The following is a 72,089-nucleotide window of genomic DNA, read 5'->3' as shown; positions in this document are numbered from 1 at the left end:
GCTTCAAAATGTTTTATACACAATCGAACATGCCCGTTCTACGATGATTTCAAAGAGCGTCATACCTATGGCCCAAACGCTGTTTGATCAAAGCTGACAAATTCAAGGACTTACCAAACCATTCGAAACGTTTATGTTGTCAGAGATCAACTTCACGCATCTTGTGAATACATAAGTGTTTTGGCTGCATGTACTGCAGTGACTGTCAACGTCTATAGTTGTGGTGACTGTCGTGGGAACACTTATGGTTCAGGCAAACCTGAATAATGATCTCAAACCTCTTATATGATCAAAAAGAGGTAATACTGAAACAAACCATGTTGATCAGTGATCATTATTGATCCAGACTCGCTGATTCCTGATCCAGGGTGTATAGTAGTATTGATGGCGGTCACGCTAGGCAACAAACACTTACACTGTAAAGGACCCTCTTGAGTGAATGAGTGAAAATGGTTTTATGCCGCTTTGGCAACATTTCAGCAATGCCAGCCGACACATGAAATGCGGTTAGCTATTGTACTTATGTTGGGAATCGAACCCGGGTCGTCAGCGTGACGAGCGGGCACTTTAACGTTTTGGCTACTTCACCGTCACAAACCCTCTTATGATTATGTGATGTGATGTGATGATTATTATGTCATCGTCGTCAACGTCTGACACTGATGTTCACTGTAAACATCTGCTCAAAATGACACCGGTGTCACGGATAGGCCATAGCAGAAAAGTATAAAGCTTTATCGATAATGGCGCCCAAGGCTGGTGGTGTTGTGTACAAGGAATCACATTTTGTAGTACATAATCTTCACTGTAGCTGGGAATGGTCGTATTTAATAAGCTTAATACAATCTTTCTGATAATGTTTTACTGACGTGTTTTACAGCATTGCACGAAAATCCTTTTCAGCGACAGATGAACATTGAAAAGAATAGTAAAGCGTGCCCGAAAGAATATATTCCAGCGGAAGGCTAGAGTGAACGAGGCAATAAACTTGGCTTGTTTTAATAGGAGGTTTCCAAATTGGCAGGTGAATGGGCTTCTTTGCCATGAGTCTAAGGTATTTACTGCTTGGTGGGGCCTTCTTTGGTCATGAGCAAACTTGAATTGCCGAGAGCATGTCGATAAGTCATAAAGTGGCTGAGCAGAACTTTCGGCCTCCTAGTTTGATCAGCTATCACTTCCGCCATGTATATGTCCATGGTTATTCTGAGATTTGGTTGATCAAGGTTACAATAGTCGAGACTTCAGCAAAACATCCATTTGTGATAGACGTGTTGGGCAAGAAATGTTGTTTGCATGTAATTACCTCACCATGACATGTGAACGTGTGAAGTGACAGAGGTCCCTCCAGGTTAAAACCAACGACACACTCAAGGTTCCAACGAACCAGTCAATCATTGAGACGAGACTGCGATCAACGGACTCTGAAACAGTTAAGGGGTCCTACAAACATGAAAAATCGCATCAACATCTACTTCTCAGCTTCTTAGTCTCCCTGCTGTCTGAAAGGCATGCGCCTTCATGAACTTTACAGAGTTAAAGAGATTGTGTGGTCACATTTTCACCTCGAAGTGGTTTCGTACTGCAAAAAAGTGGGTCATTCCTCATGATATCGATCCCTTGAGTGCAAACTCTGGTCTGTCTGATGTGAATGTGTCATTAAGTAACAAACCTATAATCTTAATGGAAATTGTGGCGGATCCTACTAGTAGTTATTCGGGTTAACACTAATTGTGACATGTGTACTGACCCGCAATAAAAATTCTAGCTGACCACAAAGGTTTAGATGCAAAATAATTTTCAGTTTAGGACATAGGTAAGAAGCCATGATTATGGGTTTGAAAAAGTTGGACATCAGCAAATGCGACTCAGATAAGGTCAAAGGTAGTCACCCCTTTAAACACTGTCAGTATCTTGGGTGTCCTCCATTCGCATTGACTCAAGTAGTGGGACGATGGGGCAAGGCGTCACAGAGGCGAGCAATGAAGGCCATGGCAATGCTCCTCCATTATTGCTGCAAGGCCAGGGTTAGATCTTTGGCTGGCGGTGGCTGACGTCAATAAACACGTCTAGCCACCTCGGATGACTAGCAAATCAATTCTCAAACGTGCTATGGTGTTTCACCGCAAACCATTACACTACCACCTCCAAGTCAGTTCCTCCTTCTGAGACATGGGTTTGCATAACGTTCCTCACAACGTCTGTAAACATGCTGTCTTCCATCCACACCTGACACACAAAACCTTGAAAAGACAAGCCTGTGGAAGAAAAGTGTATGTTGTTGCGCATACTACTGTGCGAAATGTGACGGGGCTAAAGCACAGGGGAAATAGTATGGGTGGCGACAGTTCAGTCCGGACTCTCTCAGGCGACGAATAACTGTTGGTGGGTTTATCCTTCTTCCATGGCTACAAATCGTTGCTGTTCCTGGCGCTGTTACTGATCTTGGAGGTGCGCCTATGGCATGTATGGGCCTTGTCTGGTCGTCGTAACTGGTCGAGGGCGTTCATCTGGTGTCGACTGACAAGACAGCTAATGGTGAAATGGTTGACCTTGCGGCGGATAGCAACAGCATTTTGTGACATACCGGCTTCAAGGAGTCCAAGAGCGCGTGCGCCTTGCTGTATATTCAGTAGCAGCATGTACAAGGCTGGCCACTGAACTCTCTATGCACGTCCGTTATATGGGGAAAAACTCACGAAGTGCACGTGCATTTTCAATGTCAGGATTGTCTGTATTTCAATGAATGATAATATATGCGTTTTCACGATAGTTTCTGTTTCCGGAGGAATGCAGTTGATTTGAAGTCGATCAACTGTTCCTAAAGAAGTCTTGAACATCCATTTCAGATATTCGGTCCATCATTACTACTCCTCCTTACGTTCAAACAAAATATGATCTAGAAAACAAACTTTAAGCGTTTTTTGCGGGTCAGTATATTTGCACGTGTTTGTGACAGGTGCCACCATTGTTGTGATATAAGCGAACCTGTTGTCATCACGTTTATATGATATAGCCCGAGTCATCCGTCAACTCTTAGATGTCTGATTATGGAGAGTGCTTGTCTCTAATTTACTCTAGTTCCATCAGACACAACTGGCATTTAGAAAGACCTTCTGGAATCAATGATACCTGATATTTATCGAAGGACATTTCAGTGTTCACGTGTTTGTGAGACACGAGGCTATAAGTCGTACAACAGTTCCGCTCAAGCTGCAGAAAGGTTAGCGTTCTTTATACCGCATTTACGAAAGGTTATTTCATAGTTTATATTTTATTATGGAAAGATAACTATTCTGTTCGAATACAGATATATTATTACTCTGTGTCTCTTATCATTATACAGGACTTCTTGGAGTTTTATATCACCATTACAGAAGGGTTATAAGTTGTTTATGTGAACAAGAAGAAAGCTTACCTTTTTATGACAGCATCGGAGTCGGATAAGGGTCTTCTTGCACCAGCGTTGCGACTATGCTTGTCGCAACAGGCGACTAACGGGATCAAGTGGTCAGACTCGATGACTTGATTCACACATGTCAACGGTTGGCGGATCGATGATCATGCTGTTGATCACTGCATTGCCTGGTCCAGACTCGATTCTTTACTGACAGCAGGAATTTTGTAGAGTGTGGCGTAAAACTAAACTCGCTCACTCACTTTCACCAGCTTAGCCAAGGTTAAAGAACCTACAGAAAAGTTAATGTCGGGATCATTACAACTACAAAGTGTGATGGACAATGCCATTTCGTGCATGTATGTGTACCACATAATTCCCTGTTTGCTACGGTGAACACTTGAGGCACCTTTGCATGAGATTTGAGTGATTGAGTTTGACTTTATGGCACTAACAGAAATATCCCAGCAATTACTGATATCACACCTGGCGACAAAGAAAGCGGGCTGGCACATAAAGCCCATGGGGGATTCGAACTTATGCCCTTTTTGGGGTAACATAATCTTGAGACCTCCATCACGTTCCTGTGATCTGTGCCAAGGTTAGGACTAGACGTGCTCACCATGCTATCTTCATCATTTTACAGTGTTTTACAAACATATGTGCGTGATAATAGTCGGCATCGTACAACAGCAAAGTCTTTGTGGTCTTTTTTGGTATGGAACTATGTTGGGCCACAAATATACCTAAATGTTACTCGTTTGCCAGGAAGTTTGGAAGGGTTTGTGACAGGCTCCGTCACTTTTGCCGGCCATGACTTTTACAAGGAACCGCACATTTGCACTGCCCCAGGTACATATTTTACAAATGTATGAAAATGTATTGCTCTCAATACCGGTCAAAAATGTTTGCGTTTGACAAATAGAAATCGGCATTAATTAACACAGAACAAACAGTCAGTGCGAGTCCTGCTTTAACATCGCTTGAGGACCATCTGTTGTCATTATACATAGCAGCCCGTGGGCTTTAGGATACCCATAGTTAATATTAATGATCTTTCTCCGCTCATTCAAAAGGTCATCCAAAATACTGAAACTTTTGATAGCATTCCTAATTACCAGACGCCTTTGTGCAAAACGCTTTTTGAAAATTTCCTTTTCTCTCCCCGATACCGTTCATACGAAAAAGGAAGCAAGACATCCACATGAATGAATGCAATCTGACCTTAAACACTACAGCCACAAAAGAAACTCTCTAACATTTAGATTAGAATTATATTTTATAATAACCCATGTGGAGGACACTGGTGTATGATGTGCGCCTAGATCACCCGTTTCGCTAATTAGAATAATTGTAAAAAGCTTCAACGATAAAACAGATATTCTATAAGGTAAATAACTGCGGTGCTTTGAGCTGTCATTTGTCGTTAAACTCAGATGCTGACTTTCCGTGATATAGATACCATTCTAGCATTGCAATAAGGTGTCATCATGGTATTATTACAGACGATGCACCAGAGTGTCAGGAAGCGGAATGGCAATCTTATTGAATAGGTTCTGTTGTTAGTACTGAGCTATAGCAATAAATTGTGTTCTTATCAGAGAATGTAATCGGACTAGCTTCAGACGGATGAGAAACCCATTGCTTACTGACACGGGCATCTTTATGTTGGAAGCACTTAACTCCGAGAGATGTTTGTTCTTTGGATCACTCCGTTCGTGTAATTGTCGGGAGTGGATTGGTCGTGATGTGTGTTGTAACTGTCACCGTGTATATAATCTGAATTACAGCAGGAGCATGAGGTTGCCATTCATTACCGGCACGAGTCTATATATATAGTAAGCAGTTAAAGACGTGTACTTAAATAAATGTTAATTGAATTGGGTACTTTCACAATGTGAAATTCTAGCTTGTCGGTGGGTGGACATTTGTTCCATTTTAGTGTTGTTTTTCAGGTATTTTCGCAGAGGTCAACAACGTAATAGATATACACAGGGCTGCCTTGTGTAATCGGTAAATAATCACACCTGCCAGGGTGATAGGTCGACTGCAGAAATCCTCTAATTGCCTGCGTATATTACTGTAACTGGTCTTCTTGGGACAGTATTTTTCAGGAAGCGAGACGAAACAAGGAATACACTCTGACTCAACATATCCTATGTATTCACCCGACAGCATTACTTGTGCGTTCGATACACACAATATTTTCTTTTTACAATACTAACGTGCCGTGTTCTCCTCCAAAAATATGATCATATCCAAACTAAGCAGCTCTTGGTGCTCATCACTGGATTGTCTGGTCCAGGCTCGACTATTTACAGACCACCGCTATCAACCTGGAGTATTACTGAGTGCGGTGTTAGCAAACACACAAACAAAACAAACATATAGAGACCATAATTCTGCAAGGCATGGGACGGGACTTACATTCAGAGTAATACTGGAGTTATATCATCTACATCTGTTTGCCTCTTCGCCAGCGTTGACCTACATTCAAGATCGTTCGCTGTGAAGGATTTAGTAGAACTGTTTCTCACTGAAAAGCAAGACTTTGGTGATTTGATATTATATTTGTGACGCATTACTTTACATTTGTCTCAGTTGCATTGTTCTAGATACCTCTATGGTGGGTCCTCCAAAGAGGACAATATATATTATTGAATATTTTAGACTTGTCAGTGCTATATTTTGCTGGTTCATAAGGGATTTCTTATACCGTTTGTCACGGCAAATTATTAACCGTAACACTACACCATACGAGCTTTTCAGGGAACAATTCCAAATGTATAAACTTGTCAGAAGACAGTGGGAGTAAAGTATTTTCACACCATACAGTTGGCTTAAAGACGCCGAGCGCAGGGAGTATAGCCCGAGTGTAGTCAATAACACCATCAGCGCACTAATGCAATTACAAGACGAAGTATATGATATGATTCTTATAGTAAATTAGGAGTCGATCCAGAATCAGGATAGAGAGGTACATACTTAGTAATACCTCTAAATGCTCAAACATTCTAAAACGTGTTTACACACATGCCTGAGTAGTCATGTATTAACAGTGTTGACAATATCTGACAAATCTTGCGTTAGACAAGACTTTCTGCATCCATGGCAACTATCTTTTTGCAGACAAGCTAAGTTATGTGTTGCACGATAATCCTCTCATCGCCTGTCAGACAAGGCGTATCTGTGACAAAGAGGTGTCGTCTCCAAAACCATCAGGAAAACCGCTTTCATTCTTCTGTTTCGTTGATGGCGTCTTCTTTCGCTCGGTCTGACATCAGATGTCATGGCGAGACATGGCGAGTCACGTATGGGTGCCTTTGATTTATAATTCCCACAATGTAATAGGATTTTGCGAACAGTTCATGTGCACTTACTTCAAATGGGATGTCAAGATGAGTGTTACTTGCTTTTTCCAAGACTTTTTTTATCCGACGCGTAAAATAAAAGTGTAAAATGGAACATCTCTGGTATATCTTTTTTAAAATAATGACAACAGAAGAATTCAATAATCCAGGAACAGGAACAGTATTCACAGTTGTTGAAGTGTCAGTTGCCAGCCAGTTTGAGTCCAGAGTTACTGTCTCAGATGATGTGTTGAGTCCATACGGAGATGGAGAAGTTCATCCCCTCAGCCACCGACGGTCATTAGGGTCCTGCGGGGGAGCAGTGACTCAATTACACGGAAAAGCCTGACTACGACATTCTACTTTGGGCGTTCCAGTGAAGGTAGTTTGAAGTAGAGAGATATAAATGTATTTATTTTTGCCGAGAGATTGTGCGTTTGAACTGTAACTTTTTCCGAAGCTTCTCTCAGTTTTGCTTCATACTAGAATCAGGAAAGTGCACACATATTTTATAGATATTCAACGACACGGAATTGAATTATACTTGGATATGATTTTTGTTACCTGCGTTTGGGAATTATAACTTATGTATAGGAACCGTTTGTTATGTGTATATATACACATTTTATAATCTCAAGCAATCATACGTGAATGTGATAACAGTTTCTTATGATATTACTTATTATGCGGCAGAAACTGAATATCGAATATTGTTATAAGATAATTTGGATCGAAATCATCGTCTAATTCGTGGAGGAATCTTGTCATCTAACAATGATTTGAGACATTTTCCAAACTCGCATCTCTTGAAAGAGACTTACAGAGAAATCTAAATAGGCGTATTAGGTTTTTGTAGTTATTTGCCTATTTGTGTGCACGGGGTAAGGTAAATCCTTTCAAATTATTGAAATCTGTAAATTGGATTTTGGTGAAAAAGATTCATGGAAGTCTAGGTACCTAATGATTGAACAACCTGGAAGTGTGAGTTGAAAGGATTGAAAGGATACTGGGCATTGAGAAGAAGGGCTTTAATACTCACTCCAAATCATGAGAAATTGACAGCAATTTACGTATTCCGCTGTTTTGACATCATGAGGATAAGTCGGCCCGACATAAAACATCTCAGATATCTTGGGGCTAAAACACCACATAACCTTATCAATTAGAATGCGTGCTTGTGTGCCTCCAGCAGAACCTCGGGTATTACCGTTAATCCCTTTATCCTTAGACCGGAAGTCACTCAAGAATGAGACGTCAAAGAGAGTTCGACACCCTTTACAAGTTCCTCGTGGTGGTCTAGAGTCACTCGAAATCTGAATTGTGGAATAGCATGGGATACGAGTTGAAATAGTGACACAGAAAATGCTTAATAACCTGGAATCGCGTCTTGCACGACAGGTGGTGAAACATCATACTTGACACAGGGAACAGATTGTGGCATTGCAACAGACCAAAGGGTTATTTCTCGACTACTTTTATGACGTTCCATTGACACTGATTGCCCCCAGAAGCTAAATCAACGTTGTCTTTCACGGTGACGTGAAATGTCGACGTTGTCAGTGTGCCCGGATTTTGTGTAGACGTTTACTTCATTACGAAGACATTTCTGCACGCCTTTGCATGTTTGGACCATTATGTCTGTGATAAGAAGGCATATATTTAGAAAAGATGAAAACACAATGCCCATGAGGGTAAGGTTGCCTGTGCGCGTCATGTTCACAGGACAAAAATAGTAAATACCATTGAACAACATAATCATTTTACGGCCTAGTCATTATCGAACCACAAAATGACAGACAAAAGAAAAGGATGATTTGCATGATCAAATTTTATGACGATTCAGCATTCTACATCGAAATGGCGAATGAACACACAACGTATGTGCGTTCGTGCGTGAGCGTAAGGCAGACCTAGTTGGATCATGAACGGATAAGTCGGTTTATTTAGTTTCTATATGAATGGACAAGTGGTTGTAGTTACCGTAATGAACTAAATTGTTGGTTGCAGATGCTCAAATGAAACATCCTGCTTGTGTAATATGCCCCCTCTCCCCTCCCCGCCCCACTTCCCACACAACCAGGGTCTATAGACAAAGCAGTTAATCAATTTTTGCATTGTTACTGACAGGAATAATAGCCTGAAGTGATACAATAACTCGCCAAATGATTAGTTTATGGTTCCACGCCCTGGGACAGTGCTGAAAACGTGCTTGTGTCAACATTCAAACAGATTATGCTCTAGGGGTATGGTAGTTAAACACTCATTACTTCTATTACGTTATGTGTTACACCCTGGCATAACATCTACAATAGACTACTGTGTTTCATTTGACGTCAAATCTTAAATCACATATTGTTTGTTTTACGTTTTGTCAGCATACACCTTCAGGGAAGAATATCACCATCTTAATTTTTGACAGTAAGTGCGAACTTTCATTGAATTTACGCGCCTTCAACATTAATAACTAACAGCGTTGAACTCAGGGCAGTTTTAGTCTTCATGTTAGTGCTGTTATCTTCATGAAACAATGGCATTGGAGAGATCATGAATTGTACAGAACTCTCAATATGTAAAACTGACTTCTTACCTGAAACCTGATAACAAATTCATCTTGACGATTCCAGTTGCAGTTTTTGGTCTCAGTGGATGTATTCACGTACGAGAGAAAGCGACTGTGTCAAGTGTTGTATATTTTGGTATTGACGATTTAAGGCCAATGCACAATTAGAGATCTTTTTGCTCCCGAAACTTCAAATGACTTTAAACGAGAACAAAGAAAGTAACAGTATGTATTTGTGTGTCTAGTCCAAGGAAGCCCCTTTACAGAGTGCTAGAAACCATTTTGCCTTCAAAAAAAAAAGAAAATGAATAAAGAGCGGTGGTTGTTGATTACATTAATATACCATTGGATTGACCTAGCAATGAATGGTACGAACACATTGAATAACAAAATACATTTGTTATCTAGTCTCACAGTGCCAAAGAAACATGCTGTCCCAGGAACTAGAAAAATGTCATTCAGCTGAAACTGAAAACCGTGCGAAAGTGAAACTTTGACGGATTACGCTCGAATACAACGCCAATCGGTTTTTGGTTGTATTAATAACAAAAATAGCCTCCTAGACGTCACAAGTAGACGGACACAGTATAAGTGAGAATAATACCAGTAGTCGTGGTATGTTTTGGTTGGGTTGTTTGACGACGCACTCAGTAAATATTCCGGCTATATGCTGCAGTGTGTAAAAATGGAGTCTATACCAGATACTCCGGTGATCAACTGCATGAGCATCGATCTACGCAACTGGATGACATTTTTCAACCAAGTGAGCGTGCTTGACCACCCGATCCCGTTAGTCACCACTTCGGACATGCGACTTGTGAAGGTCCCAGGGTAGAATAGGCCTTCAGCAACTCATGCTTACCATTAGAGGCGACTATGCTTGTCGTAAGAGGCGGCTAACGAGATCTGGTGGTCAGGCTCTCTGACTTGGTTGACAAATGTTCCCATTTGCGCAGATCGATGCTCATGCTGTTGATGACTGGATTGTCTGGCCCAGACTCGCTTATTTACTGACAGCCGTCTTATAGCTAGAATATTGCTGATTGCGGCGTAAAACTCAATTCACTCACTCTTCAGACATGCATGAAGACCATTACTGATTTTAATCTTCACGCGCCAAGCAAGGGTGGAAATACGTCTCTCTTTGAATAACCGCGAATAGTGACATGGCTGCCGATGTCCTCTCATTCAAGTTTTGTGAAATGTTGGCACTGTCTGATCACAGTATTACAGCTGATGTTGAAAGTGAAAATATACTTTGTGACGGAGGCTGTAACAATAGCGCTACTCTATTCGGCGTACATAACAAGTGCCACACAATACCAAGTAGATACCGCGCTTTTTATAGTCATCATCCACAGATACGGTATTGTTATATTTGACGAAAACAGAGTCATCAGAAGTATCCTTGATTTCTTTAGATTAAAATAATTATCATTAGATATTCAATACCGTCAACTAAATTGTCTTACCTGATGAATGCTGTCAGGCTCGGTGTCAACTGTTATGCATAGGCGGATAAACATGGCTATGGGAGGGGGTGTGACGAGGGGAGGGGAGTGGGGGAGTCATGTTAATTGACCATTTGAACTAGGGTAGAAATGAAGTGTGTACGTCACACGTTATACAAACCTTGGTGTTCATGCTCAATAAATGTATGACCATTCCACTGTTCCAAAGCATGATGCAATTACCAGCGTTGAGTTCTCTCAGAATAGATCAATACAAAGCAGTGGAACTGTTCCAAAGCTACGTTTCGCTGCTGCCTATTTTATCATGTGCTGAAAGTTGAAAGCATTCTTCCTTTTTATTTGTTTGAAGTAAAGTTTGTCACCATAACATCTCATATCTGTTTATTTAATCTATTTCTAAAGACCACACGAAGACACCACTTACAGAGGTTTATCACTATAAATAGTGTATTCTTTAACCTGCGACACTCTTTGATGTTTGTACTTTGGCTTTTTCACAAATGCCTGTCGGTAATCAAGTCCTTCTTGCACACACAGTCGTTCACGAGGTTGGATTCTTGGCGTTACCTTGTAAAATCATTCTGTTTCTGACGGGCACAATTGTTACTGTAAATTTCATTTACTTTCCCCGTAGCTAAGGGGTCTCCTTGTGTTTAAAGCGCCCGTTTGTCACGCCGAAGCCCCACATGGGTACAGTTTATGAAGCCGATATCTGGTGTCCACACATTCGGGGTTGCTGGAATGGTTGGTTTATTGTAGAGGGCCATAACGTTGGTCAAACATATTGCATATCTGACCTGTAATAGTGATATCGGAACCCATCGTCCGTGCCGCTAGAAACTGAAAGTATCCTACACTGAGGGTCGAAACAACGTTAACGATCTGGCTCGTCTACAATTCAGTCTTCAAACGACGCATTATCTGTCTTCAGTGATGAAAGAAGGCAGGCCCAAATCCGCCTATAATAGTGTCATATAATGGTAATACGCCTTTGCATTTTCACGAACATATTGCCTAATATGGATATAAAATTCCAATCATAATAAATTCTTTTTAATGATGACAGTAAAGGTGTAGTAATGGTTCCGGATAGGACCTTTCTTGATGGGAATATACACCATGCAACGAATCTTAGTAAAGATTCCGGCTTTTTCATAAAATAAAGAAAATTTTACAAGCTTCTGAAGATAGGGTTGTACTGTTTAGTGACTTCCAACCTCGTGTCTCACTAACATGTGCACCACGAAAAGTGCTTGAATAAATATCAAGTTTCATGTTGCCCGGGGGAAGGTCATTTCTAAATGTCAAAAATGTCAAAAGGCGACACAGCATTTTTTATAGTCATGAGAAATTTCTCCTACAAGCAGATGAAAATGTACGGATCCGAATATTTTCTGACAGAGCTCCACGAGAACGTGTCCTGCAACTCAAGTGGCACTTGTCATAAACACATGCAAATACATCGGATATTGTTTATGTTGCTGATTCGTCAGTTCTGAAATGACCTCCACATGTTGATCATAAAACCATTAAGTGTTTCACTGAGGGTTGAACTTGAAAGTCACATGAAACAATTTGTGAGCACGGGTCCTGTGCCAATCTATTGATGAGCATGTTGTGTCCTGAAACCAAACGCGGAAGATACAAGAATACTCAGCGACATAGGACAGTAGACAACAGGAAGGAGGGATATATACATTCGTTTTGATTCTTCTCTCAGAATAAAGCTACTGCATCTTGATACGAAAGGTCCGTCCAGTTCAGAGTGTCTGGACAAACAGAAGGGATTATTTTTATCATCATTATTTTACCATTATCCAGTAACAGATCGTTTAAGTTAAATGTGTTGGTTTAATCTTCCAAATGCCAGGAAAGGTTTGTACGTGAGATCGTACAAATAAATGAATGAGATCTGAATGAGAAGGAGGGACACACCATTGGTGCCTACCCCTTGCCTAAATATCCTATCCCCAAAGTAACATTCTAAATAAAATTGAATCTACTTTTGCATCTTGGAATGTCACCAAAATTACCGAATATTCGCAAACTGAAAAATAAGTGACTTTAAATGTGTGTTTGGTGACCTCTCGTGTAACAGATTTCCGATAGTTTGAGTCCAAGTCATAAGAACCAGATTATCAAGGAGGAGTACCGATATCTTGCTGACCAATATGAGCCTTCTAATTAGTTCCTAAATGTAGACATTATATATTCGTTACAGGCTATTGTTGTCAGAACAGGACCCTTGATGGGGATGGTGATACGTTATTTATCGATTACAGATCACCCTTCCCTCAGAAATGAAAACAGCAGCTGTCGCTTTCCTTTCAGTCGCTGCTGCAAATGTCTGTCTGAGTGGCATCGACTTCGACAGAAGTGTGACACTATACCGTGCATCACGTCCCTCGCGCTTCGGCGGGATATTACACAATGCATCTGGATTTCCTGGTGTGACAGTCCAACATTATAACTTGACAGTATGGTAAACCAATACAGGCATTATATCCGATAATCTGCTGATATTACATTCAAAGAGTATGGATTTTTCAGGAAACATTCTGCATATATTATGACAGTTTGTAAATTCGATAAGGCAGTATAAAATTATTTATTCATTTATGCATTGAAATCTGTAAGAAGTATTCATAGTAATAGTACATAATACTAAATGCAGATAACATTATTACCCTTCAGTACTATACACACACGTGCTACTGACACCATGTAATCCTACCTGTAGATATTATTTATAATACTATTTAATCTTACATACATGAATGAGCAATACTAAAGCCGTATGGATTTTACTATATATTTTGTGTCACATGCTAGTATTATGAACAGTATTTAATCCCCCGTGTATGTCATCATCATCATCATCATCATCATCATCATCATCATCCCCCGAATGCTGCTTATTTGTGCTTTGTACATACATACCTGCACACTATGCATGCCTAAAGCATGTTTGACATTATATAGCATCAAACACTGACTGAGAAATCAGTCCGGAGCTTCAAACGCCCATATGCGTGTGAATGAAGAGTGTTGTGTTTATTTCTGTATTCACGCTAGCACGATGCGATGTCTACCAGCTGCCCCTTTTTGAATGAGCTCTATTTACAGAAACTGCTCTTGCTCTTGCCATGAAATCCCATACGAGCTTTGAATCATGCCCCTTGAGACTTCGTAATTGAAACAGGTGGGCCAAACTACACCACGTTCCACGTGACCGTATCAGTAACAACATCCTGGACCAGGTGTTATCCCTAGGTTGCCACTGTACCGACTAACACGTACTGACTTCCATACAGAAGTAAATTGGACTGAGTGAGTTTGGAAAGTATGATCCTGTGGGATGAAAAGCATGGGAAACATGATAACCCGGGTTGAAAACCTTGGGACATATCACGACCATAAACCATGTGAGAGGCGGTTTCGGGTTTCGAACCGACGATATGCCGAACTTGCTACAACTGACGCTGATTCATCTGGACAATCCTGTATTTGAATGAATGACACGGAGACTTGAAATGATCATTGGGACATAGTTTCAGGTGCCACGTAGATCGGGAATGATACTGAGGACCAGGGCCAATCTAGGATTCGAACCTATCATGATAGGGTAACAGTTAAATACGCTTTCGCTCCGATACCTGGGTGTTGGCATTGTAACAATTGCATACAGTCATTTCAGTGTTCTTATTGTAGCTATTGAGCACAAAGAGACAGAAAGACAAGCTTATTCAGGCCGTAAGCCCACTGTACAGTCATTTGTATATGGTACTTATATTTTAGTGCACATGTTGTTTAAATGGAACATTTCTAATGAGCGGAAGTACACAATACAGAAAAATAGTAATATCCTTTATAATACACCCACTGATTGTGTTCATAATGATGTTCATAAAATCAGTGCACACGTGCATACCATTACAAGACTATAGTCACTATGACAGATACAAACACGTGCATATCATGATTTAGCTGGGCACACGTGCATACCATTACATGACTATAGTCAATATGACAGGTGCAAATACTTGCATACCATTACAAGACTATAGTCAATATGACGCGACGTTTTGGTAAATATTCTTAACCCTGCATCATTCAGCTTGTGTCCGGCACAATACTGAAATTGACATCCATAACATTCCTGCCTTAACCATAGTCATTATATGACAGGTACATACACGTGCATACCGTAACCGTAGCTGTATTTCTGTTGCACATGTGCAGAGTATGACCTAACTCATGATCAGATGCCCTCCGTACTCATTTCGGTTATGTTTTTTCAAAAGTTTCATTGGAATATTTCCGCACCAAGTATTCGTTTGATCTCATAAATTGTTACCGGTTATTTGTAATGGCTGCAGCCACGCTGAAGGTGGAACTGACCTCTCGACTTCTTTTTCTAAAATTCTTTCAATGTGAAAACACGAAAAGATCCTGGTTAGAATCGGTCTTCAGGCTAGCTATTCTACGAATTCTTAAGCTCATTCTTAACACATTGGCTACGATCAAAGATAAGAATTCTTATGGCTACGAAGGTTTCGAGAATAGGGGTTCAGACACCTAACTTGGTCGGATGGTCAAGCTCGCTGACTTAGTTGACATATATCATGTTATCTGCATTGTCCGGTCGAAAACTTGACTATATAAACAACAAGCTAAAAACAAACTTTTAATGTGAAGAGCAAATGCCAGTCATGTTATCATTATGATAGGTGAGAATGAAACAATTTTGGATGGAAATCTCACTGATGCAAGCTAGTTGTACGTTTTCATACCATTAGCTGTCTGTAACCTAAAACACTCGAAACATATAATGGTAAAGGCACCAACTGGCAAATAAACACGGTAGTTAACACTGCTAGTTATACAATGCCACGATTCTACAAAATATTTTCCATCACTCAGAAAGTCAGCACCAGTATCTGTTTATGGGCTTTGAGCGTCTCAAGTGCTACTTTGGATTCTGTCATGGTGTTTCAGGCAGGATCTGATAGCTAGACCTTGTAGAATCCGATCATACCCTCATATTGATTGCGGCTGTTTCTTCTTCAGCTTTACGAGACATGATCCATAGTTATGTGAAATCGATGGTACCAGTCAACGTGTGTGGCGCTTATGAATGTACATCGGTTCGGCTTGAGTAGACATCCACCATTAATTGGTCTTGAGTGCTGAATGACCGTCTTTGTCTCTTTGTTTCACTTTTTGTCTGTCTTAGATTTGCTGTTTCCGTCAGTTAGGCATAATATACAACTGCTCCATACCCGCTGCTGTTTCCGTCAGTTAGGCAAAATGTCCAACCTTCTCTATGTCTGCATCCCTTTGTCGGTGGACACCAGTTTTTGTGTGTTGTTTATGTGAGTCAGTTTGCCATGTGTATTTCAGTAAGAGTGCCTACCTCTGTCTCTTTGTCTTATCATGCCATAATATCTCAGAGTGCTTGGGTGTTTCTTCTTTGTGTTTGCTTTGGGTTGTCTGTCTTCACATCAGTCACACAATCTGACCCTTTTCTGGCCTGTAGGTTCTATTTAAGATAAGCATGTTTCCGTAAAGATAAATTCTGGAAGCTAGTGAATGGACTCTGTTTCCACACTACAAACTTTCTATCAATGGTTTTATTTGATTTCGTGTCGACTTGTGCCCGGGTACCACCTAGTGATGAAAGAAATTTTTATCAGTTCTTCACGGCATATCCACATAATTTATGCCCATCCATCAATGTGTTGCATTCATATTTGATTAGAATATTTGAATTCCCCATCACAACAATCTGGTGATGGAATGTGGTTTAAAAATCCAAGTGCATCATTAAGACTGCTCCAACACATGCTTGCCGACTAATGTGATCAGGAGGCAGGATTACCGACAGGGTTGATTGTAAACCATCTTTCCGTTTCGTATTCATCAAACTTTATTGTGTTAGTCACTGGCTCGCTGGGTCTGTAAATCATTCACAGAAATCACACAGCAAGAATATGTCTGAGAGCTGCTATGAACGTGACACTGTTACCCGTTCACATCTCAAGTGATGTGCTGTTATACGTAGATAAATCCCCTAAACCGGATACCCAGTTACATAAAGTACATTTCATTGGGAGTAGTTTTGCATATAAATGTAACGTTGTAAGTCACATGATCACTTGTGGATTACCAACCAAACAATCAATTCTTTTAATACATAAAAGGTTTCGACCACATTGTATTCAAGACCCAAATGATCTGTCTTGATATTCTCTCCATTAAACTCAACCACTAAGCTTAATATTGGTCTGAAGGTTTGGTTAGTTTGTCAGGAAGATTCATCTGGAATAACAGTCGACCGAAGCAGTCACCTTGCCAACTGATGGAGCAGACAGAGGAGGAGATTGCTAGGACTGTACTGTCTGCAGAAGACAGTAGTAACATATTTACACATGGTTACAGCTGGCTCAAGAAAATCAGCTGGACCGGCTTCAAGAGTGTTTTTACACACATACCACTATCAGTGTTGAAGCAAATGGGAATCAGTATAAGTGACGTTATTTGAACAAACAAAAGTGTAATACTCAAGGTATCAGATTCTAAATCCCTCCAATAATAATCGCACTCCATGTTCATAAGAATTCTCGGACAAAAACAGTTTTGAGTGTACTATCCCGAGTACTTGATGGGCCTGTGCTTTTGAGTTCTTAAAGTTATGTGAAGATACGCAGTGTTAGCAAAAAGGTGAGCTTATTGGGTGCACAAACATACGAAAAGCCACGTCAAAAAACCCCAAAAAATCAACAACAAAAAAGGAAAAAAACACACAAACAAACAAAAAACAACATAAAAACAAACACAAACAAACATACCCTTTTGAAAATTTCGATGGAAGAACATTTTCTATCGTACTTCAAATCTGAAATGTAGAAATCAGACTCCGGGCTTTTAGAAATTCCGGATGACTGTTCGCAAAAATGATTGTTGGAAACATTTTAATTCCTAACTATTCAGCCTGTTTTTGAGGTTCCGTCCTCCCATGCGTTTACCTGGCGCTAGCGTCCTGTAACACTGGATGTTGAAAACCAGCCCTCGTCTTTCATACATTTCGCAATTATTTACCCATTTATATCAAAGCAGGAACGCCAGTGGCGCCACTGCCTAACTATTAATGAATCCTTTACTGGTAAAGCAACAAGCCGGATGTCGTGTGAAAGCAGAGTCCTTCATGTCCTTCCTGAAGTCTCATGTCTAATAGTTTTCTAGTACAGACAAATTACTCAAATTTGACGCAATAATAAGGAGATGAATGATCAATGATTCAAAGTGAGTAGCTCTGGCGAATGTATTGCTGCAGATTCGATCTATGTTTAATGGCGTTATGGCGACATGAAGCAATTTTGTAGGTTCTACTTATTGTGTAGTATCCTAGAAATGACATTGAACTTCCATTATTAAATTTAAAATTCGACGTATCAATAAACGGGCACAGTGCTGTTATGTTGACTTTATGCCAGCGCTTAATTTCAGACGCATCTCAGTCCTTTATCAAATCCTATTTAATCATCGGCAGCTGTGCATCGGCAGCTGAAATACGTTTTGAGAAGAGACAGCAAATGTTAAACACTGATTCGAAATTTCGTTAAAGGCTTTTATCTGTATGACTATTCAGCTTCCGTTTTTCTCAACTACCATTGTATCGATTACTTCTGTTTACATAATGCACTTGTATACACCTGGGAAACGTATATTGCAAGTGACATCATCTTGGGTCCGCAATTTACCACTTTCCATGTCTACTCTTAGCCTATGATAATTTATTCGAAGCCCACATTCACCCTGATTATGTCTCACGCACCTGCACCATATCACATTGACAAATATCTACTCATCAATGTCGTGTCTATTTGTGCTTCAGTTATATTTACCTGTCATGCGTAGTGTTTATTCACTTCCGTGCCTTAATAAACAGATTTGTGTTTCTGGCAATGCCAACCGCAAAAATAAAATCTATTACCTGAACTTCTTCATTTGAAAACATGTTGAAGTCATGACAATTATAGGACTTCAACAAATCAGTCACTGGATCTTTCTGAAGGTCAGAGGAACACTGGTTAATTAAAAGCAACAATCTGAATCACATGGTGAAACATTTGAATGTCAGGGAAACTCTTGTTTCTACTTGTGTGGTCATCGCAGGCTTTGGCTACCCATTATCCTCTTTGTTCCCCTGTCAAACTGTCGCCTCGTCGAGATCGGTACATGATCCTGCTCTTTCAGCGAAGCAGTACAAGAATTTCTCTCTAACCTGAGAAGTGTGAACTTCAAATGGAAATAGTGATCATAATCATCAACTATTATTTTGGTTGTAACAAAAACATAATTGAAAATGTGCACATCACCGAATCATTTCGTTTCAAGCATATAGTTCTCATCAGAAAGATAACACTAAATGTAAAACGTATTATGGAAAAAATCATTAATAAGCCATAAATACCATACAACTTTATGGATGAACTCTCGTTTATGGTATCAGTTCATATTACACCGTTTGCAAGCTAAAAATGACCACAAACAGGCATTGAGAAGTATGCACAATGTGATTTGACAAACAGCTGAATATTAACATGTAATTGAATGGCAAATGGCACCTTATTCAACCAGACAAGTTGGAGAGTAAAAACAATAATTAGAACGAGTGATACACATTGCTTCCTAGATTAAAGCACTCCTTGATATAAAGCGGTTCTTTGTCTTTATGATGACACTTAGTTTTTCATGTATGTTTTCCAAAACCGAAAACAGACCTCTCAACGAGGGATTGATATCAGTCTTTTTTTTTGTTTCTTCTGACTTAATAATGAACTACAATTGGATAGGAAAATAATTTCACTAACTTATTATCTTTGAATGTTCAGACCGTCTATAAATACTGTAATGCGTTCAGTGTGAGCGATCAATATCCACAGACCAGTCACACGTATGCGTGCATCATGACATTGACTGTAAATGCCGTATCATTGACAACATCTGCTAGTTTCGCCTCAAGTGAGGATGATAATAATGAAACTTTAATGGATATAAATCGTTGTCATTCCAGCCATTGTGTTCCGTTCATTTTGTCCAGCTATTGAAATATCATATACATTCCTACCACATGACGATGCTCTGCAAACAAAGGACTCTCAACACGGCTATTGTATGATTGACCATATAATTTAGTGACGTGATGGACGTTTAATGTTTTTTGTTGAAACCAAACACGATACATTAATTCTCATATGTACAAGTGCCGAGATCGATTCTGCAAACTGCGAGTAACGAGAAGCAAAGTGCTCGCCAATTCTAACTCGAATACAGCTATACACATCTGTTGTTCAGCATATTCAGTAAGCCAGTCCCGAGATGGACACTGACCAAAACAGGTGCCATGAATATGTTGGAGGGGAGACAATGTCATAACTAACAGCACCTGGAATATTCATGATGCCTCTTTGTCTATACTCCAGGGACGAGGACGACACCATAGCAGATGTGACATCCTGTTTCTCACCATTCTTCAGTAGTCTGTCCTACAACAATTATAGATATAGATATCCCTAAATGAATACATTACACATGTAAAGATATGGGCCATTGTAGTATTTCCTTTACTCTGGACTGTATCCGGTCAAATAATGTTAACATTTTCCCCCTGTTTCCGATTTTACTGCCATGTTTTCCCCGGATAATATGCTCATTACGTTTCCCTGATCTGATATGATCACATGCCATTATATTGCCTAGAAGACATGGCATACAGGATCAGACGTCCCGAATATTATTGCACTGGCAGTTGTAAAAGCAACAAAACATCGCCGTCATCCAAATAAACCTACAAGAGCCCATTGTGTACTCTTCAATGAGGAGATTGTATCATCTTATACACACTGGTTCTATTGTATGCGACACGTGTTGATAACTGTGAATCACCTGCCTTACAACAGAGGCGCTATGTAACCTAGTCCTCACCTGAAGGTGTATAGATGTTCAAACACATGTGAACCTGCTCCCCTGTCGGTCTATAAAACAAGGACTAACCTTGATTGAGGTCTTCAAGTAAGATGAACATTCAGGTACGTGCATTGTACTATTTGGCTGCAAAGTATTGATGTTCATACTGTACTTACATTACAGGTCGATCTAGGTTTCTGACTGTATAATCTCATTGTCAGCATCAGTCTATATCGTTTTGTGTCAATCTGACATGTTTTGAGTTTTGACGAGTGCAGCTTTAAATTCAGTGTCGCACTAGCGCATTGTGTAGTGATGATGGGTTCTGTAGCGACAAGAGGAAAGGCATAATTAACCAGATCCCACTGACTTAAACACTTCCAAAAATCTCTTTACGCCAGCTAATCTTGTTCGTACGTACCCTGTTGGTAATCCTTCAGTAACAAAGAACGCCGAGGTGAGACATGAATATTTATCGTCAGAAACTCATAGCGCACGAACACAAAGATATCAACGTTTCTGGCAGTATTACTGTCCAGAGTAGACACGAGAAAACATCAAAATTAATCTTCATAATCATAAAACGCCCGTGCTAAAAGGACTGTCCCCTGAACGATACTGTTTACATCGTTTATTAATCACTGCGTAAAATAGTGATACCGGCCGATCGGAGATTTTATCCTGACACCATGAACAAGCATACGCAAAGACAACTAAGTTACAGTAATCGATTATGACGCCTTAGTATACGTCCAGTGCACGTTCTTCTGAAAACAGTTGTACATAAATATATTTTCAACATAACACTTCATCCTGAATAGGCATGTCTGTTTTCTTTTGCAATGCGTCACGGGGAAAAGTGCCCTTAATATAAAATGCTCTAGGTAATCATTTTGAAGAAGTGCGTGTACAAGAGACCGACGTGTGAATGGGATATAGCAACACCTGCACTAAGACCGATTTCAGGTTGGAGCTGGAGTTCTCTGTCCTTAGGAAAAGTGTGTCTTAAGGACCTGTTGCAACGGAGACGGTATAACACCACACACAGAAGCTTCACAAATAGATGTTCGTCATATGGCCAGGCACAGTCATTTCGCCCACCTTGTCTTGCATGTTTTCATGTTTCCACAGACATGGACTTTTCAGCAAACCTATGCAGGATTCATAAGAGCATCAGATGTATACACCTCTACATATTGACAGTGACAGCTCCTTCGTCTTCTGTAAAACCTGTTAGCGGTTTTGAAGAAGACTAACCCAGAATTTATAACCCGTCTGCGTTTTCTAATAACTCGATTCACCAGCTTTAATTTTCAGCACAACAATGGATGTTTCCATTCAAGCCGCTTCTGTTCTCTTTACCCAAAATGCAGGGGTGTTATTCATTTGTTGCATGCATAAACGCAATGCAACATTCGGATTTTCACGCTCGATCATGCGTAGTCGTTTTCGAAACAGTGATGGCCCCTCCACTTCTATTTCCTGTATCACTGCAGCTTGACCTGATTTGTTGAACTATACTGCAAATGCTGTGTAGTCGGACCAGAGATACCTCTGTGTATACGTCTGGAATAGCAGGTCGATTGGATTATACATTATACATTACATCTGCTGTACGAAATATCAGTGTCAGAAAGCCTACACACGTGGGCACGTCTTCATTATTCTTTAAATATTGATAAGTCTCAGTACTGTCATGTTGCTCGTGACATTTAACTGGTTGGTCTGGGACTCCACGCAAGGAACAGTCCAGTGTATTGTACCATTGTTCGCCAGTCTCCCTGGTCACTATAATTGTTTCCTCATCTATGGTAAGTCTGTGTTTATCTCTTACCTACTCACAATCTGATACGTGATGCATACCTACCTTCTTGAAGACCCAGTTCCACATCTACATGCGAGATACATGTTGGACGGTACTATTAAAAGAAAATCGGTTCGACCCAAGCAGCTTAATGATAAAATGGTGATAGAACTTTATAGGTATGCATGAAGGTACAAACAACTAACTGAAGTATACAGTATCTCGTTTACGTCATATCTGCAATAATATTAATGTACCACTGTGGCGATGATGCGATACCCTTACCTTTCTATAGTGCGCTTGGGTTCATCATCAGGACAACCATTATTTAAAATTCTGACCACAATTTGATGTGTTACACCTACTAAATTCCTCTTGACCCCCCGGCATTGTAAAATTAGTAATGATTGGGACATTTGTTTGAAGTATTTCAAATTCCAAAAGGATATTTTTGTAGATTTTTGTACAAGGTAATGTTTCTTGTATGCAGTAGTTTCATGACGGGTACCATCAGTAGAGATGTGAGGCAACACAACGTCACAATTTTCGGATTACTGTGTGAGTTGCGGGGCTAGCGGTAGGGTACATCGACCCTGTGTTGGGGCAACTGATCTCTTGTTATCAATCCATGCACGTTCCACTGCCATATTGCCTTGTACGCCCCTCGAAACCCGCTTTGTCGGATAGCTGAGATGGGTTATTGAGATATGTTGGCGTTGTATATTTGCATGCTATTCAAGTACATTTTTCGGTTTTATCAAAATAAAGCCACTGATTGTTTTGTCAGTGTCAACCTGCAATACTTCAAAACTCTGGCAAAAAGAGATCAAATTTTACTTGTCAGAAGCGCTTTGAGAGTATTCTGAGCGCTGTTCTAGAGCACAATTAGCGTATAGCCAAACGATCAACTTGAGGTAATTACTAGCTAATAAACTCACCATCGCTATCACAGTTCGGTTGACATACTAAACTGCTGGGGTATTTTTGAATTAATAGATCCTTAACGAACCGCACCAGTGTATAGAGACAGTTGCGTGGAAGGTGGTAAATTGAAATTCTCTAATATGAACTACATGTTTCATCGCTTGACATGTGGATTAATCGTTTTTCGGACATTTGAGAAGGGAGTTTAAGTTCTAACAGTGTAACAGCCGACGGCTGATGGCGACAAGCTGAGCATCGTCACAGGAAACAAGAATCTCGTTGTGGTAAATCGCCTGATAGACAGTCATCCTACACTAATGGGTTTAGTGTATGGAGGTTGTTACGAGAGGGTAAGACTTGTGTATGCTTATTGCTGTTGACGTGCGGCATCGAAAGAAGCCTAAATAGGCTCACAATAAAGGCCAATTTGCTGAGCCAGCATTAAGACATTTTACTGACTCTATTAACGGCCGCAATGCCAGACACACAATATTTTTTTGTCCATGTCCAAACGTCTAATATATGCTTTTCATGGTCTATAGCTCAGTTAAATAACATGTTTCCTAGCATGGCCTACGTCCATTGACGGGTGTGTTAACAATGCCGTGTTTATTTCCTTCACAGTCTGATACTTAATGACAGTAAAATGTGTTCATGTGAACCCAAGTGACAGATTGAACCTATAATCTATATTACCGCATAAAAGGCACTTCTAATTATGACGCAAATTTCACTGATTTAAGTAGGCACCAAACTAGGTCCATTGAAATTTGAGGATGTATATGCTGATACGAACTAAAATGAAGATTCAAAAGAATTTCGAAATTATTTATTGAAATTCCAAAATTTGTTTTGCGATGAACTAGGCGCATCCTATATGTCCTCAGTGGTCGTGAAATGCTGTTCGCTGTTCAAATTCCACGATAACGTTTTAGGATACCATTAAGAATGGGCGGTTACCTTTAGGACTTGCCTTGACACACCTGCACGTTTCACAGGGATGGCACACTTTAGACAATGTCACATACAGATGTAAAATGTGTACTGTTTAATGTTGTAAATAGGATATTCAATACAAGGACAATTCTTTATTATGTTCCAGAGAAAGGGTGGTTAGGTAGGACCGGGATAGGTTGTGCAGTTCTACGCCATAGACAAATACAACCATTATTCTGATCGACTATAGTTTACACCGGCTGTGAGGTGGGATATATCAACCGTTATCTCTGTGTGTTAAGAAACAAAGTGTATACTGATGATCGCCACCATTAGCTCATGTCCGTGTATATACATATTATTTTCACAAACCATGAACTTCTGTATTTGGGAAAAGTCCATAAATAGAACAATCGTATACAAATTCAAACCTGTATGTCTTGGCAGAAGGTCGCAAGGACCAAACCATAACACTCAAGGTAGGGAGGCAGTGGCTGCTTTTGCACCCATTCAAATACATATTACCACAAAGCCCAAATCACGAGAAACCACAATTCCAATTCCAAATTTCTGCTACAAAGTCCATTGCAAGATTCAGTACATAGTATAACTGACACCACATATCATTTAAAAAAGTAGGGGATATTCCATTTTGCGAGCATACCACTAGTCAGTGCAAATGGGAAAAAGCAATATATATCCATACAGATGAAACATTTTCAAAGAAATTAACTAGATTGTCATATTTACCTTAACCTCTCTTTATCATCTCTTCCTCCTTGGCTTCATCATTTGCATTTTATCAGTCTTGTAAATCCAGTTTTCCCGAATTTTTTAAATGGTGCAAATTATAAACTGAATCAGACTCAGACGGTCAATTACTATGATGTTTCCGTAAAGAAGTGAACCTAAACAATTTTATATATCTCATCGACATGGGTTTCAACAATCAGCAATTATTCTGGTGACATCTACATGTTTGTTTCGAGTTTTTAAAGCGGAAAGATACCAAGCAGAAAGTAGCTGTGCTATATTATTCGACGTTAGCGCAAAACTGCAAAAAGACACGAGGAACGTGTAGGCAGATCTGGGGCAGGTCATGAGGGTGAAATGGGTCGATCATACTAACTGGAAAGTCGTCAGGGTAATTATCATGTTCTCACGGAAGACTTAGTTCGGTCCGAGTAAATGAATGCAGAGCTGGGAGATATGACGGCCACTGGACTCGGACGTGTTGTATTAAAGACCAACGTTTGACCGAGCATGTGGCTTCATGACGGTACGGAGTGTCCACAATCAAAGTTGTGAAAATTACATGAATTGGTTTGGTGGGCAGTATTTCAGTTTATCACGGATTGTCAGATTGAGGAGCAAAGATTGACGAAATTCATTCACGACCGTGGCTGAAGCAGCTGGAGATCCAGTGGGCATGTGAGGGGCATACAATGTGTAGATATCTATATTAAATGCGCTAGTCAAGATGGAAGGAAGGGTAGATAAATGGGCTATAGGCTCGATATGTCGACGATGTGAAATATTGAATGAGGATAGTCAATGACATGTTGCAATATTGAGACACACTCTACCATTACAAGTTTTTGTCTGTTGTTTATCGCTGCATAGGGTAACAGTTCAACTATATGACGGAAGTCTGTAAATAATCGAGGCTGCAACAATGTTCAACATCATGATCACCGATCTAAACTATTGTGGATATGATGACATGTGTCAACCAAATCACTCGCCTCTTACGACAAGCATGAGTTCATCAAGGTCAGTTCTAACTCGGATCATAAAAAAGTAACCATTACTTGCAACCACGAACGGGTCATGTCTTTTTCCTTCTGTATACCTTTACAATCGAAATGCCGCTCGAATTGATACACACGTGCTTATCTAAAACGTTTCCTTTTCAATTTTTTATGAGATGAACGATAAGATTGGAAATACCTTGTGAGTATCTGCATTTTGGGTGATTTGAGTTGGAGCTGTTTTCTCCAATCCAGGGTATTGGTGGTTCAAATGGTGCGACTGCGTACTTCTATGCAACTGAAAAAGGTACGATCACTCTATTGCGAGGAATTGATTTCATTCCACCTTGTATCACTTTAGCCAGGGACCCGAGACTGTCTTAAAATCAATATGAGGTATTCTCGTTTCGTGACCCAGTCACAGACCGAAGTTAAAACAAAGGAGATATATTTCACACACAATCGTGTTCCTGACACAGATGCCAGATTCACTCCTCATGTGTGTAATCAGCCAGAAATTGAAATCTGGTTGGACTCGAACATCAGTCTTGTCGTCCTAAGAAAGAGATTGTGGCGATCCTAGATAATTTCATTTTACATTAGCCTTTCTTTGCCTGCTTATCAAGCAGATTTTTCGCATTATCTTCACGGGCCTTCTGTCTCGCAAGCAAATCATTCTAGTTGCCGTTTGTCTGAATCAAATTACCTTCAGATGAAATCGTCTTCAATATTCATGTTTGGCTCTTTTGAATATCAGTGTTTGAAATGAGTTTTAATATTTATGATGACCTTTGTTACACGCTGCTGAGATATCCTGACATTGATGCAGTTTCTGTGAAACAACGCGCATTAGCAGCCATGCTTGTCGCTGTGAAGGTACATTTCATGTTTGTTATGTATACCATCTACTACTGATCTTATTGGATCTTTCTCAGACAAGTACAGATCGTATAAAATGGATGTTAGGTCGATGTCGAAAAGAAAGATTAGATTTGCAAAGTGACTCCGGGAACCTGTACAGCTTCAGAGTCAAAACCAAACAACCTTAACACTTAATCTATGTAAACGGGTAACATGGTTCAAGCAGATAGCACAACGACAAGTAACATGTGACACTGACACAGGTTTCTGCAGCCGCGAGCAATGTTAATGAAAGGTCTCAATACGTCATGAGCGAAAGGTCCAGGAGTGATTATTGAGAAAGTGGGTATTATAATAGCGAAAAACAGCGAAATACTCTGTGTTTAGTATATCGGTTTTCACCTACTGATAGGCATCGGCTCCAGTTTCACGAAGCAACCTTTACTAAGGTTAACCTTACCTCGCATTTATTAACATTGTACTAAGGTTACCTTAGTGAATTACGATCACCTTAGTCCTTCTTAAAGGAGGCCCTGGCGATTGGCAATCTTCTGTATACGGCTGATCTGCAGTCGCGGCGACCACATAGTGTACAATACACATCTATATTCTAGCAACTCGCCAATGCTTGTTAGTGCGTAGAAACTTGGGAAATAGCCGACTGTAATTTGAATGTCGACAGATGAGTCCAGGTTCACTGTGGACTTCCCCGGCAGACGTGGACATACCTGGGGATGTTCTAACGAACGTCAGTGTACGGCAAGATAACACATTTGGGAACGGTGCTGTGGTGAAACTGGGAGGGGCAAATATGACAGCCGCTGCATATGTTGCTGGAACAGCTTCGTACCTAAATGCCGTTTTATAAGCGAATTACCGTGCCTCCCACAGCTATGTTGCAGGAATATTGCTGTGTCAAACAACATCGAAACCTTAATTTGCAGAACAAGCCGTATGAAAAAGTCAGCAGACAGCCCACAGAACACTTCTGTACAACACTGGGACAGATGTACAAAGGCCACACTATGCACTCTGAACCAGGTCCTGCACGAAGAGTGGACACGCATATTGTCTCTGAGAGATCTATACGAATCATGCCACACCGTATAAAGAAATGTTTGAATAACTGCAGAGGATTGGTGACCTAGCCATCTCTTGCTTTCACAAAACACTTCTGTTTGTTTTGTGTGCTGTTTCATCCTTACAAAGTAATGTTTTCACAACTCTCTACTGTTGGTGTTTTACGGTATATATATCATCCTTACAATATGCCGCCAACATCTTTTCATTACTATGATGTTACACAAAGTCCTTCCGTTCTCCTGTGCACCTATTGTAGGCCCTAGCTACCTCTTGTGTTTCTGCAATGATCACTGTTTCTTTTCAAACACCCACTATTTTTTCAAGACGCACAGAGATCACATGTATACCTCCATGACCAGACACTTCAGAAAGCGTAAAATGGTGGTTAGTCTGCGTCCTTTATACAATGGGGATCGGTTTACTTTCCTCTTTTATCTAGTGCGTGGGGTCATACCCTATAGGGAGTCTTTATGTCCTCATAAAGATGTCACAAATATGTGAATAGTGTAGTGACTATTGGCTTCCACTGGAGACCGGGCCATAGTGCGATGCATAATAGCATTATTTCCCAGGCATTAAAGTACCCTCTGTGGCATCATTTCTATACGATACGTTCTCAAAGGTATCTTCATGACGCACAAGGGATACCGTTTCTCTGGGGATCCGATGAAACAAATCAAAGGTGACAGTATCAAATGTCAAGATCACAGTAGTAAACCCGCTCTGTCGTGAATCAAGTATATTTAAAAGGCTAACGTTACTTCAGTACAATGTTCCTTCTTGAGGTTTCATGATATCCATTGTATTACGGAAATTAGGGATATCTATTAAACCTACACATGTATAAATTATGTTGTTAATGTTCAATCATTGGACAAAACAACAACAACGTGTATTATTTCTAATCCACGGAATGGTTAATTGCCGTATATTTAAAAAAGCCAAGGTAATAACGTTGTGTCTATGCCATACGAATCCAAAATAACTACACAGATCTTAGTCTGAAGCGAGACCGGTACAGTAGCCGCGAGAAATCCCACTCAATGGCTAAATCAGAAAATGGACACATATCTCAGTTTCAATTACTCCAGAAGCTCAATAGACTGATCCCATTACTGTTCAGTCTGTGGCAAGCAGTGATTAATGGCGGAAAATAAAACAATCGGACTAGGGCGAAGTTGGCAATTGTAAACAAAACATAGACCTTGAGGTAAATACCTCTCTTTCCCTCTATTATGTCTGGTACATAGACTGGTTGTCATTTTCGTCATATACTAGTATCAGTCGCCCTATAATTTAAATATTTTCCAACGTTTCACATAAAAGTAAAACAACGACAAAAGCGTCCAATTGCGAAGTTCGTTTTTGTCAAAATAGGAAATATCAGCATTATTGGCAATTGCACATTTATAGCACTTTGCTGTGGCATAAATATCACGCTGCTATAGATCACTGTCCAAAATCAAAAGAGATAGACACAATTTGCGTCAAGTGGTCACGCAAATGCCAGATTCGATAATGTTTCTTCACTGTGTCAAAATCCTGCATCTGATCGGGCATTTCGTAATTGATATAAACGTTTGAAGCCCGCAACATGTTTCACATTAAGCTGCTAACACGTCTTGTCATAAGTGACATATGGCTCCAAGCCGACACAAACCAACTGCATTTTACATTCATTCAGGGGCGTTGGGGTAGCCTAGTGGTTCCCCACATGGGTTCAGTTTGGGAAGTCTACTTCTGGTGACCCCAAATTGCTGGAATATTGCTAAAAGCCGTGTAAAAGTAAACTCACTCATAATATTCATTCATATTGGGGTTGTTACCTTGCATGTTGAGGGTGGTTTAAGGCCCATGATATTAGAGCACGTTTGTCGCGAATCGAAACTGATATGCTCTCTGTGTCTTGTGCCTGGGGCTGTGTTCATATGTTAGAACAATCCAACAATGTATGATCTCTCTGTCTCTTGAGAGTAGTTACAACCTGATAACGTGAAACAGTTTGTAAATTATCTGTATTTTGTTGACATTTTGTGGTTGAATGCGATTAAAAACTGATGCAATGTTTCTAGTGAGTATCAAAGAGTTGCAGTATAAAGTCTTTATTCTATAGCTGCATACTCAGAAACCTCGGTGCCAGGGTGGCTTAGCCCGCTAACTGTGTATGCTGGCGATCAGTTAGTTGTCTGACCGAAAGCATTTGTTCGAATCCTGGATGGGACGGAACCCAAAATATCCTGTAGTAGAATGTGCACTTAACTGCAAATGCAAAATTGCATCTGAACACTTTCTAAGTGGCATATTGTATTCACCATTCACGAGCATCAAGCTTCAGAACAAAAATATTCTAATTTTACATCAACATCATTGTGTGCCTCAACCAAAGCGTTGTATACAGGCACGTTAAATACTTGAAATTCGATGCTGATCACTGGATTGCCCGGTCCAGATTATTGAACATCTGGAACATTGCTGAGTTGAGAGTTAAAGACCTGTGCATGTGCCATTTCGACTTAAAGCATTTGTACCATGGCAGTACACAGTTCACCCAGTTCAACAAGGAATGCTGACAAGGGCGCATCTGTTTTTCTCGACTGCCCGTAGGAGAGCTATCCTAGATTAATCGGCTTACCCCAAGAGTTTGGATCCTCTTTTATTTAGCCTCTGCAGGAGGTGTTTACTACAGTTCTCAGTGGATTAAATGCAAATAATATGCCAAGTAAACTAAATAAAAGTAAGGAATTGAACTATTTGTGTTTAAATGGTATGACTTCTTGAATTTGTTTCGAACTTTCTGCTACAACAGTCAGATAAACAAAGGTTAGTTTCTTTACTTGCGGGGTTTATAGACAAAGTTTAAATTAACATCGTAATCAAATAGTTTGTAAACTACTAAGATGATTTTTTGAGAATTTTCTGTACGCACTCCATACTCTATAAAGACATTGTGAACTGCCGGGAAAATCAGGTTTGAACGTTGGCTACACTTGGATCAGATATATTAGAGACCGGAATTATAGCTATGCTTTGGACCTGCCATTGTTTTGGCGAATTCTTCCAGGATTGTAACGTTTTGTCAACGTTTGTAACTTTATGGTAAAATCCCGTTTCAAGTGTATACATTTTCCCGATGGAAGGTTAGTGAAGACATTCACAGTCATGATTTCTAAAGTAGAGGTTTCCTCTGCAGCCTTACACTTTATCTGGTGCATTTCTATATTTGACGTGATGATGATCGGTCGCACTGGAAATTGCTTGTAATGTTCCAAATATCAGTCGAGTGAAATGGCTGTTAGGACAAAGCTTGTAGGAAAATGTGAACTTCGCCTTATGACATATGACAGAACCACAGAACCTTGATACTGTTTCTGAGACTACAATTACCAATTACAATTACCAGCCATTTATCTGTGTGTACTACGTATACACCTTATGTATGAAGTACTTGATGATTGTCTGTTCAAGCCTTTGATTACGTTAGATATGGTGACAGAGAGTGCAACCATCTCTCTAGTTTATGTGTTCAGTGTATAATCAGAATTACCGACTATAGTGACATCGTTTTGGTCAGTGTGACTACGATCCGTTTGTGTTGTTTGTTGGAGCTATGAATACATTATGAAGTATTTTTATGAATAAACGCAGATGGATTCCAGGAAAGTCCATAAGAGAATCTGAGTTCTGATGATAACAATCTGCTGAACATGATTCATATAACTGTTAACACCTTCGTTCTGTTCAAATTCATCTTTATTTACCAATGATATATATGCTAATATTTCGATAAATATACTGTGAATACACAATCGTAATTATAGCTGTGTTGGTGAATATCACCAGATGTCACCAAATCCATTGAACCTTTTAAAGCGGTATTCACACCTTTCTAGTACTTCTGTACTATTTTCAAAAATGCTTATACACGTATACGTAAACCGGGACCAAGGTCCATGGTGCGTAAAGTCACCAATACATTCCTGTGAAGTGTCATACATATGCATATTTCTCCTTCGTTTGAAAAAAAATAAATGAAAAATTTAGCAATTTCTGCACTAAATTGTGTTATTGTACATCGAGACTGGTATGTATATGGCGACGGAGAAAGTTTCGATTTCGCTGTGGTGGTCTTGGTGGTGACACGCGTACGGTCGAACCACTTTCAAGAACAGGTCGACCATGAACCCGCTCTATCTGCTCGTTTCTCGGTTAACTCGGGCTTATCTGCTGCTAAAGTCTATTCACTAACACACAACATACGTTATCTACAACGTGTACCTGGTTCGGTTCGAAGAACGATTTGCGAACCAAAATGTTTTAAGTCTCTATATCTCTTTAACACATATTATGTGTATCTCTAACCGCACCTTTATTCCTTTATTATTATGTTGGCCTTCCAACCCTAGGTAATGATATCGGGCGGTGACGGAGCATGACACGGGGAATTACTATTGAAAAAGATTCTATCTCCGGAACAGCTGGTTTGTCAGTCAGAGAGAAACGATGTGCGGTGTACAATTTGTTGTACTACCCAAGGACATCACGGCTCGGGAGGGTCATCCCTATCTGAGGAATGGTTATCAAAACAGCACCAGATGTTCACTCATTCTTTCACTTTAAGAATTTGTGTGTCTGTAGACGGTTTTGAAACTGCCATCGATTGAGTTTTATATTCTGCGTAGGAACAACACTGTATACATATACATGATGGAGTATGAGTCACAGTCTAGCACAGTATTAACTGTGACACGACGCTTGTTTTACGATATACTGGCTGTGACGCGTCCTTGAATAGGAAATGGATTTCTTATCAGAAGGGGGTTTAAGGGTAAGTAATGTTTCTGTCGTGCTTCGCACATAGATGATGAATCACATGGACGGTATATGCGTCATTATATGTAGCAGTTGTCGTCCGAAGCATAATGTTGTATTCAAGGAAATCACATTTCGGTGTTATTGAAATGTCGGGGATATCAAAATTTTATTTGAGATGCGCACTGAGATGGATACTGGAGCTATATCGAAAGAAACATGTCGTATGAAAATTCGCATCTCAATACGTTTTAGCATTTACATATATATGTACCATAATATTGTCTTAAAAAGGAGTGTTTTCACGAACTTTACTCAACAGAGCAACAACACATCGTGTCAAATAATAACGTTTGAAAAACAGTCAATTGTAGCTTCGTATTTATACAACATTAGAACAATTGCTCAAACGAAATACATTTATTTGAATAAGTGCTTCATATGGCTAAATGTTTGAAACATATTTATATATGATAGCCTATGCGAACACAACTGCTACCAAGTTGTTTATTAGGTCTGCGGAGTCCTGTTTGTGGTGATAAGCGGTCACGAAGGTCATTACACGTACTGTCAGTCCAGAACCAGGATAACCTACACCTGCTAGAGTCTCCCTGATAGCACCGACCTGTCATTCTGAGCTGTATTAGGAACCATACTGGACTTTCATACTATCTCTGAACGTAATTATATTATTTTGATAGTAATAAATAAACCGATTTAAATTTAAAAGCAGCACCGGTCAGATGGGAAATAACCCGAGGGAGTGTATACTTGCTTCATTTAGGGCCTTGGCATTGCAGGGAGGGCTAGGCGGTAGGGAACAAAATATGGCTGAGGACTGTGAGTCATACTGGAATCGTATTTTCTCTACTGATGCTGTGAATTAGTTTGCCGACCTTGCATGGGTGGTCTGGAGTTGCATGCATTTGTTCAACGATCTACACCAACGTGCCGTCCTCCCGGAGTCAGTGAACCTAACGAGTGGGTGTGTATGAATGTCAAACTAACTTGTCGTAAAAAGTCTGTGTTGTTTGTTGTTACACGACACAGTCATCTCTAATCTACCGTTATGATCTAGCCCTCTTGTGGTAAATTCAGAGCGAAAATAGGTAGCGGTCACAGACATAGCCGTGGCTCCATTTTGCGGTTGGGAAGACAGTGGGAAGACACTTGCGGTCACATGACATATAACTGTGGCTCCCTCTAGTGGTAAGTTCAGTGGATAGAAAGGTAGAGGTCACATGATACAAGGGAATATCAACAAGTAGTGAGCCCATATTCTCGATGTCCAATCTTTGTAAAGTTTCCATTTTATTTTGAAGGGATCATAATAGCTAAGCCATTTCCAAAGTTTCACATATGTGAGTGGTGTGGTTCACAACACGTTGGGGTAAAATACTTGTACAATAATTGAAGAAGATGAAAACGATTTGTCATTTGGTACCTCTTAGATAATAGCATGTCCTCAGATAATATCATATGAAATATGTTCAGAGTGGTATTGAATGAATTCCCGTCATAATCAACAGCCACAGATTTGAATTGCTTGATTTAAATTTAGGCAGGGGCTGTTTTTCAAGGAGACCTCCATTTTGATCCTTCAAAAACGTGTCCAGATATTCAGGTTGGCACTGGTTACAATACAATACAATATATTGGGAGCTGACACTTGTATGACTATTCATTATTTAGTCTGATCCCTTGGCCTTATGTATGAATAGTGAAAATATTAGAATCAGTTATGTCCATACGATTACCTCTTCTGAAGGGGTTGTGTACTGTCTCCAACACAAGCTCTTTCAGTGAACGTGTAGGGGGAGAGTTACTTTAACAAGCGATTATAGTTTCGCTTTGGGCGAGCTGTCTAAGGCGCCAGGCTACTAATCCAGCTAGCTTGGAGGTTCAGGGATCGAGCCCACCTGTGACCGGATGTAAAAAAACTTTGGAGTCAACTTTGTGTGCAGACACTTTCAGTGTTGTCACAAATTTTGGTGTGCAGTACACAGCTCTGTGAACTTAAAAGAACCCCCTTAAAAGAACCCACGATGATGACCGTCTGGCAGATGACCAGATGGTGGTCAAATGAATACGTGCAAACACTTAGCTGTGGGTACAGCAAAGCCTAGTAAACATGCACAAAGTACTGTGACTATGTGTCCCAGTCCACCTATCTGAAAATGGGTACCTGTAAGGATGGGAAAGCCACATTAACTCGGTGCGCTAGGTAGGCTGAGATTGAAAATATACTCGGCGTCATTGTTGAAGGAGCAAGCCAATTTTAATACTGTTTAATGAAACTGATAAATCACTTATAATAATGCTTCAAGTGAAATATCCAATGTTCCATGACCTTTTTTTCACAACTTGGACAAACCCACCAGGTCATAGTAATGAGGTTTTTGTCATCTTTAATGCCAATAAGTTCATATCACAATTGTGCCTTTTTGGTTAATTTCGTTAACATGGAAAGCAACCTGCAATTCAACGTGCATGGGATGCACGTGCTTTTCAAGACATGTGTGAAATGTGTAAATGATTACATGTCGGTACGCATTGTTTCGTCGCTGTTAATTGGTCAGTTTGATGGTTGAATTTGGTCCTCATTATGAGACGTTTTTTGACACCTGTTGAAAGAGGTCAAGCTGTAGCGTTCTTGGAAACTGGTCAAACACAGCGAGAGGTGGCTTATCGTCCATACGCACGACGTCCAGATACGCACGACGTCCAGTTCGTCCCAGAGTCACCACAGTTCGTCAGGATAGACACTTGGTTAATACTGCGTTACGTAACAGGTTCCGCAACTCTGCTGATCTCCAGACAGAACATTTCAATGTTAACACTGTAAGGATATCCAGGAGCACAGTCCGTCGAAGATCAAGGGCGTCATGACTTCAGCGTAGGCGGCCTGCTGTTCGCCAACCATATGACACCACGTCATAGGCAGGTGCGTTTGAGATGGGGTAGACGTCATGGGCGGTGAAATCACCGTCAGTGGTCTTCAGTTTTACTCACGGATGAAAGTCGGTTCAACTTGAGCTTCCATGATGGTAGGTAGAGGATTTAACGTCGTAATGGAGAAAGAATTACAGCTGCAACTCTAGCCACACACAACCGATTTGGCTGGGGGTCAGTCATGGTCTGGGCAGGGATTACCTCCACTGGTCGAACACCACTACACGTCATTGAAGGTAATCTGACAGGACAGCGCTATCTGGATGAGATTTTGGCTCCTCTTGCAGTACCTTTCTTGCAGGCCATGCATGGTTTCTATGGTCGACCCTCCACACTGCAAGATGACAATGCTAGGCCACACAGGGCAAGACTGGTGAATTCCTTCAGGAACAGCATGTAGAGCGTCAGGAATGGCCAGCGTGTTGACCAGACCCCAACCCTATTGAGCACGCATGGGATGAACCGGGTCGTCGTGTTTACAGGCGTCATCCAGCTACAGTGGATCTTGCAGGACTCAGGAGAGCTCTTTTGGAGGAATAGGATGCAATTCCACAAGCCTAATTCATGAACTTGATTAGGAGCATGTAGAATAGGTGCACATGTGTCGTGGAAGCTCGAGGAGGTTACACACGATATTGATGCACTGACTGAGTAGTGTTTGTTGTTGTCATTCTTGAAAGGTGGCCTATACAGTTCATGATTGCCGGTGCTGTAAGGATTTTTTTGTCTCGTGCTTTCAGGTGTTCCGCTTACTAACACAATAAACCTTGATATGCGCTGAATTGTTTCAATATTTGTACGTGCATCATCTTTCAATCAACTATGTACCATTTGACCCTTCAATAATGACGCCGAGTAATATGTGACGTTGTGATTGACATCCAATGATCGAGGGAAAAACAAAGCGCAATTGAGCAGTTGAACTAACTGGATATCGGCGCTATACAAATATCTAGTCGTATCGTATCGTAAACTGCTTTTTTATGCATGCTATTATCTAAGCGGGCTTCTACCTATCTTAAACAGACAAAAGACAAAGAGAAGACAAACGAAAGACAAAATGACTCTGGCATGTTTTGCTTCCTGAAGGGTGTGATGTATTTACTGCAGAGGTTGCTGGTTTGGGTGGGTTTTTTTTGTTTTAATGGGCGGTGGTGGGATCAAGATAAAAAGTCAAACAAAATTGGGATCGTGGAGCGGGAACATAGCAAACCGATTTGCTTGAGTTTGACAATTATTATGTAGAAAAAGAAAACTTACCATTCGTATCATTTTGCTGGTGAGGCTCAGTGATAACATACAATCGTATAACTGTGGGTCCAACTTGTGGTAAGTTCAGAGTAAAGACAGACTGCGGTCACATGGCATAGCTATGGCATCTTCTTGTGGTAAGGTCTTAGTAAAGACAGGCTGCTGTCACATGGCATATAGCTATGGCACCCTCTTGTGGTAAGGTCTTAGTAAAACATGTTGCGGTCATAACTGTGGAGTGAAGATACGTATGTAGGTTACGGTTACGGAGGATACATTGGCACTGCCATGGGTGATCTGACTTGAACTGAATATTCGCACTTCAAGTGTCTATTAGTCTTCCTTCAGCTTAGTATCAGTAGACGCAATGCGTGAAAGAAATGAGCAGTAAATTCATTGATGGGTCTTTTCTTTACAAAATGTCAACTCGTTTGTATCTGTGGGGACTCCACTGACCATGTTGCGCGGACGCAGAGTACACTAGATGCATTCGGTACATATTGTCCGGAGCCCAGTCACATTGGAATAACCAGCTGGAATCACTCCTGGAACATTTTGTTTTTGTTTCGTATTCGTTTTAAGCCCACACTCGGAAATATTCCTGTTCAACTGTGGCTTCTAAATACTGAAATCTGAGCCAAACGTCCCAGCGATTGATATTATGAGCAAGAGTGCGATTACATAAAATCAACTGAATGATGTTGCCTGTCCACTTGCAATAATGATCGTCTCTTTTGACTGCTATAACTTGTCATGACGTGGGCCCCGTTTCACAACGCTATCGCAGCGCTACAACTGCCGTACCCCCTATACTGTAACACAGACTGACAACAGTCAGCGCAACGATAGTTTTGTGAAACGAGGCCCACCTGTAATGCGTTCCACCGAGGGCCTGAACCCTGTGGCTATTCACCACAAACATGGACGCGTCACAACACCAAATGGGTTAGCCATCCTTAAATACATGTTACATTTCTGATATAGAAAGGTCTATTTTCAAACAGTCGAGAGCTGCAACCCACTGCAACGATGTACTTCGAGTAGATTTCCCAATTTCATGATTTTCGATCGAATGGTTCGAGTGGTTAAGTGACATCGTACATGACTTGGAACCTTCAAGTGTTCAGTCAGTGATTGGCAAGATTGTCACGATGACACATATATGTATTTATGTGTGTGTGTGTATGTCTGTATGTGAGTGTATGTTAGTCTCTGTGCCTCTGTGTTTATCCATATGTATTTACATAATGTAATTATCTGTAAAGGGAACGTGTCGGCATCATACATGTCGGCATCAAGCTACAGACGCATATCATTCCTATCCATATATATCAATCTAGTTATGATTTATGATATGTATTCAACCCACAAAGGGATTATTAAGTACCACAAGTTGATAAAGCAACTGTGTAAAAGCTTACATTTTCCATTCCTTTCGTATATTCCAGTGCATGTATATGCATGCAAAGGGAAAGGTAATAACACCTCGCCCTATATACTCAGGACTGACATTCGTCAGTTCGGTCGGTATTCCTTTGCAAACTTATGACTGAGGGACTCGTTTGACGTGTACCCCTACTTTGTAAACCATCACGTAGTGTACATAAACATTCTGTCAGTAAACTATTGTTGTTTCTCATGTAAACTAATGAAACTCAATCAGTTGTAATTACCACCGAGCATAAGATTATGTGTGCTCGCACTTTCCGTAGTTACCGTGAGCATAAAGTTGTAAGCTAAGACTTTCTGTATTTCCGTGCCAACGTTAACTCATTTCCTCATTTGTCTCAGGAGCGTAAGCCTATGGAAGTTATGGCTTTCTGCATTTAATGAAGGGTAAACATCATAATATATCTCTTTGAATATGATCATGAAAACCTGTTTAGAAACGCCATGGAAACTGTGTCATCAGATGTTCGCTGAAAGGGTAGCGATTCCCCCTCCTATCTGAGACTCGTCACAAACACATGCAAAGGCAACTTAGCTCTTCAAATGCAAAAATGGGAATAGAGTGAACGAATTATCGCAAAGCGTGACTAATGCACTGTCCTTCATGTGCGTAAGCCTTGCTAACCATCTCGGGACCACCCACCATTGCCAGTGTTTCACCACAGACTGAGTTTAGTTTTACGCCACAGTCATCAATATTGCAGCAATGTAGAGGTGGTCTGTAGAAATCAAGCATGGACCAGAGAATCCAATGATCAACAGTATCGATCTACGGTCTGTTGATCAAAATATGGACCTGATGACCGCCTCAGCACCCACGCAGTGTCCATATATGGCTGATGTAGTTACATCCACCAGAAAACTCATATCGTGTATATAAACCCACGTTAAATGTTATATGGAGTTAAATTGAGTACTTTCTTTTCTAACTTCGTGTTATAGCGTTCGCAGTCACACCAATGAAAACGGGGAACATTCAAAAGATTTTTTGCCCGATATGCTTAGCGAGGTGAACAAATACTACGTATCAGCATGTTTTGACGTTTTCATCTGTAGTGTTAATCCTTTCAGCTTCAACAATTCAGTGATTATCATGCCATAACAATTCCATCTGAATTGTCTGGCCTCTGTGCGTTGGTTCCCTCTTAACAAGTTCCCATGCGACACTGCCGCAATATGCAGAAATGTAAATCTCTGTGGCAGTCCCCTTACCACTTTTGTCTCTATCTGTTCCTTTGGTTTAATGGGATGTCAGTCAAATATGACTGTCGTAAAATGTAACGTATCTGAACCACCAGGGCACGACTTCATCATATTACTCTTTCTGTAGCAGCAATAGTATTAAGGAAGCATAATGATGTGAACAACAAGACGGTCAGGGTAAGAGTCCGACCGCCCATTAGTCTTTAGCTTCCGAAATGGACACGAAACAAACAGCATGTTGTTCGCTTCTGAGAAGCCCCATAGGAAACTAATTAGGTTCGTAGAACGAGTTGAATTCTAGCTGCACAACGGATCCCTGAACGCCATTCCAGCACACGCCATGTCTGGACGTTGTACAGAAGGCCAATGAAGTGGCGGAATTGGCATTCCATTGCTCTTCTTGCTCTTCTTGCTCTTCTTATTAAGCGCCTCTTCATTAAAACCTGTATCGGGTTAATCCACCATGTCAGTGCCCGGTAATGTACTGGCGTTTTTAGAAGCTGAGAGGTCATTTTGCCTGAAGTCATCGCTTAGGTACCATGTTCTGCTTAATTAATTCTTTCCTATTTCCATAGACTGTCATTTGCTGGAAATATATTGGAAAATATAGCTCTCGATCATGTGATAACATCATTAACTATATGACCGTATTAATTATATAATGGTAACTTAATACAAACATTGTTCTTGATCACCTGAACCTATATCATTTTATTTAATACAGCCTTCTGTTCATGTAGGGGTCGCACCAAATCTCTTTACATCAGCTCTGATTTCAACACTCAGGTTTACTGGCGTTATTCATGGCTGTCGAAGTGTTTAGGCGCTATTGAAGGACAATGGTCAGGTTTTCAGTCGACTTCGCACTGTTCTGTAATCAAGCATCATGTCCATATGTCTTTCGGTGAAAACGGAAACTCGTCATGCTGGCACGTGAGCTGTACATAGGGCAGTGAACCCGGAAAAGTCACTTGTGTGGTACGCAGTTTGTATGTGTGGATGATGTTTAACGCCGTTGCAGGTTTTATTCTGGTGTTTTAGAAAGAGACCAGACCGAAGAAATCTATCACACTTCCACTCTGTCGTGACTCAGTTAAGGCCATTAACCAAAATACAGAACCTGCAAAAGTACCTACTCTCGAACCGTTCGTTGCCCTACGAACTTTTTAAGCCTATTCTTAAGACCTTGCCTACGATAAAAATTCTTAGGGGTAAGAACGTTTTGAGAATAAGGCCCCTGATCACTCTTTGACGTCCGTTTTTACGAAAAAGGAAAGAAGTTTCTTGCCATGATATCTTACAGAAAAAAACCATGTAGATCCTATACTTGTCTGTGGCCATTCTCGAAGAATCATTTAATTTGGTATCTGTGAGTGACACATACAATAGATAATGAAATCTGTTTTATTGCTTTGTTGTTGTGACATATGATCGTAAGTGTGCTATATGAGTCTGCCAGCACATTATCCCTCCAATTCATCTTCAACATTAAGAACCCAAAAGTAGGTCGTGGAATGAGTTATGTGAATGTGGTATTTGTATTGTGTTCACTGACTTGAATTAACGTCAAGTGACGTACACAGGCCATTTCCCTTGTGTCAGAGATCACGGGAATCAGTGCCACTGTAAATGTCGCATCACCATAAATATCCCCCGTTCGTACGTACAGCCACATGTATCGTGTTGGCATATGCTATGTTTCCTGCTCCGAAGTGACACCAACCGAACGAGTGAGTGAGTTTAGGTTTACGGTGCACTCAGCAATATTCCAGTTACATGGCGGCTGTCTGCAAATAGTCAAGTCTGAACCAAGCAATCCAGTGGTCAATAACATATGGATCGATCTGCGCAATGAGGAACCAATGATATGTGTCAACCATGTCATTGAGTCTGATCACCCGATCCTATTAGTTGCCGCTTACGACAAGCATAGTCGACTTGTGTGGCAAGCATGATTTGCTGAAGGCCTATTCTACGCAGGATCGTCAAGGGTGGTAACCACGCGCATGACCTAAGAAAGTGGTTATGAAACTGAACACCCAAAGTTAACATACTTCTTCGTAATAGGTACATAATGAGTGACTGTTTTATCGGCAATCAAGAAGTTCTTCCGTGAACTATAGCGTATGGATAACAACACTCCTAGCTTTGAAATGGCGTAAGAATTTACAGAGAAACGCCGTTATATGCAATAAAACAGAAGTTGGTATGTATAAAGCCATGCGCTTCTTGTTACGGGTGAATCTGGTTTTATGCCGCCTTGAAGAGTCGTGTCTGTTATTGCACTGTGACAAAAGGGGAAAGGCCCCATATTGTGGGAGAGGTTCATATGGCCCAATAACCAGCGGGTGACTTACATTTCGAAGTAATGTTATTTCTAGATGGATATATCGCTATTAAAACATACTCACACTCTCTTCCCAATATTTATATCAAGGGGTACATGAAAACGGTGGATACACATGGATTCAACGGATATGGAGAAGACATCTTACTCTTTCCCGGCAACATCTACTCTGTGCTGAATAATGTCACACTTTATACTTTATACTTCAGTACCAATTCTGATTTGTGATAGAATTTGCTCTTCAGCATAGTATGATTGTTGACGGATGGCTGGTCTGTTGATTGAACAATGTCGAGGACGGCTGTAAACAAACAAACAAAAAACAAAACAAAAACAAAAAAAACAAAACAAAAGTATACTGCACAGATTTGAAACAAACGTTTCCTGTGAATATTGCTAAACATAATTTCATTATGTCATAGGTCATTGTAGAAATCTCAGGACAAAGACTTAAAGACAGCTGCAAGTAATACATAATGGGCGTAAAATCTCTCCATTCATGTTCTCCATCAACAATAAATCTCAATCCTGACAATTAACGTCACATTTGACAGCGGGTAATCCACTTACTACTTTCGCCATTACTGACTGGAGAACAACTAGACAGATCCGATCTGCAGGTGGACACGTTCGCTACTGACAGACGGTCACAACACAGACTTATTCAGAAGCCACATGTTTTTAAGAATTTCTATCTTAATTGAGCTTTTTCCTTGAGCTTCCATTCGTCTGGACGCTAATTACGATCGACGTATTGATCTGCGTAACTGTTGAAGACTTATAGCACGCAGACAGCCATTGGCACGTATCCTAGGGTACCTCGATGAGAATATTTCATAAGTGTCAAGTATCTGTTTTTGCACGCTGCTATTTCTTTAGAACCTCTTTGTCAATCAATCTTAAAATAATAAACCTATATAATCAATACTTCTTGTTTGTGTTGTGGCGACGGTGTGTTATATATGAAGGACGATGAATGTTGAAGTGATTAATGTGCACCATCTTCAGCCTAGACTCGAATGTATCCGCACATTCTGAAGTTCGTCTCAATGATCCTTATCATCATACCTCTAACGTACACGACTAATGACTAGGATGTTTTTGACTTTGTCTACTCTATCGTCCCACCTGAGAGTCTCGTTCCTTATCCCTTCTCTTTATGTTATGTCCATTAATAAGCCGTGGCATTAATGCATATCAGATCTATACGGACTAAATGTTAGGCCACTGGCGATATGTCACTACTAATGATATGGTTGGAACATTTCTTATTAAAATGCTCTGCATACCTATATGCAGACTTACATGGAATATGGCTGTGTTGAATTATGGATGCATATCATAACAGGTACATATGCAAATATGCAAGTGACAATGTTTGTGTCAGTTCGAGACAAGAGATTTGTATAGTTTGGTATCCTCGTTCCATTTCACAGTCTTACGAACACATTACCTGGCTGTCCATGCAAGTAGTGCAAACAGTTGTACAGATAACGACATTAATATTTTGATCCAGAAATCCCTGTACGCATACCTTATAAAACGCGTAGGTATTCATTGATCAAAACATTTGAAGTTTTTCGACAGTTTTCCTGTTTTCAGTCTGTTAGAAAGTACAATACTGTGTTATGAACGAGGAAATGGCTATGTTGACATAGGCCAACGGTATTTTAGAGTTACATGTATCCCTGTCAGGCAGCCGCTATCCTGGACCGACGCAGATTGCTCATTAGCCTGCTGAAATGTCTCAACATTATGTATGTTGTTTTTTCCAGAATTTACCATCCCGTTTCAGCGTTTCAGACAAGTATTGATGGCAAAGAGTGTTTACTTGTATACATTAAATGTACTTATCTTGGAATAGCCGCGTTTTTGCGGTAAGCGTGGTAAAATCAATGAATCTGATGGATGAAAACGCATGATAAATGGGTGTGTTCACGTGAACCTTCACCCCGAGTTAAACGTTAACATGGGGTGTAGGCAATGGAATCGATGTCGGTGTAATCAATGATAGCGAGGGCAGGGTGTGTCTGACAGATTAGGACGACCCTGCACGGTGAGAACATACGTAGGCCTGGCACACACGTGGTAGTGCTGGCGTGGTTACGCCAAAGACCCGGGTTCGATTCCTCACATGTATAAATGTGCAAAACCCATTTCCGGTGTCCTCTGCCGCGATATTGCTGGAAAACTGCTAAAAGCGGCCTAAACCATACTCACTCACTCACTCTGCCCTTTGTCCAATGGTTGCTTTACTGTCTCAGATAGAAGCACAATGGTATACATAATAAAGAGAACGTCTGGAACCTGTTTGGGTCGTTTGAATGATGGGAACGTCTGAACCGCCTCACGAAGAAAGTATACATTTGAAAATCAGATTAGACCAAAACACTACGAACGTTACAAAAACGTTATAATTAGGGTCAACAGTCACAGAGGCAATGCAAATACTTAGTCCAGAACGCAATTTTAACATCTGGACCAAATACGGAATAACCACATCTGTTTTCGATTTAGACACCACTTAGCATGACAGTATACCCTTTTTGCCCTTTTTTGTCGTATCATTTGGAAATCGCCTTGCAAGAGTGATCATTTAACCAGGGAGGGAATCCACAAGTGGTATATACCTTTTTATCATTACTGTTCAATTTTTCAAAAACATTAGCTGTGTTTAGACATATGAGTAGACATATAAACAACTTTGCTTCGAATTATAATATCACCTGTACTTCCTGGTGCTGGTTTACTCATTCTCAACGTTAACAACTGCAAATAATAATAGGCCACTTATATGGCGCTGTACTGATACGATTTATCACACGGGTACCCATTTTCTGCTGGGTGAACAGAGGCAATTTCAAAGAAACGTGCCACTTGCCTGAGCTGAGGCCATTTATGCTATGCGTAGTTCGTAGTAGGGTGTGACTGAATTCCAAGCAATTCCCAGAAGTCAAACTGCAGTCCACACAGTCGCGTATCCAGCGCCCAACATTGTTTAAGAGTACTAATCACACATATACACACATATAGTGTCTCCCCACTCTCTGACCAAGACGTCAAAATATCACAAAATGAATGTCATGTGTCTTGTAGAGAACAATCTCCATTGTGCTCTTAGCCGTTTATGTGAAACAATGTTAGCGTGATGTTCCCCGTGCATTCGCCGGCAGTCTCCAGTTCATTATGTAAAAGTGAGGTGGAATGGGGTTTAACGTCGTACTTTCACTCTTAATGCATGCGTGTGTATGTGTAGGTGCTTGTACTAACCCAGATTTAAGCTTGGTTTATAGAGCTAGCCCATGAAGATATCATGCCGCAGTTAAGCATGGGCAGACACTTCCAGCTTCGACCCAGCAATACCGAGTGTAAGGGATCAACACATTCCATATTTTAACGTCTTTTGGTATGATACAGTTGGGGATCGAACACGGTACCTTCCTGTCTCCGAGCGGATACCCTAACCACTATAAGACAGAGGTGATTTATTATCTAAAGGATACATGGAATAAGAGTTAAAGGAAACATGAAGCTAAGATTATAGAACCTGTTTCCCGATAGTTCGATCACTCAAAACACATCTACATAAAATGTTCTTATTCTCGAACCTCAAGAAAACCGCTAAAAATCATCAGTAGTGTCACGTTTTGGCTCAAAATTAAGGCCTGTCCTTTCTGACTATATGTCCATTAAGCTGGGCGGACAGTGGCAACGAGATGGGCATTGGAGATATAGGATGTCTGTGTTTTGCGTAATAAATAACAACATGAATCAATGTATTTTGAGGTTCTCCGTTACTGTCAAGAGCAATCACGAATCGAGATGTCGAAGGGAAGATCATTTACAGACGAGCAATACATGGATCTTATAATGTCAGAAGACCGCTTTATTAAAAGAAAATTCCAATACATTTGATATTGTCATGTTTCATATATCGCTTGAGACAAGCCACGACGTCTTGCCTATTAGGAGCTAATCCTAATGTCAAGGAGATATCTTCACCAACCGAACTGCGACTAATCAGTAATGTTATACTCGGCTGTCGTACCAACACCGCATGATGCAATGTATTTAAAAACAGAATATGTGCTTCCAGTTACCGGAGGACTGATCTGTCTCCGGAGCATCTTATCACCTGCATACATAACTTGTCTATATCGATCTGATGTCAACTGTTCTATGCACCAACACAATCACAATATGTTCGCTGTGAGAGAAGCGACATGTGACACCTGTTTCAATGAGTTAGTTGCCATGGTAACACCATACAATGAGCTTCCATCTTCATGCAGGTCTGTGACAAACTCGTGTGCAGTATCATTAGGAGTATCGACGCTGCGGTGAAATCGTGTGAAGTAATTTGGTGTATGAATGACAGGGTGGTTTGGATAAGCCTGTGCCATAATGGTAGGACGTTTACATATCATTAAAAAAGTCAGTGACATATATCTTGGTTTGATAACATAATATATCGCTGAATACGTATAATTCTATTTCCACTGCATCTCTTAAGACGATTTGTAGTAATTACACTTTAAAGAATCTGTTAACTGGAAGAACATTAGTAAAATGATTCAAAATACTTCCGCCACTTTTTAAAATTTCCTTTAAACTTTGTTTTTGCATAACCCTTTGTTGCCAGTGCTTTCTCTCTTTGAATCTGTATATGTAGACGTTAATGAGAGCTTTTAAATAGGCTGACTATTCACTAGACATTTGTTTTGAATTTTCGCAATAGTCGCGATCACAGATTGTAAGAATCTTGTTTTAACAATTTGGTTTTATATTCAACTTGTTTTTCTCAGTTTCAACAGTGTTTTATTTGTGAGTGTTTGTGCAGTCAATGTTCATAACCCGAGTTGCTACTTCAATGTGAACTAATACATTGTAAACTATAGAACGAACACTATCACGTAACGGTATGTTCTATATTTTCAGGATAACATCACAGACGATCCTTGCCGCCAAGAAGGGGTGGAAGAGGTGATGGCCTTCCTGAAGATGAACGTGACCTTCAACAGGTCATCTTGCCACAACCAGGAGCCCGGCATCATCACCTACAGCCAGGCGTTCTACTCCTACTTCACCCCCGTCATCCTCATCATCGGACTAACAGGAAACATCTTGTCCCTCCGTGTGTTTGTCTCCAGAAATATGCGGAAACTCTCTGCCAGCACATACCTTGCTGCCTTATCAACGTCGGATATCATGGCGCTTGTGTTTTACGTCCTTGTTGATTGGCTGAGGCGGGGACTTCCGTTTTTCTCGGGTCATCATGAACCCGAGTTTTTAGAGACGCATGGCGTTTGTCAAATAGCGTTGTATCTTTCCTACGTCTGTCGATTTTTGTCGGCATGGTTCATCGTTACATTCACTGTGGAAAGATACATCGGCGTGTGTCATCCACTGCGGCGGAAGGATATCTGCGGAAGTAGATGTGCACAAAAAGTTATTGGTAGCCTCGTTGTGATCGGCATGTGTCTGATGATGTACAAGCCGATTCTGAGTGGGGTTTACACACTGCAACCGACCAATGTTCAGCGCTGTACGGCTGATCCTAACCTGAAATTTGTTTCCTTCACCCTTGACAGCATCTTCGCAGTTTCCATAACTCTTGTGCCATTTATGATCATCACCGTTCTCAACACCATGATCATCCGGAAGTTGTACATGCGGTATCGCCGTCACAAGCAGTGTAACGTCATCACAGAAGAGAGCATCATCAGGTTAGAGTTCACCATCATCCTTCTAGTGGTATCATTTGTTTTCATCATGCTTAATCTCCCATTCTTCTGTGTGTGGTGTAAACAATTCCTCTTATCCGCATCGGAAGTGGTAATTTTTCCGGGACTCCAAGGTTCTCTGCTCATAACCAGAGTCATATTCTACATGAACTACTGCATTAACTTCTTCCTGTACAGCATAACTGGGGCCTACTTCAGACAAGAACTGAGGATGTTGTTCGTTTACAGGAATAAAAGATACATGGAATATGGAAGATACTCTCGGAACAATTCAAACACACCCACGCCTCAGTCTTGGGTTTGACAAAGTGTCTATTTGTTTGCGTCCTGTTCGTGTTGTGCAAACAAAGGAAATTGTCTAGCTATATTTGCTGTGTATACCACGTGATATTGTGATATTTAAATGCAACAAGTGCTACAAGCGATGGATTGTAAAGGGATTGGGACACTTCCTTCATATATGTGTTGCATACATGTTGAATATTTTCTATCCACGTGAAATAAGGAAGAGATGCAAGTACTGAATTACTAGAATTCATATCAGATTATGGAACTAAACACTACCATGAACCGTTAATATTACGTGCAGTGGTTTAGGTGGCCAGTAGACGTAGGTTCAAATCTAAACTCAGCGTTAAGATCTTTAGTATATCAGCAGTTGTTTATGTTGCCAGCGACTATTGGTTCCATGACAATGCTGTTCAAAGCCGCGTCCGATCCAGCTGCCCCACTCATTTTAATTCAAAATATCTCCAATGCCTGTTTTGTTTCCTTTCCTTGTTTCCATTTCCGACAGATTTTATAACAAACAATCTTACGAAGCAAAGGCGAGAATGTATTCTGTTTGTCTTACAATATTCTCAACTACATATATCTATGAAAACAAGTAACCTCACTTAAATTGACCATTTGTTAAGCTGAAACGTTTGTTTTGCTGGCAGTTTGTCACCTAGACGAATGAGTAATATCGAGGCTACTTCTGTCTTAGTGTGGATATACTTTCCATGCTCTCTTGAACAGTCCACATGCATAGAGCCAGAAATATTAGTTCTCTTATTGGTAACGGTTTGTTGGAAACGTACCTATACCACGTGACACTTTCCTTGACTCTAAGAACATTCACCAGTATATCCTCGGAGTGACTGGGAGGGAATTTATGGGAATAGGCACATAGTGCTGTATCTCAGCTGGAAATGTGTGGAAGAGATGTGTACTGGAATCTGATCTGCTGACGCAGTACAGTACACTAAAATTGGAACGATACAGAGAAGAAAAGCATGACCCCTGTGCAAGGATATGCAAATGTGTCACTTATTGTCTATTTTGAAGCATTATAGTTTCAAAGGTTAAAGAAAGTTTGAAATATTATGTCAGAAGTATGAAAGAAATAGCTCGTCGCGGTAACTGAGGAAAGACATAAAAGTATGAAAGGATGCGAAGCTATGAAGTAACTATATAAAATGGACAAATAAGGAAGTCTTGATAGGAAGTGAACGTATCAAGAACAATCAATTAAGAAATATGATCCTCGAGCGTTCAAGTCATGTCTCTTCCGAAACGAAACTAAGGAAAGCCCATACTATATATCCAAACATTATTTCATATCAGTATATTACCGGGGTGTTTAGGGGTGATTTCGTGCTTCTTCTGTATATTTTGTTGATTCCTGTCTCGCCCTATTTATTTCTCTTCCAGTCAACCCATTCCATATGAGCTTGCAGCCAAATCGTTATTTGGTCAGACCAGAACATTCCGTTAATGTGTCTCACATACTCAGCAGTGAAGTTGTGTCGTTAATACTGGTTCTCAAATGAGATATATATTACCATTCATTTTTTCATATCCACCTTAATGAAACTATTTTGGGATTATCATGTTTATTTTCTATTCAATCAATGATATTGATTCATATTAGAGAGGTGAATAGTGGAACAATTCATTTCTGACACATATTTCTGTAGCACATTCAATTTGGTAACGTCATATTATGACAGAGTGCATGTGTCGTGCACGCTTCTACACATTCTATTTGCGATGTGATAAGACAGTATTCCCGACACTCGAAGTGGGACGTAATAAAGATATTTCTAGGCTTGGTATCCATATTTAATGTCGTGAAGGCGCAGGCGTCTTCCGTAACTGGATAGTTATTATGTGTATGGTGAACTCTAAAGATAGAAGTAGCGACTTTTATTACCAACGAGGACGAAAATATCAAGGTTCATATTTTTCATACGATGCTCTAGGGCAAAATATCACTTTGTCATGGTGACGTGACATCATTAACAATGCTATGACGTTACATTTCTGATATGACGTTGCGTTCTATATGCGGGTAGCCAACCGATGTTTGAAAGTAAATATTTGGCCACTTTCTCTTCAGTTTGGCGACTTCGGTAATAAACAGAATGTTATATTCGTGCCCATATCATACTATGTGTACGACACTCGTACCCTCTGTTGGTATATCCCTCGCTCTCGATCAGGAAATATTAACGATTAGGCACTCTCGTGGTAAACACAGTATGGCATGGGAAGTCATATAATATCATCTATATTTTAAATATCTCCACCCTCGTTTAATTTGCTGTCAAGATTTTCAAAAGAGTACGAATGTATATATGTAATGCTTTTACTTGCTTAGTTACAATATTAATATTTTATGTGTACAAAAATAAACGCCACATGCCTTGTGAATTGGGGATTGTCCAAATTAATTTGTTATAAACTTCTCCAGGAGACCTGCTTCAGTTGTCTCATTTAAAATTTCCAGTTCAGCGATCCAGCCGTACATGAATATTTCAGTATTAACTGTAGTATCGTTACGTATTTGTTTGTTTCGGCAATGGAGTGATGAGCAGACTTTTTCTTACTTTGAAGGCTTTCGAACTTCAATGTGCATTTGTTTGTGAAATAGTTGGAGAAGTGTTTATCTGTAGTTATGTCTATAAAAAGTTATGAGTTTATAATCATCCGTATGTGTTTCTAATCTCATCCATTTGATATTTGTATGGGAACACTTCTCATGTTGGGAATATTTCATTGTTTTCAGAAGACACTATTCTCATGTTTCTTCAGCACTGAGGCTTTAATGCGTATTAACGTTTATTCAGTGCAACGGGTTTAAGTCATCCTTCTATTCGAAGTATTATGCACGATGTCCTTTGGATCATTATCATAATTTACTTTCAAATACAAATTTTGATATAACTGAAACAGTTTTCATGTATTTCATCTGAGAAGCAGTAGATATGTGTCTAGAATAGTTGTAGTTCATTACCAATGACACGGCAGCTTGCAGCTATAATCCTCGTCCACGTATGTCCACTTTATTTTGCTCATTGAATGAGTGAACTGTTCATGGTGGTCCACACCACGAGACAGTGATGTATGAGACTCAAAGTAGTTAAGCACATGCCTGTTTCCAGTCAACTTCATCAATTGAAGAGCATGTGAGTGAGTGAGTGAGTTTAGTTTTACGCCGCAATCAGCAATATTCAAGCTATATGGCGGCAGTCTGTAAATAATCGAGTCTGGACCAGACAATCCAGTGATCAACAACATGAGCATCAATCTGCGCAATTGGGAACCGATGACATGTGTCAACCAAGTCAGCGAGCCTCACCACCCGATCCCGTTAGTCGCCTCTTACGACAAGCATAGTTGCCCCTTATGGCAAGCATGGGTTGCTGAAGGCCTATTCTACCCCGGGACCTTCACGGGTGGAAGAGCATGTACTTAGTGTGATTACATTAAAACTTTCCAAGATAGTTCAAAGTGGGGATCAGTAACAGCCGGACACTATACTGCAGTAAATAATCACTTTGTAAACCAATGCATTTGGCATTCGTACAGACAGTAGGAACGTCATGACTAGCCTTCCGCATTTCTTTACAATATCAGATGTAATATATCAGCTGAAAACTAAACGTACACCACGACAATCACGTCAACTAACAATTCATATGAATTATAATTATTCATGACGCAAATTATTCAATTACGACGCAAAACCAGTATAGTCGAAGCCAGTCATTTTCTTCTGCCATTGTACTGTGCGTCAAGTTCATTGATCGACGTTTCAGATCGTTGAATCTGTGTCCTTATATTGAACGACAATGATTTTGATAAATTTCTGTTAAACATCTCACACATGTTCGACGGTACTTTTGACTTACCAAGAGGTCCATGCCAAACCTTGAGATGGTTCGTTTTACGTGGTATCGATCTGCTTCCCAGGTATTCCACTCGTCGGTCACGTATTAGTATTTACAATTCCAGTCTCCTGGCTGGTGAAGCGTCATAGCCTACTAATTTGCAGTTAAAGTGAGCCTGATGATACCGATGAATGATGCATATACATTTATCTTACCTAACACATAAATGTCGTTTTCTGATTGGCTAAGCGCTCTTTAAAAATGTTCCCCACTTACAAGCGAGGTACATTACCATGTACCCCGCTGAAGTGGCAACTCAGTCGGTAATTCGTGGTAGTACTTCTTTATCTCGAATAACATTGAATCACGCATGATTACGGAAATTATCGATATTTGGCAAATTCTAAGCGATCGGAGGGAGATAACTCTCTAACTCTAAGTCTATTTTTCTTGTGTCGTCTGCAAAATCTAGCGATTTCTACGAAAACTTTTGCCTCGCATTCCAATAACACATTTTCTACTAAACGTTCAAATACAGTCCCAGTGAATATTAACTATTGGAATTACGCCGCAGCGATCTTTCTAAGACAATACCTGACGGAAAAATAGCAAAACGCAAGATTCGAATGTTTTGATGCACACAGATTGCCTGAAGCCCTACCTTAACAACATACAGTGTGTTCCCTATCGTGTGCTGTAATGCAACACGTTACATAAAAACCATGCATATTTTACAAGAAAATATTAATTACTTTTATAATATATTGATATTGCAGCCACCAAATGTTCCAACATTTTAATAATATATGTTCGAAGTTTGTGTTAAATATGCGATATGTATTATTGGTATTGTTATGTTTTCACTGTATGTATTGCACTGACGGCAGGTCTGTTAGTTCATTTCTATGATACCTTTTTACACTGTTTGTGATATTGTTGTTTTAATGTTTTATAACTCTTAAATCAGAGGTTATATTAACTACATCTTGTAGAATCTCATGTCGTCAAGTGGGGTTGGGTCGGATCTTTACTCGTTTAGGTACCCTTATAGGACAGTGCGCGAAACTGTTATTTTCCAAATTGTGCTTGCCAGTCGGGCTAGCTGTCTGTATCTGAAAGTTACTAGCCCACAAAATAATTTACCAGTTCGAAATTTGAATACAGAAACTGAGCAAACGATTACAACAAGGTCAAATGCCGTCTTTTTCAGGACATAATTTTGCATGATGTAAGAGTGTATTAGGACTTTACAAGTCGTAGAATATATTTATAAAATGAGTCTAAAGTATGATTCACTTGCCATTTGGGCCAGGGACTGTTGAAATTTACTGGACTGATTGGAGTTTTACTAGCCACAGGCTAGCGGGCTGGTGCCTATTCGTATACTGTAATATGATACGTATCTACGTCCTAAAACAACGCGAAACGCTGTCTCCGTAGGCGCTACAATAACCTATGTAGACTGACGCCACTCAGCGTACTAGGCAGCTTTGATCTCTGATACGAATCACAAATCTCCTGATTATGTGTGTAGGTATGTCGGCAAAGGGTAGAGCTTATGAGTTTCACAAAGGCGGTAAACACCACAGCGGTCATTCCATCCACATAACGCTGCACGCCGCTTACTGTTCAAAGCGGCATTAATCGAAAATAATTCTAATTTTGGCAGCTGTTAATTATAAATATTGCGATACTCATAATCTGCCTCATCTAGATCGTCCGATAGTTGCTTCATACTCAACATAAAGAATAAAATGAGTATCTCATACCGGCGATCGTGTCTCATGACCTGCGAGCGTGTGGAGAGCGTTGTGATGTTCTTGCTTCTGTTTTGCTGTCAGTTGCATAGCATTGTTAAAGTATTTATTCTGTGATAATGTGTATTATTTATATAACATTGTTCAGTGTAATAAAACATCTATGTCTACTAAAATGTCACCTTATGATTTACCGGACGGAACTATAGATGAATACATTTTATATGACTTTTTTTATATTTATGTTGCTGAGAATATTTATTCCACATATTTGTCAAGTGCGAAATGTGCATAATTATGATAATGACAAGATCAAGCAAAAAGCACAACTCTATGATGGAAGTCAAAATGATCAGGCACTGTCTTTGCAAGATATCTGTTCTTATTTTCATGTGAGTGGTACACATGTACACAACTATTCTATATGACATCTTCAACGTTATTTGCTGTTCCCATTCAAAGAGTGTTGGTTTTGTGAAGTTATTTCGTATTTCTGTAAATGACTACGAGGAACCTCAAACACACTGAGCAAGTGACATATATTAAGATGACCCTGAAAGCATGACTTTTGTGGAGTCTTATTTGGAATAACACTCCTATTTCATTATATTATGCTATACACCCCCTATCAAATCTGTTTAAACTTAGATCAGAGCTCTGTCTGTGAAGATGTTTCAGAAACCCCTCCGTAAGACATTAATTGCTCCCACATGTATTTTTACGTTAAAATTGCATCGTTGTCGCACTATGTTGGCTCCATAGAGTTCTGGCGTACCGACGCTTAAGCTACGGGTTCTGGTTCCAAGTAGAACTTTGTCTGAATCCCATATCAGACGTTCCCGGGCGTGGTGCTGTATTATGACTAAAAACCGCGTAAACTAATACTCCTTCACTGAAGACTCAAAATCTATATATTTTCTCGTGGCTTAATACAACAAGCAGCATGAACAAAGCCAATGCTTAGCAATGCCACTGAATCGTTCAGACAATATCATAGTAATGGCTGTCGTGCTTATTAGCCACAAACTGGTCCGTATTGTGTTATTGCCAATAATACAATGGTTTCAATACTTTTTTAATGTCTTAATATCAATCCATTCTTAACTTAATTGCAAACACGTGAACATTAAGTTTCGCGTAACTTCGGGTCTTCTTTAGTATGCCGAAAATCTTAATTTGACTGGGATTCATAAAAAATATTAACAGGAAAGGAAGTACACAAACACCCATTCCCATCATATTGCTTCTTATTTATTTATTTATTCTTATTTTCTGAGTCAATATTGCAAGCAAAAACTACTTCCAAACTGATTTTAATTAGTCAGTGCTCTCAGTCTATATTCCTATTTGTCGATGTCGCTCAACAACGATAAGTTTCTTGTTACAAATAAATGAGAATTTCTCCAAAGTCAGTACAAAGCACCTTATGTAAGTTGAGGACCAGACATAATAATTATCATATGATATCATTCGAAAACTGATCACTTTCCCCGTTTCAGTCACATAAACTAGAAGTTGGAGGAGAACCGTTGAAGCCGCTTCGTCAGTGTATACTCTTGAACAACATTGTTCAATGTTGCATGGTTCGGTTAACATCAGTGGTGTGCATGTAAGATCGTGTCTTTATTAAACGAAAACGCAAACAAAACCGTTTCTCTTAGCGCCTTAATGATTAATACGACACAGTACACAAATCATCTCGTTGGGCTCAGAATGATGCCTGTTATAAGTATGGTGCTCGAGCGTAGACCAGGCAGTGTGACGTGTGTTTGACGAGAGAAAACGGGTTTTTTTTCTATAAATTGTCATTTTTTGTCATCCATGCATAGAATAAAAACATGTAAACGAGGATGATTATTAAAATGAGGGACAGACGGATGCATCACCTCCTGGATATTCTGATCATATTCTTACGTACTGTTACCAAGTACAGGTCAAGAGAAACACATCCCCACACCATAACGGAGCATGACATCCATCAAAGACTACAGGTGGGTACATAGTTTAGCTGCATGACGCATTGAACAGCATCCAAGCTTGTCCATCAGTCCAATGCATTCTTCGTCCTCAGATTCCAATACTGTAAACACTACGACAAACATGCATGTTGGTGATAATCACTCTGTTGAGGTTTGCTTACCCTTTTCGATTCAGAGCGATTCTGCATTGTTCTCGTAAAGACACATCAGCATGGTAACTAGAGATACGTGAACACAGTGAGTGTGGTGAATGGTTGTCGTCACCCCTGCCCTGTCTACATGATCTGGGGTCGTCCAGAAATGGGTGAACCTTCACCTGATAGTTTCCTTTTTAAATTTGCCCACCAAACGACTAAGAGCTGTGTAGTGGACATTCCCTTCTCCAACCAATTTTTCTATACGGAGTGAGTGAGTGAGTTTAGTTTTTACGACGTAGTCCAGCTACATGGTGGTGGTCTGTAAATAATTGAGTCTGAGCAAGACAATCCAGTGATCAAGGGCATGAGCATCGATCCACGCGACTGAGATACGATGACATGTATCAACAAAGTCAGCAAGCCTTACCATCAGATACCTCTTACGAACATGGGTTACCGGAAGGCCAGTATTCTAATCCAGATCTTCAAGGGCTTCGTTTCATGACATCTCAGAGTTATGCAGTAAATTGCCATTTCTGATAGTCTTCAACGTACCTCAGTGACAGAGTGAGTGAGTGAGTTGGAATTTATCGTCACATCAGCAATATTGCAGCCATATCGTAACGAGAACAATTGAATCTATATCAGTTTTAGAATCAATAAATTGAAAACGTAAAAACCTGTCATCGAAGGATGGTAAAGATACTAGGCTATCACAGATATTAACATAAAAATAGCATTGCCAGCTAAAATATTATAACTAAAGAAGACAATACGATATAAAACATAGACTATAGACTGCCAACAACTGACCTCAGTGACAGAATTGTATCCGATGCACAAGGTTGTACCATTCAATGTCTCAGTAAAGTTCTGAAACCCTCTCAGGTAGGCATAGGGAAGACATTTCCAAATTGGATGCATAGGTGAAACCAAATAGGTCCAGGTATTCGAACGACTTTTGAGGAACACAGTCGACCTATATATGCATACTTGCTTTGCTTTATTAAGGATGCAATCGAGGGGGGAAGAATACGCTCAACATCACGCGAACACCTGGTCTCAACACCTAAATGTGATTCAACTCTCGGAAGTGAAATAACACATCCAAAAGAAATATTTGCTAAAAGACAGAGACTATTCTACCATTCTGGCTTTGTCACGAATCCATGTTAAATGTGCATACCAGTTTTTCACGAAGAAAATACCGCAGTATTGTATTGGATTCACTTATATTGTGAATTGTGAAAATATGTACTTTTCCCCAAACGTCTGTGTGTCTTTGACGGAGTTATGTCTTAATTCAGTGCCACAAGTTAACATTCTAATTCATCATTTTTGATCAGAGGATGCGTCGATATTTGGACATTTCAATAAATCTCACAGCAGGTCTTGTAAAACTAACAGTCTCCTCGATCACTAATGCTATCAGTTCTACTTCGTACTACTGGAAATTGAATGTGAACACGCTGAAAGGCGCCAGCATATATGTGCCTGGCTCATCATTCCAGACTGTACACACTGGCCAATACCGAGTTTGCTCGTTACGTAAAATGGGAAAATGGTGAAGTTACGTGGGGCTGGGATGCGTGTAGATGGGAGTAGGGATAGGGGTGAGGAGAGGCTTTTGCATCCATAATATCAGTCGCTTCGGTTTACCTCCTGGTGTCACATCAAATGAAAAGTGCCCAATTACATGTATTTCATACTGAGAGGGAGGAAGGTGGTGAATACGCTGGCATGTTTGTTAGAAACTGGACATGTTTTACCATATTCAGGACTGCATTTGTTTGCATTGAACGTTAATAAACTGTTTTTTGAAATCGACAAATACAGATGACATCGGGATTGGCAAATGTGTGTTCAGCATTTCCAGGATGAAATATATTTCGACACACACTCACACCCTTGTCAAGGAATCTATTCTCAACATCGGTAATGTGAAGCCATTACTAGCGTAGCCAAACACTATTCACACATAAATACAAAAATTCAATGACAGTCTTGGGACACGGTTGGTTCATGCGAAGTATTTCGACCTAAGAATGGTTTCGAAAACCTTGAAGGCAGGTCTGTACATGCAGAGAACATTTCCACACTTCATGAAACTTTTGCATACACCTACATGTAGGTGCCATAATTGTATGTTTGATCGGAATTCATAAACACGTGCTTATCAAATGGTCTGAATTAAGCAACACGTGCTTATCAAATGATCGGACATCTACAATGGAGAGTTTTTAGTAGATATTTGTTATTACTTATATATTGTAGAAATGGTCTCTATGGTTTTCATTGTTTTGATCAAAGACAGAAGACTAATCTTCTTTTTAATAGAAAACATCAACGTGTCATGGACACCGCTCCAGTAAATCCGATCATTGTTTCCATTCTCATGAAAATATCAAATAAATGATGTGGCAGATGATGAACCTGACATTTGAAATCTCTCTCTGGCGGACATTCAAATCGATTGGCATTTATAAGAGAACATTACTTACAATCTCAATTACCTCAAAAATGCTTTTCCAAAATGAGGTTATATTTCAGTGTACGCTGTAGGATTGTTTCGCAATACATTTTGAACTATTTTGTCTACTTATAAAAACATTTCGAAATTCACAACAAATCGATTCCGTTCTCCCCACTGTCTTAAATTCAGAGCGATTCTGCAGCAGTGATATTGCAATTGCTAACATAGAGCAGTAAACGTAATTATTATATGTATAACATTCTTCATTTAACAGTAGTTCAGTTGCTATTTTAAATGCCTCACATCTATCACAGTGAAATAAGACGAAATGTAAATGACGTAGATGTTAGAGTGAGTGAGTGAGTTTGGTTTTACGCCGCTTTTAGCAATATTCCAGCGATATCACGGCGGGGGACACCAGAAAATGGGCCTCACACTTTATACCCATGTGGGGAATCGAACCCGGGTCTTCGGCGTGACGAGCGAACGCTTTAACCATCAGTCTACCCCACCGCCCCTTCGTAGATGTTAGAATCCCTCAAACAATGTTTAACTGGAAGTTTCAAAATGCTAAGTGCGTGAGTGAGTTTAGTGTCCGCAATGTTCTATCTATACGGCGGCAGTATGGACCGATCCCGTTAATCGCCACTTACGGCAAGCATAGTCACTTTTTATGGCAAGCATGGGTTGCTAAAGGCCTATTCTACCCCGTGTGATAATGCTGAGAATGTTTACGGTTTTCTGTTGAACTGATCCTTTCACATGTTCATTATACGATGGTTGTGATGGTATTTTCAAACATATGTGCTGATAGAAGCTAAATAACGTAAGAAAACATCAAACACCAACAGCAATTGTACGGTAAACAGTCAAAATATGACGAACCACTGTTCTTGGTTTTCCGTCCGTGTTGACCAGTATAACTAAAATGAAATCGTCCTTCTTACGAAACAAGAGAGCGGCGTAAAACTGAACTCACTCACTCACTTTTACGAAACAGGACACCAATCAGAGCTATGCCAGAAAGCCCTTTCGTCAACAAATTAGATCGTCGTTTATCAAATCGGGAAAGCGATGTTTTTGGAAGTGCACCATTATAAAGGCTAACTTGAGGCAGCCTGAACGACAGTTTCTGAATAGGCAACTGATTAACATAATTTCAATCGTGGTGATCGTACATGTAAACAAATACTAGTATTTCACAATGTGGAAGTTGACAGTTTGACACTTGAGCAGGATGCCTTCTTTCATTGGAAAATGTCGACTTTTGTCTTAGATATTTCAAATGTAGGTCGAGGTTGGTTTAGGTCATTCTGATGAGATCTGTAAAGAGATGTTACCAGATCTTGTGTAGCAGTAGTGCCACAAATCTGATTGTAATGAGATCAGGCGGAGAGAGTGTTCAAGGATTGGCATTCGTATGGCGTTTGGGTTTAGAGCGACTTGGACCATTAAAAACCCATTTGTGCCCACACATCAACTGTCTTTAAACAAGCGCAAAGTTAGTAATGGGAAACAGATTATTAATCAATCTGCTAAATGATCTGGTGTATGTCTTAAAACTGCAAGTACTCAGTATTTCAGTCCTGAAGATTAATAACTGATCCCACTAGTAATGTAGTGATTGAGTGATGTAATATGTGAAGTCACATCAACAATATTTCCGCCCTTGTATCCAAGGTACATAATACAGATATACTGTATATTGCATTACTGTATTTGTCAAATTTCTCAAAGTCCCAGTATAAAGTTTAAAGATGTTGCCTCCGAAAAAAGAAAATGAGATTGAGTTCTATCCACGTATTGCACTTTCTAGTTTTAACGTCCTGAAATGAACATATAATTACACGTTGTTTCACTTTTTCATATGTTTTCTATAAGCTTCTGTGTTCCACAACATTTCGCAGCAGAATTATTGAGTGGTTTCATTTGAGTCTGAATTACCTTACCTCAGGATTTTGCAAGCCAAGAATCGCCAGTTGTCATGAGCTACTACATCCGTATATACTTTCAAACATTTTTAAAAAATGTATTCAGCCTTTGTATTTCATAAGCAATGTCGATTTGTGAGGAACTGAATATCAGCTTAAAGTGCTTTCACAGTACCACAGAATCAGTAATATATTTGCCCCGCGATCGTAACACATCTTGTGGACTGAAGAATTGCTGCTTCTGGAGGATCATTGAGGAGGGATAAAGCTTCATTGGAGATTTTGATGAAACTGGTACAGTTTGACTCCATTTTGTCTTGTCACTGAATTTAGAACATACACAAGTTTGTCTGCATTCTTGAGAGAAGCCAACTTTCGCCATGAAATGTTTCAACCCTTTTGTGGGGACTGTTTCGTAAATCCACATAGCTTGGAAGTGAAATTGGCAACAAGATCGGTCATTGTGTTCCCAGAAATGCCTACATGACTGGGTAACCAACAAAAGACGATGTCGTATTCGCCAGTAGCAAGATCATTATACAATTCAATTATTTCTATTAAAAGTGGATGTTTACATGATAAGTTTTTAATCGCCTTTAGGCAAGAAAGAGAGTCTGAATAGTTTATATACTGTTTATGCTGCAAGATGAAATTGATTCCGCGCGCAGGTGCCCGCCTTGCTTATAGGATTCTCACATGGTCGTGGCAGTGAGTCGGTAATACACTTCACTTGGTCACGGACAACCTGGGGCCCATTCGCTCTCGATTGCTATGGCAAGCACCAGTGGGCGGCACTCATACATGCTCATATGGTTCATTTGTAAGGTCGGTGCTCAAATTATCCTTGTTTGTCAGTAAATAATCTAAAACTGAAGATATGTTGAATAGGTGGATACACGACACGAGGCAGAAGTAGGTCACCATTTGTGTGGTCTAATACATTGGTGACAGTGATGCTACCTCTCACCGAGGCATATTGTTCATCGAAGTCTAGCAACAAATTCAGATCAAAACCACAAAAGAAACGATTAAGGAATTTACATTTGAAAGCAGTCTTTGAGCCATTTCTTTCAACTGTGAAAGACATGGGCATGTTTTTTTTAGGTCTCTGAAGCTGGCGAGGCAGGGCATATAGGGCATATGCTTTTCTAGCGCAAAGAGTATGGTGTCCCAGCAGAAGTTACATTGTACAGCACCGTCAATTACCTTAAACAAGTGGTCGCTTGTCCATCTGCGCCTCTCGGAAGAAACACATGAGAATAAGTTCAAATATCAATATATACAATTACGTACAATGCACACAACACTTCAAGTTGGATGTTAATGTAATGTTACTATTTATGTTTCAAAAATTTCAATAAGTCGAATTTTTAAACTAATAATTGAATCCAACCCATGGATACTGTCATGTAAACGTCATAATAACTCAGGATGCATTAACTGTGATGATCATATGAGATATAGGTTGGATGATGGCATAGATTATATCCTTCACAGGCGAGAGTTTCACCATAAATTATAATTAGCTGTCTTCACGTGCTTAATCTATTGATGCCGAAACTGACTTTTAACTAATAAACTGTTTCCTATGAGATAATGCTATGCACCGTTCTTTCCAATGAAAATGCGTGCTCTTCTGTTCTCCTTGTCTACATTTTGTGCTTCACGCAAACGTCTAACATTTGAGTTAGAAAATGTGTCGATTATACAGTTCTGTGCTCAAAGACAGCCTTTCCCTTATCTGTTCTACAGTAAAACAGTATCCATAATCGCTGACGCTATCAGACCTACTTCGTATAGCTAGAAATTTAATTTGAACACTCCGGAAGGTGCCAACGAGTTTTTACGTTCACGTAAAATGGATATGGGCGCATTTTTATACTCATCTCCTCAGTCGAGTCGGTTTACCAATTTCTTTGTGTGTGTATATGGCCTTTACAAAGATAAACGTGACCGAGTATTAGAAATGAGAGGACGGGATGGGGGAATGACCTGACCAGGGCCTACATTTTCGAAGCTGTCTTAGGGCTAAGGTAGTCGTAAGTCTATGTCAAAGTATGACACAATTTTAGCGCTAAGAGAGCATAAAAGATCAAGGCCCAGTACCATTAACCTTTTTTCCATTCAGGAAACTGTCATTCAACTACGTTGATATTAAAGAACATACAGAATATATAGAATATAGAATCCACCAACAGGAATCTGAATGAGACCTATTCTACAACTTAGCACCACATGCATGTGTCACACAAGAGTTTGAAACGAAATAAGATGAATTATTGAAGTCAGTTGTATCAGGAGCACCCCGATCAATCAACCAAAGGACCAGTCCGTACGTGGACACCAGAGACGTGAGGAAAAAGAGCACACAATGTACATGTTTGGCTGCAATAGACAAACAGAGACTATTAGAGTGACAACCACAAGACAGAAACCGAAAGGCTGTGTCCACAAACAACCAGGGGCGTTTGCAGGATCAAACCGGGACGTTGATTTAAAACATACAATATATATGAATGTATCCTTTCTGAAACAGATTGTTTCCCCAAGTGATGTGTTTTAGGAATGCAATTACAAGGCATGGATGACAATTTCTCTTCACAGGAGGAGACTTCATTTAGGTGCGGTTTTTTTACTGGTTTCCACTTATTCATTGAAATAAACTATCTGCACCAATTTACTACTGGCTTCCCTTAGTATTCGTCTACCATTGTATTATCGCTGTTGTTTTCTCACATCTACCCATATTGCTATCTGAATCCTAGCTTTTTTCATCCACCTGGTGAAAAGTAAGAAAACACTCAGAAACGTCATTTTCCTCATCATTAAGGTGTTTGACATTCATAATTCTTCACCCACTCACCTTTGTATCATGTGTATCATTGCGGTCTCTTGATAATGTAGTATTTGCTGTTCATTGTCCAACTGGTGCAACTGTGAACCAAAGTTTAGGTATCATAAGGTATCGTTTCTGCAAAGTGAACTGACATCTTTCAAGACTCAATTGGTGCTCTAAACTACATACCGATAGAGTTCACTTTCGTTCTATTGCATTGGATTGCTTTTGCCAATCCAGGACGTTAGTCAGTTCCTGCCAACTGCAACAGATTTCCTTCCTGCATTAAAAGCAGTTGACGAGGTGACTGGATGCTACGAGGCAGTGTTACGAGGCAGTTTTATGAGGTTATGGAAGAATGTTTCACCTGTACTTCACTATACCGGTAGAATCTGTGACGGTTAGTGGTATGCTGTGTTTGGGCTTGTGCTTCAGACTCTAGGCATCTAAAGTGACCCTGAAAATATTGTAGATATTCTAGGGGTTTCTGTATAGGAGCCAGGCTTTCACCTTTCATCTCACTTTACATCTCAAGATACCAGGAAGCCATAATTGTGTTTGGTGACAAGTATATCCTGCCAGCCCCAGTTTTGCAGGTTACTGTTACTAAGACGTGCATAACTACCGTCTTTGATATGGTTACTGTGTCTATATTGGTACTATATTGGTAATGAATTTGCATAGCAACCCTATTGTGTACTGCCATTGTGTTACCTTGCCAATTCAAAGATCATATGTCCTAAGAACTGTGCCGCAGCCAGCGTAAACAGGATACAAATTAAATGATGAAACACTGGAAATCACTTCTTTCATATGAAGGAAGGTGAACAATATATACTGACCAATTTTCCTTTGTTTGAGGCAATCGTTTGCTCTGAAATCATTGGAGTGAGAATACTTTTGTAACTTTTTTGCAAGCAACTGCGCTGGCGTGACGTTTCGTTTTGTCTTATCCTTAGATAATCTCTAAAAGATATCCATAAATCCATCATTCTCTTCCCACAGTGGTTACTTGTCATATCTTCCTAAGTAACCTCTGGTCTAATACGACCCTTTCATGGTGCGAGTGTTCAAGACTCGTGATTGGAGGCAATCAGATTTAGTAGTGCAATCAGCGACCTTGTTTCAAAAGTGATCGTTCGCAAGATCTCGGTAATTACAGGATGCATCGTGAAAACTAGAACCTCTTCCCGAGCGCGATACTTGAATGTTTCTTTTAGACAGAACTCAATCATGTCATATTTGTTTCTCCACATTGCTTCTATTTGTCAAGTTAAATCTAGGTCGATGTAACTCGTGTTTTGATTGGACAGGAAAAAGGGAGATAAATCTGCTGCCATTTTTTGCCGCTAGGGGATTTTATGAGAACCGTGAAATAAGGCCGTATTAGAACAGAAGTTCATGGGAAGAGAATGTACATCCATAGGCTTACAGCGCAAGTATAACATTAGGTTTGGATCAGAGAAGTAAAGAAAAAATGCTTGGTTGGCTGTTTGGAAGCCAGGATCGGTACAAGGTCGTTTCGAGACATTTTGAAGACATATTTTGTAAATGAGGTGATTAGTAACGAACGCATGCACCTTTGAAAAACTCTCAATTTTCACCATAAAATTGCACAAAACAGCGATACCCCAGTAGATGGATACTGATTTCGTCTTGTATTCAGGAAAGTGGCACAATTTGTCAGCATTGGTAAACAACCATTTACTGAATTCTGTCCAGCTACAGACAAGGCCCTCCAACAGTCTATATGGTAAGGTCATACCATTCTGTAATTAAGAGGAGTATGAGGATGCGAACTGTATCTTGCCTGCTTGCAGAAACATGATAACGATAGCGTGCCAGGCTAAAATTACATATCGTAAACTCTAAGCAATTGTGAACACGATCTTATAGAGCTCGTTAGTTAAGGTATTTATGCTTCTTCATGTTAAACCGGACATATCTCTGATTTTACATTGTTTTATCGATATTGTTACGTATGGAAACTAAACATTGTTATCATTAAATGCCGGTCTTCTGGTCACTTGGGGTGTAATGTGAAATAAGACTCAAGAGTTATCTGTCCTTATATATTTGAGAACGAATCTTCCGGAGCTTTCTAAAATGTTCACTTCTTCAAAGGAGGCTTGTGATACATGTCAAACCACTATCTACATACAGCACAAGTCTAAATATTGACACCATTGACTACCCCTCCCCCGCGCTGAATGTAACGAGGTATTTTGAAACAGTGTATCAATAATGAATAATGCCGCCAGAAAAAATATTCATCCCCAGCCTTGTATGTTAATTACATTTACAAAGTTCTGTGGCTTGCATTTGTATCTTTTGTAAAGATTGATGTTACGTGACAGTATATAGTCTGAACATAGAGAACATTTAGAACGATGACATCTGTCATTCTGTTACGAACTGCAATTAAGAAATATGCACGATTGAATTACAATGGTCTCTGTTTGTCTATTCTTTTGCATATGTCCTGGGAACAAGTACCTCTTGTATGTCGTAACGCCATTCAACCCATTGTGTCTTATTTGGAGGTCTAAATTGGAGCACATACGGTGCGTATAACCCACTAGCAGCTACAAGCACCACTTACTTTTGTCTTATATGCAGACACCTGCAAAATGAGACTCCATCCTTGAGCGGAATGAGCCACTCACTGGACCATCGCTAATACCGTTCTTGCAACACCTTTGATCATTTATACAAATTGATTCCTGTGGATCGTGTAGGTTGACATGAACCTATATATCGGAAACATGGGTATTAATTGCAAACATGTTTCTGTCAAACTGCAGACTGATTCTCACTAGTTTTCCGTTTTATTCCTGGCCTCGTAGACGCTCCAAGCGTTTCCGTTTCACCACCGTGGTTACAACGTCACGTTGGTGGGATTAGTTATTTTTGACTTATATCAATACCGATCTTCCATATCCAATACGTGAACGTCTAACGGTGATCAAACCATGAGCTCTGTTGCTGAGGGTTGGTGTCATCAGTGATACAGACTCCTTAGTCATGTAATGAAAACTGACTTCATCATGATCACCACATGTAACTTTTCTGAATTAATCCACGCTTGCATTTGCCCATGTTTGTTTTGATTCAGTTGACAACACCATTGTTACGAGTATGTATTTTCCGTATATTTTGTTATTAATTAAGTAATAATTATTATCGGGTCACAACATTTAGTGTTTTGAATATTAAATATGATGAGTCACATTTCGCTTTAGTAGCTGGTCAACACTTTTAGCATTCTGGTTTTCCGGAATTTATCTGCTCCTAGTTTTCTATGTGTCTACTTCCGGGAGACTTATTCTAGGGCATTCTACAGTGTTGACGATGTTCGTATGTGCCCGCACTTTCGGGAAACGACTTAGTAAACATATAAAAAAGGCTGGTTCCTGTGTTGACGGCGACACTTACACTCACATTCGTTCATATTTGCTGGAGTTACTGCCAACGCTTAAAATACCTTCAACGCTTGAATCTACATTATCGCTGTGTTGACATTCTGCATAGTTGATTACCTCTCGTACTGAGACTTTGGTGAGTTTGATATATCATATTTTTGTGACCCACTGACTTAGATATTGTCTCGCTTGAATTGTATTTTGTAATCAGCACTGTTATATGGACTTGTGATTTTGTATACCTTGCTCTCGGTGCATAATTATAGAATTTGAACGTAAACAACTTGTCTTTGTTCTGCTTTGCTGGTTTACAAGGGGATTTCTTAAGTTGTTGTCACGGTAAATCCTTAACCGTAACACCATGCAGCGATTAGTGTTCACTTGAAACAAGAGAGTGCATCTTGTGATTGCCTTTTTCCATGAACAACTGTCGTCATATTCAGTTGGAACTGCAGCAGCATGACACATCCCGTCATATTATGTGCAATGACTCCGAGAACGTTTTGGTGCGGTCTCAATATATTAAAATTATTACTAGTTCTGGCACAGAAAAAATGCACCCACAGCATACACGTAAACTGTCATCAATGCCTGTATAAGACACGGAAGTACCACGCATAAACATCGATGTGTCTAAATGAAAACATCACAAAATCTTGCAGCAGACAACGGAAAGACGATGATTTCGTACGTCACGGTTTTCTGCGCTGGATCAAATTACTCAACGTCCACTACACAGTCTTGCCAAAGTTTTGTTGCATTCTTGAGCACTTAATAACATGACTTTGCGTGAGCTACGTATCACGTTCTGTGTTATTTATGATCAGTCGATCGAACTATTTGAACGTTGTGTGGCCACATGTCAGGAAGAGCTTCACATGAAACATAAAAAAGACTTTTTTATTTAGACTGTGTCGTATTCAAATATCACGCACGAATTTAAATTCATGCGTTAAATGCAGTCGAATGTGTGTCCGTTCAAGGATCTATACGTTTACAAACAAGATTAGTTCACTACCATATCGTGTTGTCTTATCCACAGTAACATTTCAAAAAGGAGGAAAGTTCTAACATAGATATATTCTCTGCTCTGAGAGGGTAAAAAATTTCAAATTAAATACATTGAATTATATGATCATGAAATGACAGTTTGTGTAAGAAAGAGGAGATGCTTATTTCCAATGTCATTGTTGTACTCTTAGGGAATATGCGACTTTCATAACGAAGGACTTGTATGTGACATGTTTAGTAAAATGCTATTTGTAATGAATTGCATTTTCGTAAATAAAATACTCGACAAACTCAAATCCAAACCAGACTGCACAAATGTCAAGGCAATGTGTAAGACGGATAGTTTCTTCAACCATCCCCCTGAACTACTTTCACGAGCGATATTTTCACGAGTATGAAGTTTTCTTTTTAATTGGTAAGTGTCAGTCTGTGTCAGTCTGTGACAGTTGTTTGTGCTTCTGTATGTCTTCAGAATACCTTTAGTCGCTTGCTGTCAGAATATTCCTTATTTACACTGACAGTATGTTGAACTAAGTTCTTTAGGACAAAGGTCGACATCATGGGTGATTCTGTTCAAGCACCATTTCCCTTCCTATCGACGTCAATATCTGATCTTTGCGCCACAGCCGTACATACCCCGATAACATGATACCTCTCCTGTGAGAGATACGTGTGAGGCCTTGGCGTCATCAGAACCCAGTTTTCTCATTATTTTATGTTCACAAACCATGGCAGCTGTAGCAATTGTCGTTATATCAGCTATTAAGATTTGTTGTTTGGTTGTTTTTGTTTTTCAAACGTGAATATTACGCAAAACATTGTAGGAGGGCATCAGCAATCTAACTATTCTATCTATATCCTATCTATATTTTATCTATCTAACTATAACTATTTCTATCGCCATGCAGATGTACAAGTAAGCCAACATGGCACAGATCGTCTCACGAGGTCATTGATAAACATCAGTCTGTCGTAACATCTACGGAAACATATATGAAGTCCCTACCCTTTGGGGAGAGGTTGAATTAGGCTTGGTCCGGTGTAAAAGACTGCAGTGCATACGTAGTGACTAATGCCGGTTTAATAGTGCCAGCTTACCGCGATCCCATGCCATTACTGATATCCCACTCAAACAATGTATGCTGACAGTGAGTCAACCAATCTTTTTTGCATCCCTATGATTCCGAGCACAAGGCCAGGTAACCTACGTGAGGGAACAACTGGTGCTTACATACCAACAAGAATGTAATGTCCGATACCCAGAGAAGGCAGAGACCTTAGTATGGTTTGTCGACTGATACTCGACTGTTTGCGAAACCCTTGATCACGGTTATGGTACCAATCATATGGGATCATTGTATTAGGGTATAACTTTGTCCAACCAAATCCTTACACTGTCTTTACACACCATTTGTGTCTGTGGTGTATGTGTTGTGGTGTGTGATAATGGCATTAACGAATATCCTGCGGCGGTCTGTAAAAGAATCCAATCTCGACCAGATAATTCAGTAATTAACATCACAAGCTTTGATCGCAGCTGGGATACGATATCCACGTGTAAAACAAGTCAGCAAGCCGGACGACCAGACCCGATCCGGATAGTCGCCTTTAACGACAATCATGCTTTGCTGAAGACCAATTTTTAACCCGCATCTTAACGGGTCTAAGTGATTTGTGTTATCTTCTGCTTGTTGACAGATGTATTGCCTTGAGGCCTACAACTCGTTCAGACTGACTTGATCAAGTGAATACTAATGTATTGTGTGATTGTGTCATAGCTGGTTGGGTCTATTATTGTGAAGGGGTGCACCTTTGTCAGTTGATTGTCAGCATGTCCGAACAGCCGAGACAAGATTGCCATTGGACATCTCAGTGTCCAGAAATCTTCAGCAATGTCCGACCTATCTTTTAAAAATGGCAGTGTTCCTTTATTTATTCTCCGATTTCCTCCCAAGGCCCCATTCAATGCTGGTGATGAAACTGGAAAATGTTAATGGAACACTTCAGTTTCATGTCTTCCTGTATTTGTGTCTTTCAGGTATATATCGCGTGTCGAGTATCGCATATAAGGTTTATGGTGTGACGTGTATAGTTTAGTTTCGGTTCAGATGTAGATCTTGTAAGTTTACGCCCAAACATCCCATGTCATCATTGGCTGTTTGCAAACCCTTCACATAAACTTAACTGTACAATATTCAATCTGTTTCGTCAGATAATCGAAACTAAACATGACGTCAGTATTTACCAAACGTTTTTGTAATACGATCTAGTCATACATGTCATATCCAAGCCCTCCAAGGCAGAATACTGTAATCCGATCTCTCATGGGTGCATTTCGTTACTGACAATTTTCTCAAGTTAATTCACTTCGTACGATTCTGTATCCGATGTTGCCACACGACAGGCAGAATCGTGTTGTGATGGAAGTTTTTCATATTGACTGCCACCACAAACAGCTCTCGAAACAGCCCAAGTACTCCTCTAGTTATGATTTGTTTAATTCTGTGTCATTAGTGTCGATAATAATCCACTGAATCAACATTGATGAGTCAGGGCCGGATCCAGAACTATTGACAATATTTCAGTAAGTGGATGGGTGCGTGAGTGAATGCACTATGCTAAACAGCTATGAAGTGCTGTGTTATAGAATCATAGTCAACGTATCGTCATGCAGTATTTAAGAGATTCTGCTTGGGTCATTTATGTTCATTACAGAGACAAATTCTTAATGTGAGTAAATGCCATTTTCTGTGTTTTCTATCACGATTATCATGACAAATGTTCCTTGACTGGTATTGCGGAGTAACTGCTTTTCCACAAATATTGGTTTCTTGCTTATTGTTGACGTTGTTTGGTACGTAGTACGAGAGTATGTGTGATGATGTTATTGTCCGTTTAGTTTAGTAAAGACCAATGTATATAAGTCAGGGTCCATTATAGCCGTGAGACATCACTGCATGATTCAGACTATGATAAGCATATCATTATAACTCACTGTCAAATACATATGTGACAATGCCATGTGAAAAATACCACTATTAATACACAGATAATGCTACCAAAACACATACAGAGCGAGTTAGTGTGCAGTCGAAAGGTGAAGGAACATATTGTACCAAATGAAAATTGAAGACATTTATCATTTTTGTCTGTGGATGCATGCAGTTAGGACATGTGCTCCACATGTACACCAAAAAGCGGTCCTTAATCTCTGCTGAGGCTTTTAATCTTGATCAATTAACTTTGAGTTTGAACTGTCGGAAGTCATGTTTTGTTACTTGTAATCATACTTAGATAACCATAATTTGCCTTCCACATTGTGTCAATATCCACAATCACGTCGAGCACGTTTATCGTGGACAGGGAATATAAACCAAATGCTTCAAGGTGACCTATGCCTCAGTGATTCCAGTGAAGATTGTCAAATGTTATCACCAAACCCAAGGGCTGTCAGGAAGCTTTGACACGGTTAAAATTGAATCAATAATACACTGGACAGATGAAGGTAGGCATACAAAGATTTTTCAACATTTAGATTGGGAACCACGGCACTTTAGACAATTTAATTTGTAAACTCACTGATGAGATTAGGCACATGGTGATCTCGGCTTTGCGTCACTGTCGCAGAATGATTAGACTTCAGTGTGTAAACGTTTATGTTATTGAAGTGATTGCCAAGCCTCATTATATTCCCGTTGTTGTCAAATACAGTAACTTGCACAACATGCATCAAAGAAACAACGAATATGCAGGAGTAGGATGTTCTCCAGGTGGAGACAAAAGAACCATGTTCATGTGCTGAAACCAGATAACACCTTACTGTGAGGTATAAGACAGGTAACGTGTTGTATTTGTGATTACACTTCCCACGTTAAGTACAGATTGTGTGCTGGCGATTAGGTGATGGTATGGCTTCGATTCCCAGATGGAACTCAACTTTCAACAAAAGTACGGTACTTACTGAGAAAATGTAATCCGAAATAAAACATATGTTACATATATATGTAACCACTTTCTGAGTACCATTGGGTCTTCGTTGGGTACTTGACATAACCTTAGTTGGATATTCTATGATGTTAACATATTTCGACGTTAAATCGTTTATGTTCGCAACCTCTTGACACATTTTATTGAAATATTCTATCACAGTTACACGGCTTGTCAGTTTAATGCGATGTGCGAACGCTGCACAATAAAACTGGCATTCTGGTACACAGGCACTTTCGCAACACTCGACAGTAAACTTGTCTCCACCAACGACTTCAAGCATTACGTTTGCTGTATTTGTTATTTAAGAGTTTACAGTTAACATATGGTTAACATATAGTCTTCCTGTTTATCTATTTACCTATGCATAAACAGAAATGGTTTTCATTTCACACTGAGTATACAGTTGTGTCAAATGTACTGATCAGAGAAAAGCAGTAATTAAACATGAATAAAACATAGTGATACTTATTACACAAACGTTTCCAGAAGCTGAATATGACTATACTTACTAGTGATACACAAATGTATATGTTA

At 39.9% G+C, this 72,089-nt stretch overlaps 1 protein-coding gene and 1 non-coding gene across 2 annotated transcripts; both read left to right on the top strand.

Moving 5' to 3' along the window:
• The first annotated feature begins 22,376 nt into the window (after positions 1 to 22,376).
• LOC137277106 (thyrotropin-releasing hormone receptor-like) lies at positions 22,377 to 50,541 on the top strand. The gene is made up of 2 exons (XM_067808770.1): positions 22,377 to 22,559; positions 47,057 to 50,541. Exons 1-2 carry the CDS (start codon positions 22,557 to 22,559, stop codon positions 48,164 to 48,166), a joined length of 1,113 nt encoding a protein of 370 aa, XP_067664871.1. The 5' UTR covers positions 22,377 to 22,556; the 3' UTR covers positions 48,167 to 50,541.
• LOC137279292 (U6 spliceosomal RNA) lies at positions 49,087 to 49,188 on the top strand. The gene has a single exon (XR_010956686.1). It is a non-coding gene; the product is annotated as a U6 spliceosomal RNA (small nuclear RNA).
• Positions 50,542 to 72,089: the final 21,548 nt, after the last annotated feature.

This window comes from Haliotis asinina, chromosome 3 (assembly GCF_037392515.1).
Source record: "Haliotis asinina isolate JCU_RB_2024 chromosome 3, JCU_Hal_asi_v2, whole genome shotgun sequence".
Taxonomy (NCBI): Eukaryota; Metazoa; Mollusca; class Gastropoda; order Lepetellida; family Haliotidae; genus Haliotis; species Haliotis asinina.
The sequence above is the reverse complement of the archived record's forward strand: the minus strand, read 5'-3'. Positions and strand labels throughout refer to the sequence as shown.